This window comes from Atractosteus spatula, assembly GCF_055471065.1.
Source record: "Atractosteus spatula isolate fAtrSpa1 chromosome 10 unlocalized genomic scaffold, fAtrSpa1.hap1 SUPER_10_unloc_1, whole genome shotgun sequence".
In the NCBI taxonomy this organism is placed as follows: Eukaryota; Metazoa; Chordata; class Actinopteri; order Semionotiformes; family Lepisosteidae; genus Atractosteus; species Atractosteus spatula.
In genome coordinates this window covers 4282504-4338368 of record NW_028296612.1, presented here as the reverse complement: position 1 = coordinate 4338368, position 55865 = coordinate 4282504, and the positions used below count along the sequence as shown (strand labels likewise).

General features: G+C 48.4%; 3 protein-coding genes and 2 long non-coding RNA genes across 11 annotated transcripts; 2 read left to right on the top strand and 3 right to left on the bottom strand.

The window, feature by feature from the left end:
- Window positions 1-243: 243 nt before the first annotated feature.
- On the bottom strand, window positions 244-1485 carry LOC148813534 (uncharacterized). 2 transcript variants are annotated; one of them, XR_016086244.1, is made up of 4 exons: window positions 911-1485; window positions 653-682; window positions 434-545; window positions 244-298 (listed from the first exon to the last, which is right to left on the bottom strand). It is a non-coding gene; the product is annotated as an uncharacterized LOC148813534 (long non-coding RNA). The 2 variants fall into 2 exon arrangements; XR_016086243.1 differs by lacking the exon at window positions 911-1485 and having other exon boundaries at window positions 653-835.
- Window positions 1486-9329: 7844 nt separating this feature from the next.
- On the bottom strand, window positions 9330-13648 carry LOC148813533 (uncharacterized). Its single transcript, XR_016086238.1, has 2 exons — window positions 13434-13648; window positions 9330-10363 (listed from the first exon to the last, which is right to left on the bottom strand). It is a non-coding gene; the product is annotated as an uncharacterized LOC148813533 (long non-coding RNA).
- Window positions 13649-14065: 417 nt separating this feature from the next.
- On the bottom strand, window positions 14066-15704 carry LOC148813532 (uncharacterized). The gene is made up of 2 exons (XM_088908378.1): window positions 14690-15704; window positions 14066-14349 (listed from the first exon to the last, which is right to left on the bottom strand). Exon 1 carries the CDS (start codon window positions 15423-15425, stop codon window positions 14730-14732), a length of 696 nt encoding a protein of 231 aa, XP_088764504.1. The 5' UTR covers window positions 15426-15704; the 3' UTR covers window positions 14066-14349; window positions 14690-14729.
- A 3356-nt stretch (window positions 15705-19060) lies between these two features.
- LOC148813531 (uncharacterized) lies at window positions 19061-37491 on the top strand. Of its 3 annotated transcripts, XR_016086207.1 has the most exons (10): window positions 19061-19292; window positions 25868-25924; window positions 26439-26771; window positions 28967-29287; window positions 30413-30664; window positions 31095-31415; window positions 32706-32957; window positions 33799-33828; window positions 34300-34554; window positions 35437-37491. XR_016086207.1 is itself a non-coding variant. In XM_088908107.1 (9 exons), exons 1-9 carry the CDS (start codon window positions 19268-19270, stop codon window positions 34410-34412), a joined length of 1704 nt encoding a protein of 567 aa, XP_088764233.1. In that variant the 5' UTR covers window positions 19061-19267; the 3' UTR covers window positions 34413-37491. The 3 variants fall into 3 exon arrangements, 2 of the variants coding, with proteins under 2 accessions (XP_088764233.1, XP_088764234.1); XM_088908107.1 differs by having other exon boundaries at window positions 34300-37491; XM_088908108.1 differs by lacking the exon at window positions 33799-33828 and having other exon boundaries at window positions 34300-37491.
- A 1681-nt stretch (window positions 37492-39172) lies between these two features.
- LOC148813530 (junctional adhesion molecule-like) lies at window positions 39173-55615 on the top strand. 4 transcript variants are annotated; one of them, XM_088908113.1, is made up of 7 exons: window positions 39173-39414; window positions 40331-41682; window positions 48374-48724; window positions 51932-52282; window positions 52505-52636; window positions 53638-53678; window positions 54203-55615. In XM_088908113.1, exons 2-7 carry the CDS (start codon window positions 41259-41261, stop codon window positions 54317-54319), a joined length of 1416 nt encoding a protein of 471 aa, XP_088764239.1. In that variant the 5' UTR covers window positions 39173-39414; window positions 40331-41258; the 3' UTR covers window positions 54320-55615. The 4 variants fall into 4 exon arrangements, 3 of the variants coding, with proteins under 3 accessions (XP_088764239.1, XP_088764240.1, XP_088764241.1); XR_016086210.1 differs by lacking the exon at window positions 39173-39414 and having other exon boundaries at window positions 40354-41682; window positions 54203-54459; window positions 54511-55615; XM_088908114.1 differs by lacking the exon at window positions 39173-39414 and having other exon boundaries at window positions 51932-52069; window positions 54203-54459.
- Window positions 55616-55865: the final 250 nt, after the last annotated feature.

The window sequence follows — 55865 nt, the reverse complement described above, 5'->3', positions numbered from 1 at the left end:
CTGATAATGATCAGAACAGTCCATCTGAGCAAAGTACCTCACTCTGGGGTTCAAGATTGTGTCCCCCTCTGGAATCAAACCTGCAATCCACAGTCAAAAAGCCCTGTTTAATACTGCAGAAGTGTAGTGTTTTACAGAGCACAAGCAGCTGGACTGAGAGAAAGACACAGCTCAAGAGACAGGCAGAGAGACGTCACAGAGACCGACACAAGGAGGAAGAGAAAGACAGGAAAGAGCTTCTCACCTCCATCCCCACTCCCAGCCATACCCGTCTTCCCACTGGCCGCCTCTGGACAACCTGGAAAAAAAGAGGAGAGACCATCAACCCCCAGGCTATATTCCCATCCATACCCGTCTCTCCACCAGCAGCCTCTGGCCAGCCTGGAAAAATAGGGAAAACAGAGACAGGAGAGGGTTCAATCTTCATACATACCCATCTTCCCACTGTCAGCCTCTGGCCAGCCAGGAAAATTAAGGAAAATACAGTCCAATGTCAACCCCAACACCTCATCCATACCCATCTTCCCACTGGCAGCCTCTGGCCTCTGGAAAATTAGGGAAAAGAGAGACGGGGGTGAGCATCAACTTCTTCTTCTGGATATCCTGGAAAATTAGGAAAGAATAGAGGAGAGGGTTCAATCTTCATCCATACCCGTCTCCCCAGTGTCAGCCTCTGGACATCCTGGAAAATAAGAGAAAAGAGACAGGAGTGAGCATCCTACCTCCATACCGTTCTTCCCACTGTCAATTTTGAGCACATCCTGGAAAACTGGGGAAAAGATCACAGAGAAAGAATCCAACTTCTATCCCAACTCCCAACCATACCTGTCTCTCCACTGTCTGCCTCTGGACATCCTGGAAAATTTGAGAAGATTACAGAGAAAACAACCAACTCCTATCCCAAACATACTCATCTCTCCACTGTCTGCCTCTGGACATACTGGAAAATTAGGAGAAAGTGGGGCAGGAAAGAGTATCCCACCTCCATTCCAACTCCCAACCATACCCGTCTTCCCACTGTCTGCCTCTGGACAACCTGGAAAAATACAGTCCAATGTCAATCCCAACACGTCATCCATACCCATCTTCCCATTGGAAGCCTCTGGACTCTGGGAAAATTAAGGAAAAGAAAGACAGGAGAGAGTATCCAACCTCCATTCCAACTCCTCATCCATACCTGTCTTCCCACTGTCTGCCTCAGGACATTCTGGAAAACTACAGAAATGAACACAGGACAGAGCGTCAACCTCCATCCCAACACTTCATCCACACTGGTGTTCCCACTTACTTTTCTGGACATCCTGGAAAACTAGGGAAAAGAGGAGAGAGCACTCAACCCCCACTCCATCTTCACATCCATACCTGTCTCTCCACTGTCTTCCTCAGAACATCCTGGAAAATTAGGAAAGAGTACAGGAACAGGTTCAATCTTCATACATACCCATCTTCCCACTGTCAATTTTAAGTACGTCCTGGAAAATTAGGGAAAAGATCACAGAGAAAGCATCCAACTTCTATCCCAACTCCCAGCCATACCTGTCTCTCCATTGTCGGCCTCTGGACATCCTGGAAAATTAGGATTAAGATGGACAGGAGAGAGTATCCCACCTCCATCTTCCCACTGTCTGCCTCTGGACATCCTGGAGAATTAAGGAAAATACAGCAGAAAGAGTCCAGCCTATACCTGATCTCTCCACCCATACGTGTTGCGAATCGACGTGCCCACTGATCTCAGACCTGGACAGCTCCCGGGCTCGGTAACCCGCTCTGTAGAGTGTAGAGGAGAAGGGCAGCTCTCTGCAGACCACAGTGGCCCTGAAAGCAAGGAAACAGCGCCTGTGTGCTCTGGATGGGGACAGAAGGGACACTGAAAGTCCCCCAGTTTGTGTCCCGTCCCCCCAGTGAAAGGTACTCCGATACGTCCCACACCTGACACACCCAGGTGACACCAGCGATCCTCTAACTCCAGGGAGGGTCTCCTCCCAGTGACGTCTGCTTGGGGCCCTGGGGCCCGGGGGCTATTCTTGATGATGTTGTCCAGGGCTCTCTCTGTTTCTCTGGGGGCAAGTTCAGAATCCTCCCAGGCCAGGTCAGAAGAGCAGGTCAGTGACCCCCAGACCGGAGCGCGACATCCACACCAAGCGAGCGTTACCCCCAGGCCTCGCGCCCAGCTGGGGGTCCGGCGCAGCGAGAGAGCGGTCTGAGGCGAACTCCCTCCCTGTGCTGCGGGCAATCGAGACCCTGGAGACAGGACAAGGTGCAGAGACAGGAGAGCGGCTACGACTGGGCTGGAGGAGACCAGTACTGTGCCTGTGCCCAGGGGAGCAGAGCAACTGGGCCGGAGGAGACCAGTACTGTGCCTGTGCCCAGGGGAGCAGAGCGACTGGGCTAGAGGAGACAGACCGGTCCCTCCCGCCCGGAGCGCCTCACCCGCGGAGACATGCTGGGAGCAGGAGCTGTGGAGGTCGAGGAAGACTCCGTGGTGAAGGGCGACTGGCTTCATCACACAGAAAACTAACACAACAGCTCGTTTCAAGATGAACTGCAGTCCCAATTTCTCAACCCAGTTGTTAAATCTCTTTAGCGAAAATTCATTGACAATTACGCAACATTTTTCAAATTCCAAATTAAGCACTGAGTCGTGAATTTTCTGACAGTACTGAATTGTCGACACTTCGTTGGAAACCCCTGCTCTGGCCTCGGGCGAGAGCGAGAGTTCCCAGGCATCACGATGTGGAGCTGCCCTTCCTGCTCATTAGTCACAGTGATGAGTGAATGAGCACTGATTGTGCAGCAGATATTTCACTGCAGAAACGTGATCTAACGTGCAGAGTTCCCATCCATACCCGTCTCTCCACCAGCAGCCTCTGGCCACCCTGGAAAATTAGGGAAAAGAGAGACACGAGAGGGTTCAATCTTCATACATACCTGTCTTCCCACTGTCAGCCTCTGGCCAGCCTGGAAAATTAAGGAATATACAGTCAATGAGTCCAATGTCAACCCCAACACCTCATCCATACCCATCTTCCCACTGGCAGCCTCTGGAAAATTAAAATTGTCAATTTTGAGTTCATCCTGGAAAATTAGGGAAAAGATTACAGAGAAAGCTTCCAACTTCTCTCCCAACTCCCAACCATACCCATCTCTCCATTGCCAGCCTCTGGACATCCTGGAAAATTAGGAGAAAGATGGACAGGAGAGTATCTCACCTCCATTCCAACTCCCAACCATACCCGTCTTCCCACTGTCTGCCTCTGGACAACCTGGAAAAATACAGTCCAATGTCAATCCCAACACGTCATCCATACCCATCTTCCAACTGGAAGCCTCTGGACTCTGGGGAAAAGAGACAGGAGAGAGTATCCAACCTCCAACTCCTCATCCATACCTGTCTTCCCACTGTCTGTCTCTGGACAGCCCGTCACCTTCCCACTGTCTGCCTCAGGACATTCTGGAAAACTACAGAAATGAACACAGGACAGAGCGTCAACCTCCATCCTAACACTTCATCCACACTGGTGTTCCACCTGACTTTTCTGGACACCCTGGAAAACTAGGGAAAAAAGGAAAGAGAGCACCCAACCCCCACTCCATCTTCACATCCATACCTGTCTCTCCACTGTCTTCCTCAGAACATCCTGGAAAAGTAGGAAAGAATACGGGAACAGGTTCAATCTTCATATATACCCATCTTCTCACTGTCAATTTTGAGTACGTCCTGGAAAATTAGGGAAAAGATCACAGAGAAAGCATCCAACTTCTATCCCAACTCCCAACTATACCTGTCTCTCCATTGGCTGCCTCTGGACATCCTGGAAAATTAGGATTAAGATGGACAGGAGAGAGTATCCCACCTCCATCTTCCCACTGTCTGCCTCTGGACATCCTGGAGAATTTAGGAAAATACAGCAGAAAGAGTCCAGCCTATACCCGATCTCCACCCATACGTGTTGTGAACCGACGTGCCCACTGACCTCAGACCTGGACAGCTCCCAGGCTCGGTAACCCGCTCTGTTGAGTGTAGAGGAGAAGGGCAGCTCTCTGCAGACCACAGTGGCCCTGAAAGCAAGGAAACAGCGCCTGTGTGCTCTGGATGTGGACAGAAGGGACACTGAAAGTCCCCCAGTTTGTGTCCCGTCCCCCCAGTGAAAGGTACTCTGATACGTCCCACACCTGACACACCCAGGTGACACCAGCGATCCTCTAACTCCGGGGAGGGTCTCCTCCCAGTGACGACTGTGGGAAGATCCGACAGCACACAGCCGCTGGGAAGACCTGCGCTGCGGTCATGGAGATCAGGAGGAAGACCCTGAAGCAGACAGGACCATCAGAACCGAGGGACACAGCTCGAGGCTCGCCGTGGGTAGTACTGAGGAGTGACCGAACCCATCCTGGTGGACTCCTCACAAGATCCCGATACGAGCTCCCAAGAGTCGGGATGAGAGTCCCAGCACAGTCCCGTGAGGGTTCGAGATGAGGTCGACTGGAATGACAATGGCGGAGAACACAGGAGACACACACACGAGGTGCACTTCCCACAGAGCCCTGAACTGCAACAGCTTTCCAGAGGTTTATGGCGCCCGAGTCCAGCCATGTTCTCACCCTGAAGGGGGTCTGGAGTCTGCTTGGGGCCCGGGGGCTGTTCTTGATGATGTCCAGGGCTCTCAGCTGTTTCTCTGGGGTCCAGTTCAGAATCCTCCCAGGTCAGGAGACCAGGTCAGTGAACCCCAGACCAGAGCCCGATATCCACACCAAGCGAGCGTTACCCCCAGGCCTCGCGCCAAGCAGGGGGTCCGGCGCAGCGAGAGAGCGGTCCGAGGTGAACTCCCTCCCTGTGCTACGGGCGATCGAGACCCCGGAGACAGGACAAGGCGCAGAGAGAGGAGAGCGGCTACGACTGGGCTGGAGGAGACCGGCGCTGTGCCTGTGCCCAGGGGAGCAGAGCGTCTCGCCCGCGGAGACAGACCGGTCCCTCCCGGCCGGAGCGGCTCATCGGCTCATCCTGCTGGGAGCAGGCTGTGGAGGCCGAGGAAGTCTCCGTGGTGAAGGGCGACTGGCTTCATCACACAGAAAACTAACACAACAGCTCGTTTCAAGATTAACTGCAGTCCCAATTTCTCAACCCAGTTGTTAAATCTCTTTAGCGAAAATTCATTGACAATTACGCAAGATTTTTCAAATTCCAAATTAAGCACCCAATCGTGAATTTTCTGACAGTACTGAAGTGTCGCCACTTTGTTGGAAACCCCTGCTCTGGCCTCGGGCGAGAGCGAGAGCGAGAGTTCCCAGGCATTGCGATGTGGAGCTGCCCTTCCTGCTCACTAGTCACAGTGATGAGCGAATGAGCACTGATTGTGCAGCAGATACTTCACCGCAGAAACGTGATCTACGTGCAGAGTTCACAAGGAGTATTTGTGGGCAAAACCCATCTTGAAATGGAGAGTCATTTTTCTATTGAACTAAAGCAAGCCTGCTTGTTCACAGTGTAATAGGGTCACTTCTCCTCTGCCTCGTCCTGAACTACAGAACACAGCGCCGCACGTACCTGGAAATTCGGTCTATTCTGCGATGTAAACGGGAAGTCCAAGTGGACATTTGACTCGTGTCGTGGTTTGAAACGCACTGATCAATGCCGATTCTCTCTCACCCTGAAATTAAAACAGCGCTGTAGCTCCCCTCTAACCCAGGTGTGTGCGTGAAGACAGGACACACACTGGACCGGCCAGAACCTGGGCCAGACACGAACCCAGGGCCCGAACTGCCGGACGCCGTCACTGGCCTGGCCGCTCCAGGGGTACCAGTCAGAGCCGCAGGTCCTGTCCAGTGTGCCAGCTCACCGGCGGCATCGAGCAGCAGGGGGACAGGGCGCCGGCCAGCGCCGACCTGGAGAGGAGCAGGACAGGGACCCGCCTGCGAACACGCCACTCAGGGTCCTGAAGTCTTCCCCTGGAAGAAACACAAAGACCCATCTGACCATGAACACACTGTCCAGCGGCCGCAGTACCACCTGACACTGGAACAGACCAGGGAACTGGTTCCACTCCCAGACCACTGGGGCCAGTACACACCCCGCCGGGAATCCGTCTCCTTCCCACCCGGAGACCGGCGGCCTGGTCAGACGGGTCAGTCAGACCCCGAAGAGCTGGCTTCGGAAGCACATGTCCGAGACGGGGATCCGATCGGGACCCCTGGCTGCCGGGGTCGACGTTCGCCCCTGGAGGGGTCCTTCGGGGATCCCCAGGATTCCCCCTGTCTGCAGGAAGAGAAGCAGGAGACCCCCCCCCGTCTGCAGGAAGAGAGGCAGGAGAGGAGGAACAGCTGAGCGTCCCCCAGGGACATCTTGAAGACGAGGGACGAGGCGTGTCCGAGCAGCGCACCCTCACTCCCGGACAGGGGGTCCCTCTGACAACCTCCTTCTCCTCCCTGCGGATTTCCTCTGCGAGCCCTGAACCGCCCGCGCCGGACGGGGAAGAGAGGGACCACGCTTGGAGTGGGGAATTGTGGGAAGTGTGGTCGGAGCAGCAGCCCAGAGAGCCGCTTCCTGTGAGCCGCGTCTGGGAGGGAGGAGAACCTTCTGAGCTGCGTTCCGCAGGAGTGAGGTCCGAGGGGTCTCCTGCTCCCCGAATTCCCCGTCCCTGGATTTTACCCCTCATGGCCTCCTAGTAAGATCAGATCACTTCATTGATCCTATACAGGTTCCTGCATGAGGAATGTGTCTTTTCACAGAGCCCAGCCTGCTCTCCATGAGACACACAGAGAGAGAGAAGCTGGGGGTCAGAGCGCAGGGTCCAACGAGATCCCGGCCTCGCACCCAGACAAGTCCGCTCAGTCCTGGGACTGCTGGGTGGGTACCGCAGGATTATTCCAGGATTCGCAGACGGAGCCTCAGCCCTCCAGGGCCTGACTGGAGAGACAGCTGAGTAACAGCACACCGGACCGGAGAGCACAGGCAGGCGTTACCGACTGGAGAGAGGCCATTATGCTCAGAACCTGTGCTGCAGTGTTCAGGCTCCGTCTCCCTCACCCTCGGCTGGGAACAGCACCCTCCTACCTGTCTTCCCACCATCAGCCTCTGGACATCCTGGAAAATTAAGGAAAACAGGAAATCTGCTGTGTACTGGAGTCGCTCCTGACCCTTGACCCCTGACCCCGTGGTTTGTTGGTGTTGACATCAGAGAGCAGGAGACGCAGGTGTAGGCTGAGCAGCTGTTTCAGGAGTCTGAAGGCTCTGTCATCTCAGACAGAGCCCGACCTTCACTCGTCTCTCAAGACAAGATCGCAGGAGAAACAGACCATAATGACAACCGTACAATAATATTACACCTGAGAATCACAGAGTTAATGAAACAGAGACGTCTGAACTCTCTTCCGGTCCTGCTGGTGGTGTTGTGCATAATTAGATTCTAATGCTGGTGCTGCTAATAAATTAATTTGACTAATGTTACCGTTAATAAAATGAACAGTATTTCATCATGTACTAATATCCATAATGGAACTTTAACAGTTCTCCTCTCTCACTAGTAGGGTTGTGGGTTCCAGCCCTGGGTGTGACACAGGAGTGACAGGACTAACCTGACCTTGTGCTCGTGCTGGAGGTTGGTGTTGGACTTGGGTTCGAGAGTGTAGTGTCAACAGCACACTGAACAGGTCCTTGTGGGCGAGAGACAGCAGGAGGTCAGGACACAGCCCTGAGGGTCACCCCCTGGCACCCCGACAGAAGGAGTCCAGCTCTCCACCTGGACCAGGGGCATGGGCAGCTCTTCATCATCATCGTCGTCGTCATCCTCACAGGCTTCAGCGGGCAGGGAGCGACCTGTCTGGCACCTTGTACCCTTCTGTGCTGATGGGGGTACCCTGTCCCATCTTGTACGACCAGTCACACACCCCCTTGTCCTGTGCAGGTCTGGGGGTGCCCTCTCCTGCGTGGTACAGGGTCTGACCTGGCTCCTGCTGGGAATAAACATGCCTGAAGGCAGCCTGTGCTCCACCGAGTCCCGACTGCTCCGGTCCAGAGCTGCTGTTCTGGAGACCCGTCCTGGAGAAACACAGGTGTGTTGTCCACAGGCTCTCTCTCCCCTTCCTCACCTCGTTCAGAGGTTCTGACACCCCTGGGCTCCCCTTCATTACTGTGACACCCCTGGGCTCCTCCTCCTGGTCAGCCCGAGTCTCCGGGGGGGTCCAGGTGCTGGGCTCGTCCCAGAGTCGAGGTCCAGGAGGAGTTTCTTCCTGTTGGCTTCTCCCAGATCTTCCAGACTCCTCAGGCCTGAGCCGGGCTGGGAGGAGGGAACCTTCCCTGAGATCCTGGAGCCCGACGTCCAGACGAGACGACCGGAAAGATGGAGCCGATGGGAGAGGATGAGGGCGTCAGGGCTCCTGGTGTCCGACTGGGAGAGAGCTCCGATGTTGGGGCGTCTGTCCTTCCTCTTGACTTTTTCTCCTTCAGGATTCCAGTGGTACCCCCAGTCCTCCTGCTCTCACCAGACTGGGACCACCAGTGGAGTGAATATTCAGGAAAAACACTGGTTTAGTGTTGAACTATTAACAGTGAATATGCAAGTCAGTAATTATTGAGGTAAGAAACTTACTAGCTTGTGAATGTGCAGTACAGAGGTTATTTCTTAGTGAATATCTGTCAAAGTGACTAACCACTACAGTGAGTTTCCAGTAAATATTCAAGAGACTGTAGAAGTGACTGACCATTAATGTGAATACCCAGTACAGTGAATCTGTAGTAAAACTATTCACAAAAAAAAGTCTGTTAGAGACAATTTCTCCAAATAAACAGCACAAAATTAATCAAGAAGAAATAGATGACTGAATTGCACAGTTTCTATCCAAGAAAAGGGCTCCATGTTGTTTCTCTGCCTGGTTTGTACAGAATATTGAGTCAGGTGCTCCAGCAGGAGTTTCTGACTTCCTCTGCTCTGTGAGCGCCACACTTCTGTCCTGTGAATCACACAGAGCTGCAGCAGGGATGAGTGAGAGGTACCTGCATGGGGACAACACTGAGCTCTTCCTCCCAGTGTCTCCCTGCGCCACAGCCCCCAGTGTCCCCCTGCGCCACAGCCCCCCAGTGTCCCCCTGCGCCACAGCCCCCCAGTGTCCCCCTGCGCCACAGTAAACAGCTCACCTCACCTGTCCCTCCTCTCTAATCACACTCCTTCTGGGCTCAGCAGTCCTTTCAGGAGCCCACCTACAACTGAAAAACAGGATTTATCTGTACAGTGAATTACAGACAGCACTCTGAATACCCAGCATAGTGATGATTACAGTGAACACCCAGTGCAGTGATGATTACAGTGAATACCAAGCACAGCGATTGCCTGTCATAGTGAACACCCACTACAGTTTTTATTATACTGAACACCTGGTACAGTGATCTTTACAGTATTTTACAGTAAATACCCAGTACAGCAACTGTCCATCAGTGAAAATGGAGTAGTGACTATAACATCAATTACCCAATAAAGCAATTATACTGAATACCTAGTATGGTGATTACAGTAAACCCCCAGTACAGTGATTGTCCCTTACAATGAAAACAGAGTTCAGTGATTATTATATTAAATAAACAGTGCAGTGATTATTACCACTCAGTGCAGTGATGTTTATGGTGAACACACAGTACAGTGATTATTAATACCCAGTGCAGTGATGATTACAGTGAACACACAGTACAGTGATTATTAATACCCAGTGCAGTGATGATTACAGTGAACACCCAGTACAGTTATTAATACCCAGCATAGTGATGATTACAGTGAACACCCAGTACAGTGATTATTACAGTAAAAACCCAGTACAGTGATTGTCCCTCACAATGAACACACAGTTCAGTGATTATTACAGTGAACACACAGTACAGTGATTGTCCCTCATTATGAAAACAGTTCAGTGATGATTATACTGAATACCCAGTATAGTGATTATTAGTGAACACACAGTACAGTGGTTATTATATTAAATAAACAGTGTAGTGATTATTACAATGAACACACAGTACAGTGAGTGTCCCTCATCATGGAAACAGTGCAGTAATTATTATATTAAATACCCAGTGCAGTGACTATGATGTTTCATGAGTCTAGAGGCAGCTGTCTGACCAGGATCTTGAGGGAGAGACAGCAGGTCAGGACACCACCCTGAGGGTCACCCTCCCACACCCCAACAAAAGGATGGAGATCCCCTCTCCACCTGGACCAGGGTCATCAGTAGCTCTTCGTCATCCTCCTCTTCCTCACAGGCTCCAGCAGGCAGAGAAGAGGAGGAGGAAGGCAGTCAGGACATCCTGTCCGTCTCCCTGAGACGACTCCTGCTCTGCCCCCTCAGAGTGTGTAGACCCCAGACTGGTCCGATCAGATCCCTGCAGGATCGATGAAGACCAGCGTCACCTGTGAGGGAAACCCAGCGAAGGAGAGACTCACCTGCTCTGCACTCACCTGCCTGGCTGACGGGGGGGGGGGGGGGTCCCCTGTCCCCCTGTCCTCTAACTGCAGGTCTGGGGGCACCCTCTCCAGTCCTGGCTGCCTGGTCCCATTTCCCATCATCAGGGGGAGCAGCCCCCACATTCCCAGTCCCTCCCCACCTGTCCTGGAGCTTCCCGGACAGAGTTTGCAATTGTGTAGGACTCTGTGTGTTTGTGTGTAGGTGGAGCAGGGTTGGCGTGGCGCCTGTCTGTCTCTCAGTGTGAGTGAGCATCGACTCCTGACCCAAGACTCACATCCCACAGCGAATCCCAGAGTCCAGGCCAGGACTGGGAGCAGACCGGTCAGGGGCGAGTCCAGGAGATCCACTTCAGACCTCTGCCGGCTCTCTTCCTGAAGAGCTTCCTGAGAACCTGCTGGAAGGCCCCTCTGAGACACCCGTCCACAGACACGACCACATGAGCCCACAGACACAGCCCTCACCAGCCCACTGCCTGCAGGTGCACCCCCATCCATCACTAGAACCCCAACCTGCCCTGGTCACTCCACACTCGCCATTTCACACCGACGTCTCACACAATAACCGACATTCGTGCAAAACTCCACCAGGTGTACAGAAAACACTGGTTCTGACTGAAATTTTTGATATCTTGCTTGCAAACATACTCCACCATATTGCAAATGATAAGATTTTCCTATAAAGTATTAAGAAACAGCACACATCTACAGTCTAGGTGTTAATTTATAAGAGAAGCCTGTAAAACAAACCAGCAGGACTGGTTTTCAGGGAGAAGCTGTGGAGTGAAAATGACTCAAGACAGAAACAGAACTGAGAACAGTCCCTCTGTCTCAGCTACACTCTCTCTGACTCTCGCTCATGTTAATGTGCATCAGAAGAACCTGTTTGTTGTTTTGAGAGGGTGTAATGTAGCGACCTCTGAATACATGTTTTTTTATTTAACAATGAAAGGATTTACAAACACAACACAAGTAAAATAATCGACTGCTTTCATCTTCCGGTTGTTTTTATATAATGAACTATATACATTATGCCAGCACGGATAACACCAACATGGTCTTTGAAAGAAATAATGTCACAGCCCTGTTTTATTGATGACTTTAAGAGCAGCTGTGTGCATCTTCCGCTATTTAATGTTTTGTTTGTTTTTCCAGCAGTGAAACTATTTTGTAATAAACGAGTCAACAGTGCAACGCTGACAAAAGCACGTCAGACAGAAACTGCACAACGGGTGAATAATATATATATACACACACACACCCGCTAAACCACAGCAACACCACAGACTATACATCACAAAACACAAGACAACCTCAACTTCTCAGAACTGTTTTGTAACCAATCAGCAAAAAGCAAATGATCCTTTTTATCCCCATTAAAACTATTCGCCTCGCGTTGAGAACAGTTTAAAAGACGACAAAGCACGGTGATAATTTATCGTCTTTCCAGCAAAACGCAATGGCAAAAGCAAATGTTTGTGAAGTTACATAACTTTTTCCCCTTACCTTGGAGAAAAACGCTTTTTATTGCAGTAAAAGTGAAGCACCTGGTCAAGTTCGGGCCTTTATTAATGATGACTTTAAGAGCAGCTGTGTGCATCTGTTGCTAATTAATGCTGCAAACAAATATTTTCTATTATAAAAGCATTGCGTGGTTTTTGTGGGTCGGTGTTGTTATATCCAGGGTTGAAAATGTCATTTTACAACAAAAATACTTCACTTGTAGGATTTAATTATCTTCGAACGGTAATATTAAAGCCCTAGTCTATCCAAGACATAAAAATTTAAACTGAACCAAAAAAAAATGGATGTTGTTTATAACACGGACCCAAGCTCAAACATCAGAAAGTGCCCATCGCTTTGTCAAGAAGTACAGACACACACTGCACAGCACACAGTACACACATCCGACAACAGGTGTGTATTTGCTGACAACGCTACACTTTTCAGTTTCCAAATAAATTAACTGTTTTGCAAAATATGGCAAGCGCAGGTGAAGTCCAATAACTTACTAAAGACGAACATAATGTTTGTTTTCACCGCAGTGCAACTATTGTATAATAGACGAGTCAACATCACAACGTTCGCCAAAACACTTCAGATACAAACTGCCCAACGGAAAGTTAAATATTTTTACCCGCAAAAACCACAAAACGCCACACCAGAGACTACACATCACAAAACACCAGACGAGCCCAACTCCTCAGAACTGTGCTCTGTAACCAGATACATCAACACACAGCAAACGAACATTTCTTTCCCATTAAAAATATTCACCTCTCGTTTAGAACAGTTTAAAAGATGACAAAGCACGTCGATAATCTATCGGCTTTCCAGCAAAATGCAACGGCAAAAGCAAATGTTTGCTGAGCTGCATGAAAACGCCTTTGATTGCAGTACAGGTGAAGCACCTGTCCGCTTGAACACAAGTTGCAGCCAAGATGACGACTCACCCCTCCCACCGGTTCAAATAGCCCGGCTGTGGGAACAGCTCCTCTGATAGGTTGAGGTCTCTGTCATTCCCAGCGACTTCTGACCAATCAGAACCTTAAACCCGCCCCCCCTATAGCGCGCATGCCTGGTTTATGTTTTGAAACCCTTCTCTCGTAAGAACTCGAGTAACTTGTGAGGAAACACAGAGAAGTAAAAAAAAAAGTGTCAAATCGCCCTTTTTCAAACTGTAAACATTCAAATCAGCCTCTGTAGGAGCTGCCGTAGTGAGAAACAACATTAAAATAATACATACGTGCTTATTTTCTCCACCACACGGTATTCAAACCTGTATAAATACTGAATAATATTCATAGTGGAAAAACAGTGTATCACTTATATCACTTTTGATATAATCCTTCATTTCAATAATTCTATAAATGACTGTGTCTTTCAGGGGGGGCAGCAGGTCGAGCTGTTTGCAGCTTTTTCTCCACACATAATACGTGTCAGCTCTTTTGCCAACGGCAAACAAAGTTCTTCAAAAATAGTGTAGTTTACCTGCTTTAGCAATCCGCCAGCTTGCATTTTTCCGCGTTTTCGTTTTTATTTCCGTATTTATTTAAAGTTTTTATTTCATGCGCATGGGAGCGAAACACAGAGACGCTCGGTGTATTTTTCTCAAATTAGAACAGTTCTGAAATATTTTTCTGGTTTCACGCTTTCGTGTGCTCACAAGATGACCTGCGTTCGTAGCGCGTATTTCCATGCATTCCTGTGTTTACAACGTTGGCATTGTTCCAAAATCACGCACATTCTCTTACTTCCCTATTTGCTGGAGATACAGTAGCTTTTTTTAAATACAATTGGTCATTTGCATCCGTAGCACGCATTCCTATAGAGTGGTATAGAATTACAGAGTATCTCTTGTGTCCACTGAAGTATTAGCGCGCACTGTATCGCAGTACGTAGGCTGCGTCTTCGACACGTATTAAAATACAAAATATGACAACCCGTCCCGATTTTTCAGCGCACACGACACAGTTCCAGGGTCATTTGGCGTACCACTTGGCGACACTCCACGTACCACTGCCGGTACGCGTACCACAGTTTGAGAACCACTGCCTTAGAACATACTGAGTCGGAGAGAGACAGGAGCGCAGCAGAACAGAGACTGATGGAACCAGGCTGGGTAAAATCGCAGTTTCTTTATTAAGGCACAGGAAAGCAGAGAGAAACGGATCACATCAAGATCTGCACTTCTTGACTGATGTGTTGTGCTTAAACAGCGGTAGCTTTGCGGGAGCTCTGATCCATCCAGCAGGAGCTGTAAAGGCCAGCGGCGACCAGCAGGGGGCGGCGGTGAGCTGTAGAGGATTCCAAGGCAGGGAGGTGAGCGGGACCGGAGGCACTGGTCTCCGAAGTGCCTGTTCAGGGTGGTGGGAGAGAGGTAGAGGGAGGGAGGCAGAGAGAGAGACTGAAAACAGGAGAGAGATGGAGAGAACACCAATACAGGAATTAATCACTAAATAGTTTCATTTCACTGCACAGAAATAAAAAAGAGAGCCCTTTAAAAGCATTTCAAGACTCTCACACGAAAGGAATCCGCTGCCTCCCCTGATGTCCATCACTCATCAGTGCCTCAGTGAAGTTCAGGGTTTAAGTTTCGCTCAGGGAGATGGAATACAGAAATGAGCCATGTAGATACTATCTAGAAAAAGTGGAGTTTTATGCACAACGACTAAAACGGACATCAGACGCTCCGTTACAGAGCTTCCTGTCTTGAGGCTCTAGTGACTAGACGGCTGTGCACTGACCTGCAGTTCTGCACCTTCTGACTGGAGCGGACAGGGGGGTCTACTCGTTTTTCACTGCCAGTCTCTCCATTCCGCCCACACAGTTGTCCCCTGCTTGTTCTTCTTTCAGCTGTGTCTTGTATGAAGTTTCCTTTTTCTTCTCTCTCTTACTGCCGTCAGCTTCTTCCTTCTTGATCTTCGGGACCTGACACCTCCCTCTCAGGGACTCTAACGCTATCTTCTCCCTGTACCTCTCCACCAGGACGGCGTCGGCAGTTTGCATGTAGACTGTGTTGAGCTCCTTGCGCTTGACCACGTCGATGGCCACGCTCTCCAGCCTGGCTGCGGCCAGGAAGCCGATGCTCAACACCTCCGTCGGCGAGTACAGCTGGAACGTGTGGGAGTTTACGAAAGGACGGGCGCTTCTGTATCCAGGAGAAGCACTGGGATTGCTTTCGACAGCAATCTGTCCCTTCTCCCCACCGCCATCAGGCGATTTGACAAAGCAAGGGACAAGTGCTTCATCACTGCTGCCCTGTGAGAAGTCCACATGGTCCTGCTGTCCCCGGAATGTAGCGTAGCCCCTGTCGTTGATCAGATAGTCCAGACGACATCCTCGGCACTGCAGAGGGAATCCCACCTCAATCCCATACCTCCTCACAAACGTCTGAAACCTGGGTGTTTCATCCTCTGTGAAAAGATCAGCTGTTCGGAGCTTCTCTCTGCACCAGCCACGATGAGCATCTGTGCCAGTCATTCTGTGAGAGATGTTGCGTCCAGGAATGACTGGACTATGATTGACTCTGGGCTTATATTACCTGCACCCCCCCGAAAAAAAACAACAGCCCAGACTGGTCCATCTGTTCACCTATCGCAGTCTCTCTCTCTCTCTGCGTTTACAGACTGCAGGCATACCTACCTTGTGCTGTGTTGTGTGTGAGCACGCTTGTGTAACGGGTTGTCGTATGTGGTCACCATGCCAGCTCAGTGCGGTTCTCCGTGAGTCTCAGCATGTTTCCGATAAAACTCCACGTGATCGCTTGGAGTGCTGAGCACACTTTGAGCACATCGCTGGCCGCCTGATCAAACGCAGAGAAAACTATTCTCAGAACAGAAACTATTCTGTGACCGAGCCCGGTTTCTAGAATGTGGTGGTTTTGACAGGAGGGGAAACGAAAGTAAACGACTTGTTTATTCTTCATATCCACAGTTTCAGTTTCGATTTCTTAGACACTACTCAGCTCTGGACCTGCGGAACACAGTACTGACCGACACTGACTGACCACAGAGGAGCTCAGCTCTGGACCTGCAGGACACAGTACTGACCGACACTGACTGACCACAGAGGAGCTGGGCTCTGGACCTGCAGGGACACGGTACTGACCCATACTGACTGACCACAGAGGAGCTCGGCTCTGGACCTGCAGGACACAGTACTGACCGACACTGAATGACCACAGAGGAGCTGGGCTCTAGACCTGCAGGACACAGTACTGACCGATACTGACTGACCACAGAGGAGCTCGGCTCTGGACCTGCAGGGACACGGTACTGACCGACACTGACTGACCACAGAGGAGCTGGGCTCTGGACCTGCGGGACAGTGTTCTGACCGACACTGACTGACCACAGAGGAGCTGGGCTCTGGACCTGCGATGGGTTGATGCGTGTAAAGTGTCTCTAGAATCGAAAGACGCCATACAAGATAGATTGATAAAATAACCCCCCACCGGGAGCTTGTGTTCGCACACGCCCTTCACTCAAACAGGAAGAGATGGGCGAGTCGCTGTCCTGACCGGAGGTGCTTCATGATCACAGCGGTAGATCCGGCAGCAGGAGATGTTCAGGAGATGCACATACTGTAAAGCTCCTGAAGACTCGGTAGAAACTGCAGTTTATCTGCACGACACCTGAAAGATCAACTCTGGACTTCCTGGGGGCAGTGCGTCTGAAACCGCACCTCAGGACATCTGACGCGCTCATACGCTGTTTGTACTCTGCGGGATATATTACAGATATGACATACAAGTGGGTACTGGTCTCAGGAGTCCACACCAGTCGGAAAGGAGTGTGGTCTTTCGGACTGGGAGCTAAACGTGGCTCGTTTCTTGTCAAAGAAGCACGGGTAGTGCGACATCTTCCTTTTCCCGACGAGGAAGACGTGTCTGCGCGGCTGAATGAGGACATGTGTCCCCTGTGGTCGTTTAACTGTCATTTTCTCTATTTAAATACAGACGTCGGGTGTCCTCCTCCCAAACGCTCTGTTTGACACAGGAGCTGTTTCTCGACACTTGCCCACGGACGTCTTGTTCGAGTTTCAGGGCGCACAGGGAAAACCTTTCACATTTTATCTTGTAAATCTAAACTCATCGACCGGGGTTTGATTACAGGAAGAGGGCAGGGTTGTTTTTTTGTCCGTACCCATAGGACTAGAACAATCGCAAGACACGGAGCCAAAGTCTGGTTGGGCTGAAATCCAAAACAATAACTGGAAAACAAAATACCGTGAAGTTAACTAACCTAATTTGCCTCATTGATAATGAAATTAAATAAAATTGAAATAAAACCGCTGGTTTTCACACCGCCTCGGCGTAAGGGCTCCTTACAAGAGTTTTTGATTCAGAAGTTTTTTGTTTTTTTTGGTTTTGGCTTTGTTTTTGTTTTTATCTGAACCACAAAAGGAAATTCAATACGAACACGAGTACACATATAACAAGCATATCGATCACATCGTCAGGGGGTGCATGTTTAAACAGAGTAAAGCGCTTTGAGATGCCACCTTTCAAGGCGCTATATAAAATGAAGTTTATTGTTAAATAAAGATAAGCTTTCATGTCCTCACTGTACCTCTCGAAATCGTCTGTAAACACGCCTTTACATCTGTTTTAAAATGTTCAAACAGCGGACTCTTGTGTATATACTGTAACAGCGTGCCAGTATAATGATGAAGTCAAATACAGGGGCCAGTTTTGTATTGTTTCCAATGGGATTGAAGTTTCTATAAGTTTTTTTTAATATAACAATATAAAAATATAACATAAGAAGTAAAACAAAAAGTATTTGTATCACAATAAGTTTGCAATTCGGTCCAGGAAGATTTACAACAGGACATAACATAGCCGTGTGGTTTCAGAGCTACTGTACATTCACGAAAGGCACAGTTATCATCTACATTCATTTTAAATCGCTGCACAACGATGGTTCAGTTCAGCTCCTCTGTCTTTCTCACAAGCGCAACGAGGTGCTTTCTTGCACGCGTGCTCAGATGCAAAGACATTAAAGGAATCACCAAAAACACAAACACACAACAGCAGCAACAACAAACAAGCCAGTGCAGAGCAGTGTGAGGAGAGAAAAACCAGCGGTGTGAGTAGTACTGCAGGTGTAACAGTGTAGGTGAGTGTAGTCAGGGGCAGGGGTGGAGGTCAGTCATCCGCTGTCTCTGAATCTGGGGGTTCGGGTCTGTCTGCTCCTGTGACGCTCCCCAGCGGGACGGGGGGGGGGGGGGGGGGAGAAGAGAGAGACACCAGGGTGACTGGTATCCCTATCGATAGTCCCGGCCCTCCTGAGACAGCGAGCTGTAAAAATGTCTGCAAAAAAGGGTGCTGTACCCCAGGGACGGACTGGGCCGACCCGATCACCCCCATAACACCTTCCGGTCAGACGGCGAGCTGTAAAAATGTCCGCGACAGAGGGGGGGCTGTACCCCAGTGACGGACTGGGCCGACCCGATCACCCCCATAACGCCTTCCGGTCCGACAGCGAGCCCCACTGGAATCCCACACGCGAGCGCACCTGTGAAATGTGGTCCGGACAGGTGGAGGCGGGCCAGATTTTAGAGTCTGCGGCTCGTACGACGGCGCACAGGTCTCCACTGAAAACACCACGACGAGTTCTGTCGTCGTCAGGCGCGCTAGATCATCATCATCCTCAACAGAAAGGCGATTCTCACTCAAGCAAGAGAACACCGGCAGTCCAGGGCCAGCTCTCTGCTGTGGGTCGACGGGACACCTGTTGGTTTCTCTCTTAGTTACTCGTGGGCTCAACAATGAACCGCACCGCCCCCCATTCCGCTCTGGGGATAATGTTTTGGGGTGCCCCTTGAGAAAACGTGATCGTGCATTCCCTCACGATAGACTATAGGTTGTTTCTTCTGTGGGGGGGGGGGGGGGTCTGTCTGGTGCTAACGGTGGTCTTCATCGGTTTTTAGCGTGAAAATATACCGAGATCGTGGGATTTCAAGGCTAGAATCTGTGCAGAATGGAGGGGGGGGGGGGTATTTTCAGTTGTATTTCCGCGTCTGATTCTCTTTCCTGATACAACACACAAGGGAAATCTAGATCAGTTATCACAGACCCTGCAGGCTATATAGGAAAACAAGTCGTCCCCCACACCCAAATGAGGCAGGATGTTTGCATTTCAGCTTCCCTGGGCTCGTGTTCTGTCAGGTATTAAAACGACAGTGCTGTCATTGTGCAGCTCATCTGCCGGATCGAAGATCGATTTACTGAAGTTGGATTTTTCTTACTAAAAAAAAAATCTTTTCCCTCTAAGAGTAAGGTTACCCCTAACTGCGGAGAACCCGTGTCCCCGCGGGACATGATTGAACCGGGACGTGCCGCAGGTGAGCGACGTTTTGTTTTTAAGTCTTCAGATGTGATTTTGGTTTGGTCGTTTAATAGAAAGACTTCTCTATGGAAGCCCGTTTCCGCCAGGGAGTTAAAAAAAAACGCGCTATGGTATCTCAGAATTGCGACTTAGTATCTCACATTTGTGACTTCGAAATAGCCCACATTTCATTGTCTGTCCTTGTGTTATTGTAACGGATTCGGGTTCTAGGGCTTGTGCCCTCGCCACTCCCGCCCTACTTCGTGCCTCGCTGCACTGGCTCGAACCCGGGTCTTGCCAGCTGAGCTAAAGAAGACCTTCTTTTTTTTAAGTAAAAAAGGACATACAATGGAAATACGTAAAAAGTATGTTTCATCTTTTATACTTGTGAATTCTTCTGGATGTGAAGTGCCTATTTCTGTATCTTATTTCATGTTCTGTCTACGTAAATAAAAACTATTTTTAAAAAGCCCACCGTGCACTATTCCATCCGGGTACTGTGGAAGCCTCAGAAAAAAAAAATAGTGTAATTAATTTGATTTTTATCAGGGCACTGTACAGGACAAGTCTTCAGGCTTATAGATCCTATGATCCTGTACGATTCATGAAAATAGTGTAACGGACCGGCCGACATACAGGTTGTGCGATCTGGTTGCAGTGTGGTGACGGCACCGCCCTCCCCTGCGCAGAACAGTGATGCTGGCCGCCGGGGCTGAAGAAAGTGAGCCGGTGCAGCGAGGCACGAACTAGGGCGGGAGCGGCGAGGGCACAAGCCCTAGAACCCGAATCCGTTACAATAACACAAGGACAGACAATGAAATATATGGCTATTTCGAAGTCACAAATGTGAGATATAAAGTCCTAATTCTGAGTTACTAAGTCGCAATTCTGAGATACTAAGTCGGAATTCTGAGTTGCTAAGTTGCAATTCTGAGATACTAAGTCGCAATTCTGAGATACTAAGTCGCAATTCTGAGATACTAAGTCGGAATTCTGAGATACTAAGTCGCAATTCTGAGATACTAAGTCGCAATTCTGACTTACTAAGTCGCAATTCTGAGATACTAAGTCGGAATTCTGAGTTGCTAAGTCGCAATTCTGAGATACTAAGTCGGAATTCTGAGATACTAAGTCGCAATTCTGAGATACTAAGTCGGAATTCTGAGTTGCTAAGTCGCAATTCTGAGATACTAAGTCGGAATTCTGAGATACTAAGTCGCAATTCTGAGATACTAAGTCGCAATTCTGAGTTGCTAAGTCGCAATTCTGAGATACTAAGTCGGAATTCTGACTTACTAAGTCGCAATTCTGAGATACTAAGTCGGAATTCTGACTTACTAAGTCGCAATTCTGAGATACTAAGTCGGAATTCTGACTTACTAAGTCGCAATTCTGAGATACTAAGTCGCAATTCTGAGATACTAAGTCGCAATTCTGAGTTGCTAAGTCGGAATTCTGACTTACTAAGTCGCAATTCTGAGATACTAAGTCGGAATTCTGAGTTGCTAAGTCGCAATTCTGAGATACTAAGTCGCAATTCTGAGATACTAAGTCGGAATTCTGACTTACTAAGTCGCAATTCTGAGATACTAAGTCGGAATTCTGAGATACTAAGTCGGAATTCTGAGATACTAAGTCGCAATTCTGACTTACTAAGTCGGAATTCTGAGATACTAAGTCGGAATTCTGAGTTGCTAAGTCGGAATTCTGAGATACTAAGTCGCAATTCTGAGATACTAAGTCGGAATTCTGAGATACTAAGTCGCAATTCTGAGATACTAAGTCGGAATTCTGAGTTGCTAAGTCGCAATTCTGAGATACTAAGTCGGAATTCTGAGATACTAAGTCGCAATTCTGAGATACTAAGTCGGAATTCTGAGTTGCTAAGTTGCAATTCTGAGATACTAAGTCGGAATTCTGAGATACTAAGTCGCAATTCTGAGATACTAAGTCGCAATTCTGAGTTGCTAAGTCGCAATTCTGAGATACTAAGTCGGAATTCTGACTTACTAAGTCGCAATTCTGAGATACTAAGTCGCAATTCTGAGATACTAAGTCGGAATTCTGAGTTGCTAAGTCGCAATTCTGAGATACTAAGTCGCAATTCTGACTTACTAAGTCGCAATTCTGAGATACTAAGTCGGAATTCTGAGATACTAAGTCGGAATTCTGAGTTGCTAAGTCGCAATTCTGAGATACTAAGTCGCAATTCTGACTTACTAAGTCGGAATTCTGAGATACTAATTCGCAATTCTGACTTACTAAGTCGCAATTCTGAGATACTAAGTCGGAATTCTGAGTTGCTAAGTCGCAATTCTGAGATACTAAGTCGGAATTCTGAGATACTAAGTCGCAATTCTGACTTACTAAGTCGGAATTCTGAGATACTAAGTCGCAATTCTGACTTACTAAGTCGCAATTCTGAGATACTAAGTCGGAATTCTGAGATACTAAGTCGCAATTCTGACTTACTAAGTCGGAATTCTGAGATACTAAGTCGGAATTCTGAGTTGCTAAGTCGGAATTCTGAGATACTAAGTCGCAATTCTGAGATACTAAGTCGGAATTCTGAGATACTAAGTCGCAATTCTGAGTTACTAAGTCGGAATTCTGAGTTACTAAGTCGGAATTCTGAGTTACTAAGTCGGAATTCTGAGATACTAAGTCGGAATTCTGAGATACTAAGTCGCAATTCTGAGATACTAAGTCGCAATTCTGACTTACTAAGTCGCAATTCTGACTTACTAAGTCGGAATTCTGAGATACTAAGTCGGAATTCTGAGATACTAAGTCGCAATTCTGACTTACTAAGTCGGAATTCTGAGATACTAAGTCGGAATTCTGAGTTGCTAAGTCGGAATTCTGAGATACTAAGTCGCAATTCTGACTTACTAAGTCGCAATTCTGAGATACTAAGTCGGAATTCTGAGTTGCTAAGTTGCAATCCTGAGATACTAAGTCGGAATTCTGACTTACTAAGTCGCAATTCTGAGATACTAAGTCGGAATTCTGAGTTGCTAAGTCGCAATTCTGAGATACTAAGTCGGAATTCTGACTTACTAAGTCGAAATTCTGAGATACTACTGTAAGTCGCAATTCTGAGATACTAAGTCGGAATTCTGACTTAATAAGTCGCAATTCTGAGATACTAAGTCGGAATTCTGAGATGCTAAGTCGCAATTCTGAGATACTAAGTCGCAATTCTGACTTACTAAGTCGCAATTCTGAGATACTAAGTCGCAATTCTGACTTAATAAGTCGCAATTCTGAGATACTAAGTCGGAATTCTGAGATGCTAAGTCGCAATTCTGAGATACTAAGTCGCAATTCTGACTTACTAAGTCGGAATTCTGAGATACTAAGTCGCAATTCTGACTTACTAAGTCGCAATTCTGAGATACTAAGTCGGAATTCTGAGATACTAAGTCGCAATTCTGACTTACTAAGTCGCAATTCTGACTTACTAAGTCGCAATTCTGAGATACTAAGTCGGAATTCTGAGTTGCTAAGTCGGAATTCTGACTTACTAAGTCGCAATTCTGAGATACTAAGTCGGAATTCTGAGTTGCTAAGTCGGAATTCTGAGATACTAAGTCGCAATTCTGAGATACTAAGTCGCAATTCTGACTTACTAAGTCGCAATTCTGACTTACTAAGTCGGAATTCTGAGTTGCTAAGTCGCAATTCTGAGATACTAAGTCGGAATTCTGAGATACTAAGTCGCAATTCTGAGATACTAAGTCGCAATTCTGACTTACTAAGTCGGAATTCTGAGATACTAAGTCGCAATTCTGAGATACTAAGTCGGAATTCTGAGTTGCTAAGTCGCAATTCTGAGATACTAAGTCGGAATTCTGACTTACTAAGTCGCAATTCTGAGATACTAAGTCGGAATTCTGAGATACTAAGTCGCAATTCTGACTTACTAAGTCGGAATTCTGAGATACTAAGTCGCAATTCTGACTTACTAAGTCGGAATTCTGAGATACTAAGTCGCAATTCTGACTTACTAAGTCGGAATTCTGAGTTGCTAAGTTACAATTCTGAGATACTAAGTCGCAATTCTGACTTACTAAGTCGCAATTCTGAGATACTAAGTCGGAATTCTGACTTACTAAGTCGCAATTCTGAGATACTAAGTCGGAATTCTGAGTTGCTAAGTCGCAATTCTGAGATACTAAGTCGCAATTCTGAGATACTAAGTCGGAATTCTGAGTTGCTAAGTTGCAATCCTGAGATACTAAGTCGGAATTCTGACTTACTAAGTCGCAATTCTGAGATACTAAGTCGCAATTCTGAGATACTAAGTCGGAATTCTGAGTTGCTAAGTCGCAATTCTGAGATACTAAGTCGGAATTCTGAGATACTAAGTCGCAATTCTGACTTACTAAGTCGCAATTCTGAGATACTACTGTAAGTCGCAATTCTGAGATACTAAGTCGGAATTCTGACTTACTAAGTCGCAATTCTGAGATACTAAGTCGGAATTCTGAGTTGCTAAGTCGCAATTCTGAGATACTAAGTCGGAATTCTGAGATACTAAGTCGCAATTCTGACTTACTAAGTCGCAATTCTGAGATACTACTGTAAGTCGCAATTCTGAGATACTAAGTCGGAATTCTGACTTACTAAGTCGGAATTCTGAGTTGCTAAGTTGCAATCCTGAGATACTAAGTCGGAATTCTGACTTACTAAGTCGCAATTCTGAGATACTAAGTCGCAATTCTGACTTACTAAGTCGCAATTCTGAGATACTACTGTAAGTCGCAATTCTGAGATACTAAGTCGGAATTCTGACTTACTAAGTCGCAATTCTGAGATACCATAGCGCGTTTTTTTTTTACTCCCTGGCGGAAACGGGCTTCCATATTTCTCGGTGTCGTTTACGGATTTGTATATTCTGGTATTCTGGTGAAGGTCGTAAGTTTTTTTTTTTTTTTTTTGGTGTTGTGTGTTATCGAAGGGGCAGATCGTTTAAGTTAAAGTTTCGTTTGTACTCTTCGTCGTCTTTAGGTTTTCGGAGATTCTGAAATTGTTTAGCAAAACTCTCCGGGTAACAGGCTTGTATGTTGCCTAAGATTCACTTATAAGTGGCCCCATCCAAACCATCGTATTTTTTAAAAACAGTTAATGTTTAATTCGCAGCAATGAAATTGTTGGAACAATTTCAGAATCTGTTGGTGGATTTGAATGCGAAAGTACGAAACTACTTTCACTTTCACAACGAAAGTTAATTGTTCTGTCATTTTGTGGGGGGGCGAGGAGGAGACAAAAAAGCAAAGTGAAATCATTAGGAAGATGCATATAATATATACGATAATTCAAGCTCAAACAGCGCCAGATCAGTAGAACAATTGCTCTTTGCCCTGGGCACGTAGAGGTACTGTAGTCTATATTTTTTAAATTAGTTTCGGCATCTGACATCTACCTGTGAGTGTTAAATCTTCTAAGAACCGCGTGTTATCTGGCTCGGATCCTCGCCCGCACTGGGAGTTGAAGTTCAGGAGTTGGGGGGTCTCCAGAGCGTCTGAGCTGTTTCTAGGGGTGTCAGCCTCACGGAGCTGTGCGCAGGCGCTCTATAGACTGGGGTGTCAGAGTTTTTTTTTTTTACCAGATCCCTGTCCTACAGCTGGATCGCGTTGCAAAGGGGACCACGGGTGTCAGGACTCCCACGAGTGACCCTCCCACGGTGGTTTAAGGAGGGTCGCTGTAGTTTATCATGTGTCCTGTGATGGACTGGTGTCCTGTCCAGGGTGTGTGAGTGTGTCTGTGTGTGTCCTGTGATGGACTGGTGTCCAGGGTGTGTGTATGTGAGTGTGTGTGTGTCCTGTGATGGACTGGTGTCCTGTCCAGGGTGTGTGTGTGAGTGTGTGTGTGTCCTGTGATAGACTGGTGTCCTGTCCAGGGTGTGTGAGTGTGTGTGTGTGTCCTGTGATGGACTGGTGTCCTGTCCGGGGTGTGTGAGTGTGTGTGTGTCCTGTGATGGACTGGTGTCCTGTCCAGGGTGAACCCTGTCTTGGTGTACTGGATAACGCTGTTAGAAATTGGATGAATGGATATCCAATATATTTAAATACACTGAATGCCCCTGTAGAAAGTCCAGTGTAATGTAGCCAGTCAACTCCAAACCTGACAAAAGTGAGATTAGGACTATAATCTTCTTCCACGGTCGAAATGCATTTGATTGGACTGAGACTTGTCCCAGCTCGTCAACGGCCAAACCTGACTTTTGTTTATCAGGTGTTACTTTACTACTGTCTTCGGACGGCTGCCTTTTGCCTTTGTCGTCGTGTCGTGTCAATCAGCGTTTGACTGAACCGCAGACACCCCAGAATCGCGAATGGTACCAGGTTTCCTCACAAGGGGACAGTTCGAGCAAACCTAAAAATTCCGAAACCTTTCCGCATGTTTTTGAGACGCAAAGAAGGCCAGGGACAGGGCTTTTTTTTTTTTTTTTGCTGGATTCGCTGCTACTGTAGGTATCTGATGTACAAGTTTAAGCCGGACTGTCTGATCAGCGAAGCTCCAGAAAGCTTGTCAGACGACAGTGTAAAGTCATGCTCTTGTGTTGTCTTTCTCTTCCTGCTCCAGTGACTGGTTGCTCCCTGCTTAGAGGCACAGCTCTGCTGTTGTCAGCTCTTCGGTGGGGTAAGTGTGAGAGTAGAAATCCTCTATACACTGCACAGGACCGAGGATACGACAAGCGTGATGCAGAGACCACGCACAAAGCTGAGACGCACTCTCACCACCCGGGCAGTGATGTTCAGTGCAGCTCAGCAATGCAAATGGGTTAAACTTCATCCGACTGTATGTAGCTTAGTGATATTTCTTATTCTGTTTTTTTATATATAAAACGTGTCTAGTTGTTGTTGTTGTATGTGTCTCTCTCTCTCTCCTCTGTGTGTCTCAGAGGGTGTGTTCGGTTGTGTTGCTGTGTGTCGGAGGGTGTGTGCAGTTGTGTGTCTGAGGGTGTACAATATGTAGTTGTGTAGCTATGTGTCGGAGGGTGTGTGCAGTTGTGTAGGTGTGTAGGTGTGTCGGAGGGTGTGTACAGTATATAGTTGTGTAGCTGTGTGTCTGAGGGTGTGTGCAGTTGTGTAGTTGTGTAGCTGTGTGTCTGAGGGTGTGTGCAGTTGTGTAACTGTGCTGCTGTCTCTCTCAGCCTCAGCAGCTCCAGTCCCAGTGTTCCTGACAGTCGGGGACTCGGTCACTCTGCCCTGTGATGGGACACCAGCCGCTGGGATCCCCGAGGACCAGTTACACGTCCAGTGGAAAACCCCCACGAGGCCTGTGCTGGATTTCCACAGCGGACGAGCCTTTCCCGGCCCCGGGTTCGAGCCCAGAGTCCAGGTGTCCCGGGAGAAGATCAGACAGGGGGACTTCTCCCTGAGCCTCCTCCAGGCCTCCTTCTCCGACAGCGGGCTGTACGAGTGTTATTACAGAGGGACGGGAGGCCTGATGAAGCTTCTTGGTGAAGTTGAGGTCATCGTCCTAGGTAACCGTCACTCTTGATCGCACTGCAGCGCTGAAGAAACTGTGCAAACACGCCAGCACAGAAAAGTACACAAACAGGACAAAAACAGTGCAAAAGTAATTCAGCGAACAGTGCAAAAAGAGTACAGTGATCAATAAAGAGTACAAGTAGTCCAGCTTTAAGTACAGTTTCGGCTTGCATTCAGGTGTCGTGTGTGTAGTAGTGTTGGAGTACAGTCGTTGTGGGGACAGGAAGCAGTGAGGAGAGATCATAGCATGATGGGAGGGAGTGGGGGCGTCACCAGCTTGACGGCTCCGGGGAAGAAGCTGTTTTGGAGTCTAGTTGTGTGCGACTGGAGTGTCCGGAACCTTCTGCCAGATGGTAGGGGGACAAACAAGTTATGACAGGGGTGCGTGGGGTCAGACATAATTCTGGTGGCTTTTGTCAGACTCCTGGTGTTGTAGATTTCCTGGATGGATGGTTAGGCACTGCTGATGATGTGTTGGGCAGAGATGTGTTTGTGAATATGTCTGTTTCTTTGTGTCTGTCAGGGGGTGTCTAGTTGTGTTGCTGTGTGTCTCTCTCCAGTGTGTGTCTGTGAGGGGGTGTCTAGATGTGTTGCTGTGTCTCTCTCTCTCTCTCTCCAGTGTGTGTCTGTGAGGGGGTGTCTAGTTGTGTCACTGTGTCTCTCTCTCCAGTGTGTGTCTGTGAGGGGGTGTCTAGGTGTGTTGCTGTGTCTCTCTCTCTCCAGTGTGTGTCTGTGAGGGGGTGTCTAGTTGTGTTGCTGTGTCTCTCTCTCTCCAGTGTGTGTCTGTGAGGGGGTGTCTAGTTGTGTTGCTGTGTCTCTCTCTCTCCAGTGTGTGTCTGTGAGGGGGTGTCTAGGTGTGTTGCTGTGTCTCTCTCTCTCCAGTGTGTGTCTGTGAGGGGGTGTCTAGTTGTGTTGTTGTGTCTCTCTCTCCAGTGTGTGTCTGTCAGGGGGTGTCTAGGTGTGTTGCTGTGTGTCTGTGAGGGGGTGTCTAGGTGTGTTGCTGTGTCTCTCTCTCTCCAGTGTGTGTCTGTGAGGGGGTGTCTAGGTGTGTTGCTGTGTGTCTGTGAGGGGGTGTCTAGTTGTGTTGCTGTGTCTCTCTCCAGTGTGTGTCTGTGAGGGGGTGTCTAGGTGTGTTGCTGTGTCTCTCTCTCTCCAGTGTGTGTCTGTCAGGGGATGTCTAGTTGTGTTGCTGTGTCTCTCTCTCTCCAGTGTGTGTCTGTGAGGGGGTGTCTAGTTGTGTTGCTGTGTCTCTCTCTCTCCAGTGTGTGTCTGTGAGGGGGTGTCTAGTTGTGTTGCTGTGTCTCTCTCTCTCCAGTGTGTGTCTGTGAGGGGGTGTCTAGGTGTGTTGCTGTGTCTCTCTCCAGTGTGTGTCTGTGAGGGGGTGTCTAGTTGTGTCGCTGTGTCTCTCTCTCTCCAGTGTGTGTCTGTGAGGGGGTGTCTAGGTGTGTTGCTGTGTCTCTCTCTCTCCAGTGTGTGTCTGTGAGGGGGTGTCTAGGTGTGTTGCTGTGTCTCTCTCTCCAGTGTGTGTCTGTCAGGGGGTGTCTAGGTGTGTTGCTGTGTCTCTCTCTCCAGTGGGTGTCTGTCAGGGGGTGTCTAGGTGTGTTGCTGTGTCTCTCTCTCCAGTGGGTGTCTGTCAGGGGGTGTCTAGGTGTGTTGCTGTGTCTCTCTCTCCAGTGTGTGTCTGTGAGGGGGTGTCTAGGTGTGTTGCTGTGTCTCTCTCTCCAGTGTGTGTCTGTCAGGGGGTGTCTAGGTGTGTTGCTGTGTCTCTCTCTCCAGTGTGTGTCTGTGAGAGGGTGTCTAGTTGTGTTGTTGTGTCTCTCTCTCTCCAGTGTGTGTCTGTGAGGGGGTGTCTAGGTGTGTTGCTGTGTCTCTCTCTCTCTCCAGTGTGTGTCTGTGAGGGGGTGTCTAGGTGTGTTGCTGTGTCTCTCTCTCCAGTGGGGGTCTGTGAGGGGGTGTCTAGTTGTGTTGCTGTGTCTCTCTCTCCAGTGGGTGTCTTTCAGGGGGTGTCTAGTTGTGTTGCTGTGTCTCTCTCTCTCCAGTGTGTGTCTGTGAGGGGGTGTCTAGTTGTGTTGCTGTGTGTCTGTGAGGGGGTGTCTAGTTGTGTTGCTGTGTCTCAGTCTCTCTCCAGTGTGCGTCTGTGAGGGTGTGTATGTGTGTATAATGCTGTATTGTGTCTCTGTCTCCTCAGCTCTCCCACTATCGGTGCCTCTGGGCGACTCGGTCACTCTGCCCTGTGATGGGACCAGGGCTACTGGAATCCCTGAGGAGCAGCTCAGAATCCGTTGGCAGACTCCAGACAGATCAGTGCTTGATGTCTCCAGTGGGAAACAGTATCCTGGCCCTGACTATAAGAACAGGACTGAGGTGTCCAGAGAGAAGATCAGACAGGGGAACTTCTCTCTCACCCTCCACCACACAAAGCTCTCAGTTGAAGACTACTACGAGTGTTATTACAGAGGGAACCATGATCAACTGAAGTTTCTCCATGAAGTTCGACTCACTGTGACAGGTAATGCATTCTGTTACTTCTTCTTACAAATACACAGTTCATAGTTTACATTTATACATATATTTAGGGTGCCCTCCAAACTAAGAGGAGGAGGAGACAGCCCCAGAATACACGAGAGGGATTATATATCTTCACTGAGCGCCTGGGAGCCCCCCAGGAGGAGTCTGGTCTGGTCTGCTCAGCCTGTTAGCACTGCGACCTTCAGCAGGAACAAGCCGTTAGAAAATGGAAGCACTTTGTCCACAACCTCTTCTTGACTCTAGCTGGTGGACTCGCAGGGTCAGGGCCTCCTAGATCCATACTTGCGTTTGCTGTCTACCGGAAACATGATAAGCTGGAGTCTCCTCATGATGTTGGACTCACTGTCACGGGTTACAGTCACACAATGTTTTCCTCTGTAATAGTAAGTAGCTCATGATTCAGTTTAACACGCACACAGGTGTAGGATTTAAGGAGCCACAGTCAGATCTCAGTGGTGTTCACGGCTGTGTGAAATTGTAACATCAGGGTATGAGAACACCTGCCTGTGGACCTCAGAGCTCCTTACTCATGAGACCCACACAAGCTGCCAGGGTGACGTGGAACTAAATGTACGATATTTTCTCTGAGAACACTTTGGTTTCAGGATACAAAACTGTGATTAATTCAAGTTTAAAAAGAAATGAGGGACATGAAAGAGCAGAAACAGAATTTACATGAAATCAGTTGAGTCAGTAAGAAAACGGGTCCTGTAATAATCATTTCAAGTATTTTAGCATGTGTCTAATCCCGTCGCCCATTAAAATGCTAGACTGGATATTGTAGTGTCCCACCCCTGGAAGCACCTGGGAGCTCCAGCTGGCAGACTCATTTCCCCTCGTCTGTAAACAGGGGTCACTGTCCTTTCTCTTCAACCTCCAGCCGGACAGTCACACACCTGTCCCTCTCTACTCTCCTGCCCACCCCTCCACCCTGAGTGACTTACTGTCCAGCACCTCTGGTACACTGAGCCTCCTCTATATCCAGCCTGTACTCTCTTTGTCCTGTGGAATGTGGCTCCTCTTCTCTCAGCTGATCCACACAAGCAGATCCAGGTGTTCTGTGAAGTGAGATGAAATTCATGGTGACTCCGTCTGTCTCTTTCAGTTCGGACAGAGACCCGCAGTGCAGTGTCTGGAGGAGATCTCTCAGTCCCTGTGTTTGATGACGATGAGGTGGAGGTGCTGTTTAACAACACTGTGGTTTATCCCAGAAGCTCAGACACCCAACATGAGCATGTCTCAGTGCAGAACGGCTCTCTGGTCATCCACACCCTCACGCAGGCTGATCAGGGCATCTACACTGTGAGAGACAGGAGAACCAAGAGGACCATCAGTGTCATCACTGTCACTGTCGAAGGTGAGGAGAGCTCCTACACTCTCATTTCTCCTGTTCCTAGGGTGTCTAGTTGTGTCACTGTGTCTCTCTCTCCAGTGTGTGTCTGTGAGGGGGTGTCTAGGTGTGTTGCTGTGTTTCTCTCTCCAGTGTGTGTCTGTGAGGGGGTGTCTAGGTGTGTTGCTGTGTCTCTCTCTCTCCAGTGTGCGTCTGTGAGGGTGTGTCTAGATGTGTTACTGTGTCTCTCTCTCCAGTGAGTTTCTGTGAGGGGATGTCTAGTTGTGTTGCTGTGTGTCTGTGAGGGGGTGTCTAGTTGTGTTGCTGTGTCTCTCTCTCCAGTGTGTGTCTGTGAGGGGGTGTCTAGTTGTGTTGCTGTGTCTCAGTCTCTCTCCAGTGTGCGTCTGTGAGGGTGTGTATGTGTGTATAATGCTGTATTGTGTCTCTGTCTCCTCAGTGCTCCCACTATGGGTGCGTCTGGGTGACTCGGTCACTCTGCCCTGTGATGGGACCAGGGCTACTGGAATCCCTGAGGAGCAGCTCAGAATCCGTTGGCAGACTCCAGACAGATTAGTGCTTGATGTCATCAGTGGGAAACAGTATCCTGGCCCTGACTATAAGGGCAGAGCTGAGGTGTCCAGAGAGAAGATCAGACAGGGAGACTTCTCTCTCATCCTCCACCACACAAAGCTCTCAGATGAAGACTACTACGAGTGTTATTACAGAGCGAACCATGATCACCTGCAGTTTCTCGATGACGTTCGACTCACTATGACAGGTAACACATTCTGTTACTTCTTCTTACAAATAAACAGTTCATAGTTTACATTTACACATATATTTAGGGTGCCCTCCAAACTAATTCCTAACTCTGATAAAGTTGAAGCGAACATGTCATCAACGTTTCTTTGTTAAACATTTCTAAAAACGTTATACAGCATTGCACCGAGCAAAGTCATCCTTGTTATAGAAGAAGTCTAAAACCCACAAGGGCTTCAGACTTGGAGCAAGCCTCACCAGCGCCTCCTGCTGGGAGGAGACAGCCCCAGGATACACGAGAGGGATTATATATCTTCACTGAGCGCCTGGGAGCCCCCCAGGAGGAGTCTGGTCTGGTCTGCTCAGCCTGTTAGCACTGCGACCTTCAGCAGGAACAAGCCGTTAGAAAATGGAAGCACTTTGTCCACAACCTCTTCTTGACTCTAGCTGGTGGACTCGCAGGGTCAGGGCCTCCTAGATCCATACTTGCGTTTGCTGTCTACCGGAAACATGATAAGCTGGAGTCTCCTCATGATGTTGGACTCACTGTCACGGGTTACAGTCACACAATGTTTTCCTCTGTAATAGTAAGTAGTTCATGATTCAGTTTAACACGCACACAGGTGTAGGATTTAAGGAGCCACAGTCAGATCTCAGTGGTGTTCACGGCTGTGTGAAATTGTAACATCAGGGTATGAGAACACCTGCCTGTGGACCTCAGAGCTCCTTACTCATGAGACCCACACAAGCTGCCAGGGTGACGTGGAACTAAATGTACGATATTTTCTCTGAGAACACTTTGGTTTCAGGATACAAAACTGTGATTAATTCAAGTTTAAAAAGAAATGAGGGACATGAAAGAGCAGAAACAGAATTTACATGAAATCAGTTGAGTCAGTAAGAAAACGGGTCCTGTAATAATCATTTCAAGTATTTTAGCATGTGTCTAATCCCGTCGCCCATTAAAATGCTAGACTGGATATTGTAGTGTCCCACCCCTGGAAGCACCTGGGAGCTCCAGCTGGCAGACTCATTTCCCCTCGTCTGTGAACAGGGGTCACTGTCCTTTCTCTTCAACCTCCAGCCGGACAGTCACACACCTGTCCCTCTCTACTCTCCTGCCCACCCCTCCACCCTGAGTGACTTACTGTCCAGCACCTCTGGTACACTGAGCCTCCTCTATATCCAGCCTGTACTCTCTTTGTCCTGTGGAATGTGCCTCCTTTTCTCTCAGCTGATCCACACAAGCAGATCCAGGTGTTCTGTGAAGTGAGATGAAATTCATGGTGACTCCGTCTGTCTCTTTCAGTTCGGACAGAGAACTGCAGTGCAGTGTCTGGAGGAGATCTCTCAGTCCCTGTGTTTGATGACGATGAGGTGGAGGTGCTGTTTAACAACACTGTGGTTGATCCCAGAAGCTCAGACACCCAACATGAGCATGTCTCAGTGCAGGAGGGATACCTGATCATACACAGAGTCACACAGGCTGATCAGGGCATCTACACTGTGAGAGACAAGAAAAAGAACAGGACTATCAGTGTCATCACTGTCACTGTCACAGGTGAGGAGAGCTCCTACACTCTCATTTCTCCTGTTCCTCAGCTTTGAGCTCTTAAATTACAACGGAGACAGAGTTGAACAGAGTATATCAAATAAAGTCAGGGTCCTGTCTACAGCTGAGAATGGAAATGTTATATTGGGGTGTTGAAAGATTCGAGGCTGATTGAAGATTTCAGGTGTGTCTGACACTGAGAGAAATGCAGGATACAGTTTGGAGAAGGAGAAATAGCTAGCAACAGATGATAGAGAGGAAACACTCATAGAATTCACCCCAGAAATCTCTGGAGTCTGTTTCCAGAATCAGATCCTTTCACTGCTGAACCTAAACACAGGACTGGTGATGAAGATGTGCACAGAAATATCCTTTAACAGAACACAGGGGGTCATATAAAGTTTCTGTTGTCACGTGGTTTTTAAAACCGAATATACAGTATAAAATCCTCACATATTTATGTACAAATCATTTACATTTTCTGTTACTAAGTCTTAAATCGGTTTACTGAAAGATGTCGATCTTCTCATGTTTGTAATATTTTACAAGGTAAAACTGGGTAAAAGTTCTGCTTTCATGATGTTCAGGTAGTAATTTGAATTATGAGACATTCATGTGGACCAGTTAGAACAATCAGTTCAGTGCCTGATCTGAATCAACACCAGTGAGTTACACCACATTGTCTGCTCTGTTGTCTGTACATTTATACTGTTGCAGCCACACAGTATGGCTGTGTTCTGGATAGAAGATTTTCTAGACAAAAAGAGCCATATCCTCTTTTCACAGTCAGATATCTTCAAAAAAGACACAACAGCAAATACAAAACTGATTTCTTTCTGTTCTTATCTAGACAAAACAAATCCTCATCAAAGAGATAAAGGTAATGTTTCTGTAATATAATATTGCAGCTTCATTATGTAGTTTTGCTAAGTCTACCAGTGCAGTAGAACAGTCTGTTACAATAGGAGCTCCAGTCCCAGTCCAGTAGAACAGTCTGTTACAATAGGAGCTCCAGTCCCAGTGCAGTAGACCAGTCTGTTACAATAGGAGCTCCAGTCCCAGTCCAGTAGAACAGTTTGTTACAATAGGATTTCCAGTCCCAGTCCAGTAGAACAGTCTGTTACAATAGGAGCTCCAGTCCCAGTGCAGTACAACAGTCTGTTACAATAGGAGCTCCAGTCTCAGTGCAGTAGAACAGTCTGTTACAATAGGAGCTCCAGTCCCAGTGCAGTAGACCAGTCTGTTACAATAGGAGCTCCAGTCCCAGTCCAGTAGAACAGTCCTGTTACAATAGGAGCTCCAGTCCCAGTGCAGTAGACCAGTCTGTTACTGTTGCTGTGTTTCCCTGCAGGCTCTGACCAGGGAGACAGGTCTACTGGTGTGATAGCAGGTGTCCTGGGAGCTGCAGTAGGTCTGGCAGCAGCAGGAGTTGGGATCTGGTGGTGTAGGAGGAGGAGGAAGTAGCAGGATGGATCATCACCTGGAGGACACAAGGATGAGGGAGCCCCAGAGTCTGATCCTCTTCATACTACAGCACCAGGACCATCTGACCCCAGTGTGGACACTGCCCAGCACACAGACCCTCCAGCTGAGAGAGAGGAACAGTGTGAGTTATTACACTGAGGACAGACAGGAGTCCAGAGACTCAGGGCTCCTGAAGGGACTCATTCCTGCTCAGTGTGTCTGTCAGACTCCGTCAGCTCTGTCACTGGTACTGCAGCCCAGTTCACACAGGGAACCCACCCAGAACCCGGGCCATTCTGTGCTCTTTAACTGAGGACATAAATGTGTTTTTGTACTGTACTGCTTTTGCCTTATAAAGTTCATTTAATATATTTAGCAAGTGTCTTTAGTCAGTCAGAAAAGCTCCTAATTCAATCCCGGATGTATTGAAATAAACATCTTCAATATATAGAGAACACTTATTAGAATTCCTATTAATTAAAAACGGCTATTTTATAATGATCATCACGCACAGTTACACCCCTGGAACATCCGGTGGTGGTTATGTTAGTTGCAGACTTGTATTAAAAAAGAGACAAATACTGATATTTGTTTTAAAGAAAAATATGTTATGTTAAGCTTGAGCCCCATCGAAAACAATACTAAAATATCGTTTGTAATAAATTTAATTATTATAACGGCACGTGGTCTGGGAAGAATCCCATGTCTGAGCATTTTGAAGTGGATGTAAACGACTATTTCTACAGACGAACAAGTAATAGGTTTATTCCATGCTGAAAAAAAGAAGAAAGAGAACCCACCTGAACTATTTCTACAGACTATTTCAAATTGTAAAAACATGAGAAAGTGGCGCGGACGTCATCTTTATATAATTTGTTAAAACTATTTTCATGATGTGAATGTATTTTGTTATATGTACCCCTGACGATGTCTTGAAATGTTATATGGACTCTTGCTTGTATTGTACTTTTCGTTATTGTTTATGCATGAATATTTTTTTGTGTTTTCGGTGGTGTTCGGTCAGCGAGAGTCCAGATACTCACTGCTCACGCCGGTCAGTCGCCTCCGAGGTTCAACTTCAGCGCCTCAAACACACCCGTCTGTTGAAAACCCGGCTACTTCATGGCCCACGGCGAGGTCAGACCCCGGTTAAGAGTCTTCAGGTCTCAGCTGAGCAGCAGACTCTCGTTGTTAATATTATTAATTATAACGTGTCTATGAACACATGATTAATTTTTCATTTTTTCCCACAATTTAAGCCTTATTGCAAAATTAGGTACTGGTTTGTAGAAGGGTTTCCTTCCAGTCCAGCAGGAAAGTCCTGTTACAATAGGAGCTCCAGTCCCAGTGCAGTAGAACAGTCTGTTACAATAGGAGCTCCAGTCCCAGTCCAGTAGAACAGTCTGTTACAGTAGGAGCTACAGTCCCAGTGCAGTAGAACAGTCTGTTACAATAGGAGCTCCAGTCCCAGTGCAGTAGAACAGTCTGTTACAATAGGAGCTCCAGTCCCAGTGCAGTAGAACAGTCTGTTACAATAGGAGCTCCAGTCCCAGTGCAGTAGAACAGTCTGTTACAATAGAAGCTCCAGTCCCAGTGCAGTAGAACAGTCTGTTACAATAGGAGCTCCAGTCCCAGTCCAGTAGAACAGTCTGTTACAATAGGAGCTCCAGTCCCAGTGCAGTAGAACAGTCTGTTACAATAGGAGCTCCAGTCCCAGTGCAGTAGAACAGTCTGTTACAATAGGAGCTCCAGTCCCAGCCCAGTAGAACAGTCTGTTACAATAGGAGCTCCAGTCCCAGTCCAGTAGAGCAGTCTGTTACAATGGGAGCTCCAGTCCCAGTGCAGTAGAACAGTCTGTTACAATAGAAGCTCCAGTCCCAGTCCAGTAGAACAGTTTGTTACAGTAGGAGCTCCAGTCCCAGTCCAGTAGAACAGTCTGTTACAGTAGGAGCTCCAGTCCCAGTGCAGTAGAACAGTCTGTTACAGTAGGAGCTCCAGTCCCAGTGCAGTAGAACAGACTGTTACAATAGGAGCTCCAGTCCCAGTGCAGTAGAACAGTCCTGTTCTCCAGGTTGGTGTGACGTGAGAGTTTGTCCTTCAGGAAGTGGTGGAGAACAGACTGACTGTGATCTAGATGTTCTCCAGGTTGATGTGATGTGAGAGTGTGTCCTTCAGGAAGTGATGGAGAACAGACTGACTGTGATCTAGATGTTCTCCAGGTTGATGTGATGTGAGAGTGTGTCCTTCAGGAAGTGATGGAGAACAGACTGACTGTGATCTAGATGTTCTCCAGGCTGGTGTGATGTGAGAGTGTGTCCTTCAGGAAGTGATGGAGAACAGACTGACTGTGATCTAGATGTTCTCCAGGTTGGAGTGATGTGAGAGTGTGTCCTTCAGGAAGTGATGGAGAACAGACTGACTGTGATCTAGATGTGATCCAGGTGTTGCTGTGTTTCCTTGCAGACTCTGACCACAGAGACAGGTCTACTGGTGTGATAGCAGGTGTATCTGTCCTGGGAGCCGTAGTAGTTCTGGCAGCAGCAGGATTTGGGATCTGGTGGTGTAGGAGGAGGAGGAGGAGGAGGAGGAATCAGCAGGATGGATTAGCACCAGACAGACTGCAGTCTGGACAGGAGCTGAGGGAGTTATCAGACACTGAGGACAGACAGACTGCAGTCTGGACAGGAGCTGAGGGGGTTATCAGACACTGAGGACAGACAGACTGCAGTCTGGACAGGAGCTGAGGGAGTTATCGGACACTGAGGACAGACAGACTGGAATCTGCACAGGAGCTGAGGGAGTTATCGGACACTGGGGACAGACAGTGGACTGGACAGTTCTGTATGAACAATTCTCTCTTTCTTCAGTACCAGCTGCTCTCAGTAAAACCTCCTGTATTTCTGTACTCTGTGTGTTACTGTTCTCTTCTGATTTGTCTTCTGACTGGGGGAACTCTCTGTAAGAAAGCTTTGTTTTTTTCAAAATGCTGTCTTTCTTAATATAACTGGCTTAAAGCTGGGATGTTGAATGCAAACTGTTACTGTGCAACATCTTTACACGTTTAATACATTTTTCTATCAATAAAGTGATGTTTGTCTGGGTACTTCCTCTGAGCTGAGCCTGGAGGGAAGATTTCAGGCCAGCAGCCAAATAACCCTGCAACTCACAACTGGTAACCCACTGAAGCTCAGCAGGGGTGAGCCTGGTCAGTACCTGGAGGGGAGACTCCTGGGAAAAACTATGGTTGGTGCTGGAAGAGGTGTGAGTGGGGCCAGCAGGGGGCGCTCTCACCCTGTGGTCTGTGTGGGTCCTGATTCCCCAGTATAGTGACGAGGGACACTGGACTGTAAACAGGCGCTGTCCTTCGGATGAGACGTCAAATCGAGTTCCTGACTCTCTGTGGTCTTTAACAATCCCAGGGTGTTTCTCGAAAAGAGTAGGGGTGTTACCCCAGTGTCCTGGTCAAAATTCCCATTTACCAGTCATGGCCTCCTAATAATTCCCATCTCTGAACTGGCTCCATCCCTCTGCTCTCCTCCCCACTGAGAGCTGGTGTGTGGGGAGCGTTCTGGTGCACTATGGCTGCCGTCACATCATCGAGGTGGGGTACACACTGGTAGGGGTGGAGGGGATCCCCATGACCTGTAAAGCGCTTTGAGTGGAGTGTCCAGAAAAGCGCTGTATAAGTGTAAGCAATTATTATTATTATTCTTCATCAGGGAGCCACAGCCTGCTGGTCTGCCGCTCCCAGGATTCAGAGTGGCCAGCTGTAGGTCTGATTACTCTGGGGGTCTCCAGGTCCAGGCCTGGGCCGCTCTGACGGAGGGGGTCGATTACGAGACTGGGAACACCAGAGACTAGAACACTAGAATCACGTCCTGGGCACTGCTCTCTCCTGCAACTGAAACCTTCTTCAAGAGGGGTTAGGGAAAGATCTTTGTTTGCAGCTGCGACCCGCTGGCTTGAATGATCCTGTTCCCGAGAGCCCCTCTCCCGGTCACCTGTCTTCCCATGCCAGATTCCCCCCTCAACGGAGTGGAAACTGCCCAGAGTCTGTGTTAAGGAGGGGCCCTATAACATATTAACGTGCATGCAGGGGTTATTAAAAAAAATAAGTAGAAGGAGTGTCTTTTGAGGTGCGTTGTTTTTCCCCACTAACTCGTTGATTTAATCCAGGTGTAAGGCGCGCATGCTCGCTCGCTCCAAGTTGACCTGTTCGCTTACCCGGAAAACTTACCCGTAAAAACAGACGCGACCAGTAGCCCCGGCAAGAGATTTTTGTTGTTGTTTTATTAAAAGTTTTTATTTTGGTAAATACAAAAGGGAAAATACAACAAACAGGGGGGTTGTACATATAAGTGTACAAATGTCAGAACTTGAGTGAACAAAGGTAGCATCAAGTGAATGAAAAAGAAAAAAAACACGTTGTCAACAGTACAGAGGTTGTGTGGTGTCAGGGGTATAAATACGTTTATATGCCAGAAGAGTTTTTGTAGACCAACCCACCAATCTTATTTTTTAATATTGTTAGTGAGTCTGAGTATAGCGTAAGTGAGTCAGATAATTATTTTAAGCGCCAGGTAGTTTTTTTTAACGCTACACCCATGTATGTATGTACAATTTTGCTAACATTAGAATGACATTTACCATTTCACGAACTTCTCCGTCTGGATTCGGAACGGTCCTTGAATGTGTGATGTACAGGAATATAACTATCATTTAGGCAAGAACATACCAAGTGCCAGAAGGCTGTTGAATAATGCCAAGAGAAGAAAATGTGTTCCGCTGTTTCAATATCTGATTCGCAAAAGCAGATGTGAATAGGAAACGGGTTGAAGGTTCCCGTGTCGACGGAAAATGACGTTGAAGAGGGCCTGACGGGCGACCTTTCGAGCGTGGAGACGGGTGATAATAATAATCTTTGTGACATTTGTCTGTTAACTGCATATATACAAAACTGTTTTGAATGGATCTGCAAAATGTTATTGTTCAACATTCAAAGGTAAATGTTAAATGGAAAGATTTTGATACTATGTTATATTTTGTTAGATCTGAGTTGGATAAAGGACATGTTTTTATTATTCATCTGTTAGTTATTTTGGCTAAATACTTCAGCCACCAAAGTAAATGGTCTCATACTGCTCCCTCTATTCTTGCTTTTAAAGTAGAATTACTTTTTTTAATTTAAATTCCATTAAAATGCGAAGAATCAAATAGCGAGAGACACAGTGGAAATATGTCAAAAGTATCATTTTTAGTTTTTACATTTGTGAATTCCTCTGAAGAGGTGCTGCGGTGAAGCGCGCGTTTCGTCCTGTTGTTTTATCTGCTTTAAAAAGAACGGAGCACCCCCGCTGCCTCTTTTAAAGACTTGCAGTGGAAGTTTGGTCTTCTCGATTTTGTGCGAAAGTCTTTTAATCAGCACCGTTGTACTCATTGCAGGGGTATAGTTTACTGCATCAAGTCTTTTGACACTGGCTGCCTTTCAAGTGTGCTCCTTCAGATGCCACCAGTGAGGATTCTGAATTAAATCGCACCCCGTCTTGCGGAGTCTAGATCTGCTGTGCTTGTCTTCCTGTGACCTTTTTTTTCTTACGGTTGTCGTTTGGGGTTTTGCGCTGCTGTTCCGTGAAAGGGTACAGAGAGCCGAGGCATAGAGCACATAGCTCTGACCGCAAGCCTGCTCGTCTGTAGAGATCCTGCGAAACCCTCAGCTCAAGGAGTATTGTTTCCAGGCCAGAGTCAGATTTCTACTGTTTATTTGCTTCTGTAGTTTAATAAGCTCTGTATGATACAGCATCTATTCAAGTGAATACCTGTTTGTGTGTGGTAGTTGAGTTACCCTTCCCTTGACTCCACACAGGGGAGAATGAGGAAGTGCCGGCAGGTTCTGATATGCCCACCCCTCCTTTTCACAGGTAAAAAAGCGCAGCGCCCATTGGAGAAGAGACCTGTCCCTCACGGACGGCGTCCCGGCAACGGCAGGTGCCTCTGTGAGCACAGCCAATCCAGTGGCGCGCTGCCTGGGGAGTCCCAGTCACACTGGATATTGACCTCAAATCTTGCCCCAAGTCCCGCAGCTCGCCTGGAGGCACTTGGGAATCTTCCAGTGATGGATATAAGGATCAGAATAACGGTTAAACTACCGGTCGCACTGCGGCAAAGTGGATTGGAACAGATGGGTTGCAGAGGCCTGAGCGCCTGTGTTTTTAAGCGAATCTCACTTCCTCAAAGCTGAAGCCTGACACAGCTGTAAGCTGCAGTGTGGTCTGTCGTTGGAGCGGTGCTTCTCAGACTACAGCCAGGCAGGAAACAAGAGCAGAGAAACTTCAGGTGGGGTACGCTTTTAACCTCGAGGCTTTGAGCTGCGTCTCGCGAGGCCGAGAACGGCTTCAGAAATCCCTGTCCCTGGGTCGTCGGGGCTCAGAGGCGGGGTGCAAGTTCTCGTACGGTGCACTTCCGTTCTCCCCCTGAAAGCAACACAAGAGTTCAGTCGCGCACGAGCAGCGTGGAGAAAGACGTACGTTCCTTTTTTGGGGGGAATCTGCGGGACTGTGGCCTGACCTGGTGACACAGATTTTAACTCAACCGCTGACAACTGCGGCTTCAAGACTTGTTTCTGCCGCTCCAGCCCCTGTTCTTGAATCCTGCTCTCTGCTTCAGATCTCTCCCCTCGGCTCGGTCTCTTCCCGCAGGCTTGGCGAGCACGGCCCCGCAGCTGCAGGAGAGCACCCCGAGGTGTCGCTTACCTGGTGCTCAGCCACAGTATCAAGAGGCTCTGAACTGGAATGCTTGGGGCTTGTATCAGGTGATCTCAGTAGTTCTCGAAACCAGCCGTTGGAAAGGATGGAGAACGCAGGCTCTGTCGCAGGTTTGGACAATCCCAACTCTGCCAGGCGCGACTGTCAGATATCCCGACGCTGCCGAATTCATTGGAAATGGCTGAACGGACCGTACCTGTGCCGCGTCCCGTCTTGGGCTCCGGTGCCGAGCGCCACGTTGTCCTTTGCCTGTTATGAAAAGATTGAGGCCGAGCTGAGAGGACGGGAAATCGGTGTGGCGCTGATTCTCAGGGGTCGGTTTCGTGAGCAGCTGTCGCGCAGCGGAGAGAGGAAGAGGGCGGCCCTACCTCTCCCGCGGAGGAGGATGAAGAGGACGCAGCAGGACGAGGCCAGGGCGGACAAGGGGACGGCCGACAGCAGCACGATCAGGCAGGGCAGTCCGATTCCGGGGTGCTGGGGAGGGCTGGAGGCCTCCCTTTCCTGCTCTAGTCAGTTAAACATAAGAATCCCCTTATTATTCCTCTTCTGAAGCTGTTTACAGTTCACACAGGATCCCACTACCGCCACCAATGTGACGCGACGGCAGGCAAAGTGTGCCAGTCAGCGAATGATGCTCCAGAACGCTCCCCACACACCATCCATCAGTGGGGAGGAGAGCAGAGGGATGGGGCCAGTTCAGAGAGGGGGTGATTAGGAGGCCATGATGGGTAAAGTTGTGTATCCGTGTGTGTGCACAGCTGTGTGGCAGTGTCAGGTGTGTGCGATTGTGTATCCGTGCGTGTGCACAGCTGTGAGGCAGTGTCAGGTGTGTGCGATTGTGTATCCGTGCGTGTGCACAGCTGTGTGGCAGTGTCAAGTGTGTGCGATTGTGTATCCGTGCGTGTGCACAGCTGTGAGGCAGTGTCAGGTGTGTGTGATTGTGTATCCGTGCGTGTGCACAGCCGTGAGGCAGTGTCAGGTGTGTGTGATTGTGTATCCGTGTGTGTGCACCGCTGTGTGGCAGTGTCAGGTGTGTGCGATTGTGTATCAGTCGGTGCACAGCTGTGTGGCAGTGTCAGGTGTGTGCGATTGTGTATCAGTCGGTGCACAGCTGTGTGGCAGTGTCAGGTGTGTGCGATTGTGTATCAGTTGGTGCACAGCTGTGTGGCAGTGTCAGGTGTGTGCGATTGTGTGTCCGTGTGTGTGCACAGCTGTGTGGCAGTGTCAGGTGTGTGCGATTGTGTGTCCGTGTGTGTGCACAGCTGTGTGGCAGTGTCAGGTGTGTGCGATTGTGTGTCCGTGTGTGTGCACAGCTGTGAGGCAGTGTTAGGTGTGTGCGATTGTGTATCAGTCGGTCCACAGATTCCTTCACTAGTCGTCTCTAGCGACGATAGGCATAACGATCACGCGATCTGATCTCGATCACGTTCTTTTTCTTTTTGATCGGAAATAGTGATTTTCTTCTTCGTCACCACTTAAATCGTCAGTGGGTTTGGCGCCCTGCCAGATCTCGGTGCAGAGAGGGAAAGAAGGAGGATGGTGAAGTTGGTGCTGGTTTGACATTTGAATGAGCACAGGGGCACGTAGGTCAGCGCACACAACATTCTCGCTTGAGAAAGCACGCTGTGGAAGTAGGTCACGAAACTGATGCCGTGATCTCTGGAATCCAAGTGACGTTGCTGCAGAGCAAACCCATCTGTCTCTGCGATTTAGCTCGGTTTGGCGTTGAATTTCAAGCCAGGAGTCGCGCGGTGGTGAGACAGATGAAGCACCAAGGCCCAGGTGCTGTCGAGATAGCCGAGTCCGTGCCCGATCGCTGGTGGTCCTCCCTGTCAGCTCAGAACCGGTAGCGTGACCCGAAACAGGACTCTGTTCTTTTCCACACAGAATACACCCTCCTCAAAAACAAGGCGTCCTTCAGCTGTTAGTGGTTATTGCTGATGCACTGTGGTGGTTCATGGGGAAACTACGTGAAACTACGTGAAACGTGTTTTCTAAATCAGAGATGGATAAATGGTTTCGTTACTGTCCTGTTACCAGTTATTCCTACTGTATAAAAAGTGTGCACTCCTCACTCTGGGTCATTGAACTGTTCCAGTACCTACCTACATGCCTAGGGGGGGAAGATAGCTTTATTCTCACCAATTTGAAGTCTTCTCCGTTGTCCAATGTGAATCTCCCCCTTCTCTCTGGTGGCGCAGTAGTACAGCCCCTGGTCTGTCTCTGTGACCCCCTCAATCCTCAGATCAGGAGAGGCAGTGGAGGGGTTCAGCACCAGGCTGAAGCGAGAGTCCGGTCTTATCACATAGTAAAAAGGCTCAGTCTGCTGCTCCACTTGGTTCTTACTGGCTAAAATCCTCAGAGCCAGGGTCTCGTTACGCTGCAGAAACCAGGTGGTCTCGTGTCGGAGCTCGAGGTCACAGGGCAGGGTGACTGTGTCCCCCAGACTGACTGCTCCAGAGACCACAGCCCACACAGCAGCGCCTGCAGAGGTTTCGAGAAAGGAGAGCATTTGGTTACTTAGCAGAGAAAATGGCGTTGCATGACAAGTGTTGCTCGTCGGTCCTGAGAATGTCTTGATGACTCTCGCATCTGATTTGAGAGAATCACAAGTGAGCACAGGCATCTTAGATGTGGGAGTGTAAGATGGTCTTGGGTTGTTTGAGATGGCTGTATATTTCCATCAGAGATTTTCCTGAAAAATGTTCTTTTAACCCCCTAATCTGAGAAATAGGCAGTTTCTCTTCACCCTAGAACCAACCGTGGAACTAGGTTTTGTTGCACATTATAGATGTAAAATAAAAAAATTACAGTTGTCTGCTTCTCGAGGAATAGCTCATTGTTGCTTTGTCTGTGTTCGAATCTGGCACGTCTGTAGGCAGATATGCAGCTGCAGCAGCAGTAGGGAAATTCCAACACCATTTTAAAAACATCTAATGTAGTAAACCGGCGTATTTGAAAACTTCCATTTCATGCCACACTCTTACTACGGGATATTATTCCTACATTTTCTGTTGCATTTAATTTTGACCTATAAAGTCTTTCTCTGTGCTTGTTTCCCAAGTGTGTTGCTTGTTACTTGAAAGTGCTTGTTTCAGTGACTAATTGAAACCACATGTGACAAGTGTCAGTTCTGTTCAGTAAAGGTTTACTGTACTAATAAGGCTAGAACTAAGCTCTCAAACAACTGCACAAACAAACAGAAGGTGAAAAGGTGTTTTTAGTTACTCATACTGACGCTTGAGCCTTCATTTGAAGACGGGAAAGATTGTGAAGTGTCGTTTCTAGATCGGCGCGCCCAGAAAACGCGCAGCGCGTCAAGGAAGACTTTTGAGGCGGCTTTTTGGTGTAAAATGCTGATCTGGATAAGTACTCACAGGTGACGAAAAGAGTAGCGCCCACCTTGCGTCCGTCCATCTTGGCTTCTGTCTCACCACTGCAAAAATGACACTTGAGATTGAAGCTTATTAAGGAGGTGTGAGTGGGGCCAGCAGGGGGCGCTCTCACCCTGCAGTCTGTGTGGGTCCTGATGCCCCAGTATAGTGACGGGGACACTGGACTGTAAACAGGCACCGTCCTTCAGATGAGACGTAAAACCAAGGTCCTGACTCTCTGTGCTCATTAACAATCCGGGGGTGTCTCTGGAGAAGAGTAGGGGTGTTACCCCAGTGTCCTGGTCAAATACACCCCCTGGTCTTTACCCATCATGCCCTCTTAATCACCCCCCTCTCTGAACTGGCCTCATCGCTCTGCTCCCCTCCCCACTGAGAGCTGGTGTGTGGGGAGCGGACTGGCGCATCACCCAGGAGGGGCTGCACACTGGGGGTAGTGGAGGGGATCCCCATGACCTGGGAAGACCTCTGAGTGGAGAGTCCAGAAAAGTGTGAGGAGTTACTATTGTCATCCAGCGGAGAAGAAACCCACGCTGCAGTAGCTCAGTTTGGTCACTAGGGGGCATATATGCTTAAATAGCCAAGAACAGACTGGCCTGAATTTATAAACCAGCTCTATCGCCCGAGGAATTCTCTGTTTTATAGTGCAGACCGTCGAGGACCTAATCTGGTTATTGTATCTATCGTGTTTGATTCGTGCTAGGATTCTTGTTTTGTTTTATTTATTTTAACAACAGAAAAAGATATAACACAGACAGGAGTAACATGTAACATACCAATAACATCGGCAGGGATACACACGCCATGACAAAAGTTTAAACGGAGTAAATAAAAACGAGGTCCGCACAGCGTTCACGTTTTTACATTTCGAAATCGTCTGTAAACACGCCTTTACATCTACTTCGCACTGTTCAAACACAGGACTCTTCCCAGACCGTTTCACTTTACGTACATAATAACGTGCCAGTATAATAAGTCAACTACAAAATATATTTTTAAAAAATAATAATATTATTATATGAAAAATAATATTTTCAGATTGTTTTTAACTAGATCAAAACTTAACATAACGTCTATTCCTTTAAAAACAATATCAGTATTAGCCTCTTTTTAAATATAAGTTTGCAAATCAGGCCAGAAGGTTTTTACAACAGGACGTAATCAAAATGAATGCCGTGTGGTTTCGGGGCTACTTTAACAAAAGGCACAGTTATCATCTGTATTGATTTTAAATCGCTCCACAACCAAGGGCCTTCAACAGACCTGAAGGTCAACCTGAGCAACTGTTGCCCCTAGCAACAGGCGAGCCCGGTGGGCCAGTTACTTCCGTTTCCGGTCTGGTGTGGCCAGAGCCGCCACCGCACAGAAAACAAATAAAAGGGAAAAAAGCGGTTACCAAGGTTACCAAGCGTTCAAAGTGAGGAATATGAAATATTAAGTTTCATATTCTCTTTCTTTACAATTGCAGAAGTGGGAAACATTCAAAATTCCATACGAATTAGCGTTTTTAACGGTAACGTGCCTTCAGGCTTCGATAAGTTTAATAAATGCATTTCTAATAGGCTTATTCGAAAGGAAGTGAACGGCGCATTTGCCAAAAGCGAACGGCCTTCGTCTTCGGTTGGGGTTTCCTCTTCCTCTCATGAGCGGAAGTCGGCCTTTAAAAATAGTTTTCATTTGAAACTCGGTCTGGTCTGTTGTGGCCAGGAAACGCCTACTGCTTGTGTGCACTTGCCACTGCGCTTTCAGTGGCAGGACATTCGTCTCCCAGGATGGGACTCCTGGCCTTTTTTTCGTGTTTTAAAGCGGTATGTGAACTTCTGCGTCCGATACAACTTGCCCTGAGTGAGCGGCTGTCTGTTGCAGGACAGGAGAGCCCCTGTCCAGTTAGTCCAGGGGGTCTGTGACCCTGGTTCTGGAGAGACATTGTCCAGTTAGTCCAGGGGTCTCCTGGTTCTGGAGAGGTCCAGTCCAGTTAGTCCAGGGGGTCTGTGACCCTGGTTCTGGAGAGACATTGTCCAGTTAGTCCAGGGGTCTCCTGGTTCTGGAGAGGTGCAGTCCAGTTAGTCCAGGGGGTCTGTGACCCTGGTTCTGGAGAGACATTGTCCAGTTAGTCCAGGGGTCTCCTGGTTCTGGAGAGGTCCAGTCCAGTTGGTCCAGGGGGTCTGTGTCCCTGGTTCTGGAGAGACATTGTCCAGTTAGTCCAGGGGTCTCCTGGTTCTGGAGAGGTCCAGTCCAGTTAGTCCAGGGGGTCTGTGACCCTGGTTCTGGAGAGACCTTGTCCAGTTAGTCCGGGGGTCTCCTGGTTCTGGAGGTTCTCCCTCCTCCTGGTGTCTTCTGCGAGATGTCAGGAGCGGCTCACTGAGAGGACAGGTCTGAAGGAGCTGCTCTCTATTGGTCAGTCCTCTGTACCCACGCAGCTGTGACTCCTGACCAAGTTCAAGTTCATTCTGCCCCCCCGAGCAGCGACGCCTCTTCTCTATTTCACTCTCACACCAGCGAGACGGCGGGGCTCGATGTCGGCGCCGTGCAGCCCCCTTGCTCTGTTCCTCTCCGCCAGTGAGTACTCCGCGCGCTTGTACAATCCCGGCCCTCTGCTCAGGGTGATCATGCGGCTCTCGTTTGCACGTCCGTGTCTGGGATCGCCCGGGAGCCCGCGGCGCAGCAGGTCGGAACTGAAAGATTTCGAGAAGTGGGTGGGCCGGGGAGCTGGTGTTCGGTCGTGCTCGAGGTGTTTCTGTCTGAAAAGTGATTTTTGCCTTTCAGTCGCAGCGTCTCGACCACATTCGGGTCTGCGCTGTGGGTGGACGACACCTTAAATCATCAAAGGTGTCCTGTCATGACATATATTTCAGTAGCGTCTGTATCAACGACAAGGGCTTATATGATGAGGGAGACTCGAACACTTAAAACATGACTTTGGAAATCTCCAGGCTTGGGCAGGGGGAGAGAAGTTCTTGCGCTTTTCATTTTGAGTGAATAGTGTGGTGTCTGGCGACGTTGTAACCAGGCCGTTCTGCAAGATAGTGGGATTTCAAGATTTCCCTAAAGGGAGAGAAAATGCACAGAGACATTAAAGTGCAATATGGGCTCTTAATTTCTCTGTGCAGCTTAATACTTTAAAAATAAAGATGTACTGTTCACAGTTCCTGCAGGAAGAACAACTGTAGCCAACTTTAAGCTGCCTCCCGAAATGATCGGAGAATCCTCTGTGCTGCAAAGCGTATTCAATTTATTTAGCTTTTTCGCTGGCTTTCACATTTAAGTCCTCGAAGTAGAGAATCATGTGTGTGAATAAACGTGAGTTCATTCAGAAATCGTGCGAAACTCAATTGATGCAAAGTGACAGAGGCCACTCAACCGTTTGTGCGACGTGTTAAAATAGTTTTGTGCACCTGGAATTAATTGCGGTTGGCCAGTGCAAAACGAAGGTTTGGAATACTTAAGCAGTCGTGACTTTTCCATTTCTTCTTTCCTATGGATGATCTACTTACTTCCCTCTGTTTCTGTTTTGCTTTGATTGTGTGGAGGTGGACGTTTTTTGCAACAAATTTGTATTGCTACTTTGAAGTGTCATCACTGCGAACTTTAAAGTAACACAGCGTGGAATCTTTGCCAGGGTCAGAATCCTTTCGCAAGGCATTATATGAACTCAGCTGGGTGTCCTGTTGAGTTCAGCAGAATCCGTGCCGATTCTGGGCTGAAAGCAGTTTTCCCACTTTCCCCTCCCTAGAAGAATGTTCGGGATCATGCAACGCCATTTTCTCTGCCGAGTAACCAAATACTCTCCTTTCTCGAACCTCTGCAGGCGCTGCTGTGTGGGCTGTGGTCTCTGGAGCAGTCAGACTGGGGGACACAGTCACCCTGCCCTGTGACCTCGAGCTCCGACAAGAGACCACCTGGTTTCTGCAGCGTAACGAGACCCTGGCTCTGAGGATTTTAGCCAGTAAGAACCAAGTGGAGCAGCAGACTGAGCCTTTTGACTACAAGAAGAGACCTGACTCTCGCTTCAGCCTGGTGCTGAACCCCTCCACTAACTCCTCCAGTCTGAGGATTGAGGGGGTCACAGTGACAGACCAGGGGCTGTACTACTGCACCACCAGAGAGAGGGGAGATGTACAGATAGGAAAAGGCACCAGGCTGAGGCTCCATGGAGAAGGTGAGAACAGTTTATTTGTGAAGAGGGATGATCTGTACTGCAGAGAGAGAGATTCACATCGGAAACAGAACCAGACTGAGGATCAGTGTAGGAGAGAACAACCTACTTACTGACCTAACCAGTCTGATATCAATGTAAAAAAAAAATAAAACAATATGTAAATTAAGAAAATAATTTGCTTATAAAATAAAAATATGAAAAACAGACAAGAAGTCTTTTTAGAATTATCATCGAAGGAAAATGGCGAACATCCCTCTGGAATCGGCTGGTCATGGTTCACAGGAAGCCCTCTGAGGCTGGGGGTTCGGGGGGATATGAATAGAAGAGACCTGGGCTCGTCTGTAAACACGCCTTTACATCTACTTCGCACTGTTCAAACGCAGGACTCTTCCCAGAGTCGGTTCCCACGGTTACCAAGCGTTCAGCTGCTTCGCTAAAGTGAGGAATATGAAATATTAAGTTTCATATTCTCTTTCTTTACAATTGCAGAAGTGGGAAACATTCAAAATTCAATGCGAATTAGCGTTTTTAACGGTAACGTGCCTTCAGGCTTCGATAAGTTTAATAAATGCATTTCTAATGGGCTTATTCGAAAGGAAGTGAACGGCGCATTTGCCAAACGCGAACGGCCTTCGTCTTCGGTTGGGGTTTCCTCTTCCTCTCATGAGCGGAAGTCGGCCTTTAAAAATAGTTTTCATTTGAAACTCGGTCTGTTGTGGCCAGGAAACGCCTACTGCTTGTGTGCACTTGCCACTGCGCTTTCAGTGGCAGGACATTCGTCTCCCAGGATGGGACTCCTGGCCTTTTTTTCGTGTTTTAAAGCGGTATGTGAACTTCTGCGTCCGATACAACTTGCCCTGAGTGAGCGGCTGTCTGTTGCAGGACAGGAGAGCCCCTGTCCAGTTAGTCCAGGGGTCTATGACTCTGGTTCTGGAGAGGTCCGGTCCAGTTAGAACAGGTCCGCTCCAGTTACTCAGGGGGTCTCGGTTTTTGGAGAGTCCCGGTCCAGTTAGTCCAGGGGTCTATGACTCTGGTTCTGGAGAGGTCTGGTCCAGTTACTCAGGGGGTCTCCTGGTTCTGTTGAGATCCAGCCCAGTTAGTAAAGGTCCGGTCCAGTTACTCAAGGGGTCTCCTGGTTCTGGAGAGCCCCAGTCCAGTTAGTACAGGCGTCTGCTGGTTCTGGAGAGGTCCAGTCCAGTTAGTCCAGGGGGTCTGTGACCCTGGTTCTGGAGAGACATTGTCCAGTTAGTCCAGGGGTCTCCTGGTTCTGGAGAGGTCCAGTCCAGTTAGTCCAGGGGGTCTGTGACCCTGGTTCTGGAGAGACATTGTCCAGTTAGTCCAGGGGTCTCCTGGTTCTGGAGAGGTCCAGTCCAGTTAGTCCAGGGGGTCTGTGACCCTGGTTCTGGAGAGACATTGTCCAGTTAGTCCAGGGGTCTCCTGGTTCTGGAGAGGTCCAGTCCAGTTAGTCCAGGGGGTCTGTGACCCTGGTTCTGGAGAGACATTGTCCAGTTAGTCCAGGGGTCTCCTGGTTCTGGAGAGGTGCAGTCCAGTTAGTCCAGGGGGTCTGTGACCCTGGTTCTGGAGAGACATTGTCCAGTTAGTCCAGGGGTCTCCTGGTTCTGGAGAGGTGCAGTCCAGTTAGTCCAGGGGGTCTGTGACCCTGGTTCTGGAGAGACATTGTCTAGTTAGTCCAGGGGTCTCCTGGTTCTGGAGGTTCTCCCTCCTCCTGGTGTCTTCTGCGAGATGTCAGGAGCGGCTCACTGAGGGGACAGGTCTGAAGGAGCTGCTCTCTATTGGTCAGTCCTCTGTACCCACGCAGCTGTGACTCCTGACCAAGTTCAAGTTCATTCTGACCCCCCGAGCAGCGACGCCTCTTCTCTATTTCACTCTCACACCAGCGAGACGGCGGGGCTCGATGTCGGCGCCGTGCAGCCCCGCTGCTCTGTTCCTCTCCGCCAGTGAGTACTCCGCGCGCTTGTACAATCCCGGCCCTCTGCTCAGGGTGATCATGCGGCTCTCGTTTGCACGTCCGTGTCTGGGATCGCCCGGGAGCCCGCGGCGCAGCAGGTCGGAACTGAAAGATTTCGAGAAGTGGGTGGGCCGGGGAGCTGGTGTTCGGTCGTGCTCGAGGTGTTTCTGTCTGAAAGGTGATTTTTGCCTTTCAGTCGCAGCGTCTCGACCACATTCGGGTCTGCGCTGTGGGTGGACGACACCTTAAATCATCAAAGGTGTCCTGTCATGACATATATTTCAGTAGCGTCTGTATCAACGACAAGGGCTTATATGATGAGGGAGACTCAAACACTTAAAACATGACTTTGGAAATCTCCAGGCTTGGGCAGGGGGAGAGAAGTTCTTGCGCTTTTCATTTTGTGTGAATAGTGTGGTGTCTGGCGACGTTGTAACCAGGCCGTTCTGCAAGATAGTGGGATTTCAAGATTTCCCTCAAGGGAGAGAAAATGCGCAGAGACATTAAAGTGCAATATGGGCTCTTAATTTCTCTGTGCAGGTTAATACTTTAAAAATAAAGATGTACTGTTCACAGTTCCTGCAGGAAGAACAACTGTAGCCAACTTTAAGCTGCCTCCCGAAATGATCGGAGAATCCTCTGTGCTGCAAAGCGTATTCAATTTATTTAGCTTTTTCGCTGGCATTCACATTTAAGTCCTCGAAGTAGAGAATCATGTGTGTGAATAAACGTGAGTTCATTCAGAAATCGTGCGAAACTCAATTGACGCAAACTGACAGAGGCCACTCATCTGTTTGTGCGACGTGTTAAAATAGTTTTGTGCACCTGGAATTAATTGCGGTTGGCCAGTGCAAAACGAAGGTTTGGAATACTTAAGCAGTCGTGACTTTTCCATTTCTTCTTTCGTATGGATGATCTACTTACTTCCCTCTGTTTCTGTTTTGCTTTGAACGTGTGGAGGTGGACATTTTTTGCAACAAATTTGTATTGCTACTTTGAAGTGTCATCACTGCGAACTTTAAAGTAACACAGCGTGGAATCTTTGCCAGGGTCAGAATCCTTTCGCAAGGCATTATATGAACTCAGCTGGGTGTCCTGTTGAGTTCAGCAGAATCTGTGCCGATTCTGGGCTGAAAGCAGTTTTCCCACTTTCCCCTCCCTAGAAGAATGTTCGGGATCATGCAACGCCATTTTCTCTGCCGAGTAACCAAATACTCTCCTTTCTCGAACCTCTGCAGGCGCTGCTGTGTGGGCTGTGGTCTCTGGAGCAGTCAGACTGGGGGACACAGTCACCCTGCCCTGTGACCTCGAGCTCCGACACGAGACCACCTGGTTTCTGCAGCGTAACGAGACCCTGGCTCTGAGGATTTTAGCCAGTAAGAACCAAGTGGAGCAGCAGACTGAGCCTTTTTACTATGTGATAAGACCGGACTCTCGCTTCAGCCTGGTGCTGAACTCCTCCACTAACTCCTCCAGTCTGAGGATTGAGGGGGTCACAGAGACAGACCAGGGGCTGTACTACTGCACCACCAGAGAGAGGGGAGAGGTACAGATAGGAAAAGGCACCAGGCTGAGGCTCCATGGAGAAGGTGAGAACAGTTTATTTGTGAAGAGGGATGATCTGTACTGCAGAGAGAGAGATTCACATCGGAAACAGAACCAGACTGAGGATCAGTGTAGGAGAGAACAACCTACTTACTGACCTAACCAGTCTGATATCAATGTAAAAAAAAAATAAAACAATATGTAAATTAAGAAAATAATTTGCTTATAAAATAAAAATATGAAAAACAGTCAAAAATTCTTTTTAGAATTATTATCGAAGGAAAATGGCGAACATCCCTCTGGAATCGGCTGGTCATGCCTGATCATCCTGATCGTTGCTCCTCCTCTCTCCACCCTGATGACATCGTGCTTCGTCTTCTGTCTCTTTTACAGACCAGGTATGCGTTCACTCTGCACACTGTCCGTGCGCAATGCTAACAGTGATTTCAGAAAAATATAATTATATGCTGTTGGTCGACCAGTAGGTGGCGCTCTTGACAAGAATTTCCAGTTGAGTGCTTCAGTAAGGTGACCAGGGCCGGTGACAGGTCACAGCTGGTGGTCATTTCCAGAATGCAGTTCTCTCTGTATGAGTTGGTGCTCTTGTTCGGTACGTGTGTGACGTTTGACCTCTAAGCACACCACAGCTCTGTGAGAGCTGAGACTGCGAAGCAGCTTGGATGCTGATGGCTGCAAACCTTCAAGAAGTACTTTTGTACACACCTTTTTTTGTCTTTGGAGTGATAAAAAAATAAAATAAGAAAGTAGCCTTTTCGCTGCTGCTTTTAATAAACAAACTAGTTTAATAGACAAGCTCTCCCAGGTGGGGTTACTGGTGCAGATTGATCGCTGTGTGTCTCCCAGGTGGGGTTACTGGTGCAGAACGACCGCTGTGTGTCTCCCAGGTGGGGTTACTGGTGCACAATGATCGCTGTGCGTCTCCCAGGTGGGGTTACTGGTGCAGAATGATTACTGTGTGTCTCCCAGTTGGGGTTACTGGTGCAGAATGATTACTGTGTGTCTCCCAGGTGGGGTTGTAAGGGATTCAAGTGGATCCCTTCCTATATGTTGGAATCTTTAAAAATTAATTTTATGATATGGTATGCAGAAATTATGTTTATAAAATCATTTTAGAACCTATTGCTGCAGTTGTAATATTGAAACTAGGTGAATTCTTTGGGATTCTTTGCCATGAGACCTGTTATGCAAAAGCAATTAATTTTATTGCTTAATTGATTATTAGCCTCCAAGGGCTCCTGATCTGACAGCGGGGTGAAACACTGACAGTGGGAGCAGTATTTCACACACAGCTGAGACAGACAGGTAACTGTGTGTTCGTTGCAGAGAGAGGAATGGAGGAATTATGTCCAGTCTTATGAGGTTTTGTTTTAATTTCCAGGCCGGCCACAGGACAGAAAAGGAGACAGAGGCCTCGTGCAGGTATTTTGTTTTTGAGTTGTCCTTCATAAGTGGCAGAATGCAAAATTAGAATATCTTGCGCATCTGTTTCGGCATTTGGATGTTAAGTGATACCAAAGCAGTTCAAGCACATGTCGCAGTACTGGTCTTCTGGAATAAATAGTGTGCTCCTTCTTCAGACCCCAGGTGTGTCACAGTGAGCACAGAGAGAGGCCTGTTTCACAGTAATAACTGATGACAGCTGTCAGCAGCACACAGAAACCGCATCCTCGTACAGTGTCTCCTAGATCAGTCCTTGTGCTTCCGCTCATTCTGTCTCGGAGGTCCTAGAATTGTCCGGCAGTTACAGCTCACAGTTCGCAGTGGGATACTGTGACCCGGACATCGCAAGCCTCTGTCCGTTTTCAGCGGCAGGGACGCCGGCAGGAGGATTATGAGAATCCCAGTATTAATGTTCTGCAGAGGCACAAGATGGGACACGCCGCGTCTTCCTCGTTTGTCTCCAGTCTGGCTGTAACCTGAGCCCAGCCTCTGTGTGTCCCCAGGGGAAGGGACGGCAGCAGGACGTGTACGAGATCATGAGGCCGGCCGGGGACCGAGAGTCCGGAAGCGCGCAGAGCGATCGTCTCCCCCGATCGCGAGCCCAGAACCTGTCGGGGTGAAGCGGCGCTTCTCTTCCCCCTCTCCTCCTGCCTCTCTGCCTGCCCGCGCTGACGATGTGCGGCGTGACCGCCCTGCTGTTTCACAGGAAGCTCTCTGAGGCTGGGGCTTCGGGGGATGTGAATAGAAGAGACCTGTCCAGGTGTGTGTGTGTGTGTGTGTGTCCCCTGTGATGGACTGGTGTCCTGTCCAGGGTGTGTGTGTGTGTGATGGACTGGTGTCCTGTCCAGGGTGTGTGTGTGAGTGTGTGTGTGTCCTGTGATGGACTGCTGTCCTGTCCAGGGTGCGTGAGTGTGTGTGTGTCCTGTGATGGACTGTTATCCTGTCCAGGGTGTGTGTGTGTGTGTGTGTGTGTCCTCTGATGGACTGCTGTCCTGTCCAGGGTGTGTGAGTGTGTGTGTCCTGTGATGGACTGCTGTCCTGTCCAGGGTGTGTGTGTGTGTCCTGTGATGGACTGCTGTCCTGTCCAGGGTGTGTGACTGTGTGTGTGTGTGTGTGTGATGGACTGCTGTCCTGTCCAGGGTGTGTGAGTGTGTGTGTGTCCTGTGATGGACTGCTGTCCTGTCCAGGGTGTGTGTGTGTGTCCTGTGATGGACTGCTGTCCTGTCCAGGGTGTGTGACTGTGTGTGTGTGTGTGATGGACTGCTGTCCTGTCCAGGGTGTGTGAGTGTGTGTGTGTCCTGTGATGGACTGCTGTCCTGTCCAGGGTGTGTGTGTCCTGTGATGGACTGCTGTCCTGTCCAGGGTGTGTGACTGTGTGTGTATGTGTGATGGACTGCTGTCCTGTCCAGGGTGTGTGAGTGTGTGTGTGTCCTGTGATGGACTGCTGTCCTGTCCAGGGTGTGTGTGTGTGTCCTGTGATGGACTGCTGTCCTGTCCAGGGTGTGTGACTGTGTGTATGTGTGATGGACTGCTGTCCTGTCCAGGGTGTGTGAGTGTGTGTGTGTCCTGTGATGGACTGCTGTCCTGTCCAGGGTGTGTGTGTGTGTCCTGTGATGGACTGCTGTCCTGTCCAGGGTGTGTGACTGTGTGTGTGTGTGATGGACTGCTGTCCTATCCAGGGTGTGTGAGTGTGTGTGTGTGTCCTGTGATGGACTGCTGTCCTGCCTTGTGCCTGTTGCTTGCTGGGATAGACTCTGGCTCCTCGTCAACCTGGAATTGGAAAACAATTGGATGACTATTCATTAATTGTTGAACGAATGTTCAGTGGTTGTTCAAAATGTATTTAATTTATGTCACACAACTTCACATCTTCTTCTTTTCTTCTTGTCATCATTAAATTTGTAATTTCACCTGCAGTGTCTTCCTCTTGCACTGTGTTTATTCATTTTAATGTTGCTGTTCAGGAAAGATCCCAGCCCTGTGGACACAGATATCGCTTGAATCAGGAGATTCAGTCAGACTTCACCTGATTGTTCTGCGATGTTTGTCCACACCGGGAATGCAGTAGTTTGGACGCTGTTGATGTGTGGACTGTCTACATTCGCCAGCAAACCGAAACGCAAACGCATGGGGGTGCTTTGCAGACCCCCTGCGTGATGTACTTCT

Excerpts from the sequence above, each read along its gene's own strand:
- LOC148813532 (XM_088908378.1), bottom strand. The coding sequence starts at position 15,425 with ATGACTGGCACAGATGCTCATCGTGGCTGGTGCAGAGAGAAGCTCCGA.
- LOC148813531 (XM_088908107.1), top strand. The coding sequence starts at position 19,268 with ATGATTGAACCGGGACGTGCCGCAG. Across the intron at positions 19,293-25,867 it reads TGAACCGGGACGTGCCGCAG|TGACTGGTTGCTCCCTGCTT; the intron begins GTGAGCGACGTT and ends TTCCTGCTCCAG. Across the intron at positions 30,665-31,094 it reads CATCACTGTCACTGTCGAAG|TGCTCCCACTATGGGTGCGT; the intron begins GTGAGGAGAGCT and ends CTGTCTCCTCAG.
- LOC148813530 (XM_088908113.1), top strand. The coding sequence starts at position 41,259 with ATGGAGAACGCAGGCTCTGTCGCAGGTTTGGACAATCCCAACTCTGCC. Across the intron at positions 48,725-51,931 it reads GCTGAGGCTCCATGGAGAAG|GCGCTGCTGTGTGGGCTGTG; the intron begins GTGAGAACAGTT and ends GAACCTCTGCAG. Across the intron at positions 52,283-52,504 it reads GCTGAGGCTCCATGGAGAAG|AATTATTATCGAAGGAAAAT; the intron begins GTGAGAACAGTT and ends AATTCTTTTTAG.